Consider the following 60,948-nt stretch of genomic DNA (forward strand, 5'->3'; position numbering starts at 1 on the left):
CACCTCATCTTAAAATAGGAGGCGGTTTCCTGGTTTGCTTTACTGCCGAGGTGAGTCAAATAACAGGACCGGTTCAGTGCAAATAACAAGTTCAGCCACTCGAACGCTGACAAAAATAACAGGATTCGGTTGCCAAAGAAGAGGTATTATTGTGTCAGTCTAAACTCTCTTCTTTGTGTCGATTCAAGTTGGGCCGTGTGGATTTCTCATGCTAGAGTTAAGCCACAGATGAGTTTATCCAGCAACGAGGTATATATATATATATATATATATATATATAAAACAGCAACATTTGGCATGTTCTCAGATTTCTTTTGATGAGTTCTGTGCTGCCAGCAAATAGCTCCATCAACAGCAGGTGTGTCTGCTTCATGGCGACTCAACCTGGCAGCACACTCCACACTAAACATGATCCGGAGGAAGAACATCTGAAGTGTTGAAAAGCACAGAAAAACAAGCTCAATGCAATGTTACGAAACCGTTCGCATATTCAAATATATCACGCTTTGGTGCGACGACATTGGACTCGAGCTGTAAATAGCGTTTAGCGCGTCTTTACACGGCGCAGACATGTTGACTTGTCATTATAGGTGAAGCATAAGCGTTAAGCCATAACAATGCCTCCTTTATATTCCAGCAGCCCCAAAGCCATGACAGGTGTGACAGAGAGGCCGCATGCACAGTAACAAGACCTTGAACCTGACACTGCTAAATAGAGTTCAGCATCGACTCCTTTTTTTTTCTCTCTCTCTCTCTCTACATTTTATAATGTCCAACGTGAAATCATTATTGGAGTGTTGACTGATTTCCATAATAATGCATCACATGCATCCAGCCTAATGACTTCATTTAGATGCAAGATGATTTTCTTCTCTTCGGGTTTTTACAGCTATGAGGGTGTTCCATCGTCCTCCTGCGTGACGTCATCGGAAATGTTGCTCATTTTACTTTTGCTGTTGCTCTATGAGCGAAAACACACCCGGTGTGATTGCATCCCCAGCGCACTTCTTGCTCCTCTGTATTAAGACATCAGGTGTCAGGAAAAGGCGTGTCCGTCCCGGCCCCCCACCTACCCCCAGCACCCCCCCACCCTTTTTTTTTTTAATTACTTCACCGTTATTGGTTTCTAAGACACAGACAAGCGCAGGTAGCACTAATAACGGGTCTGCCACCAATTACAGATTGATTGAAAGGTATTTTGCAGGTCCAGAATGCCCCAGACGGACACCTGCTGCGGACTGCTTGATGGACCGTCTCTAACGAGCGCCACTTATTGCCATGGTAACCCCCGCCCTCTAACCCCCCCCCCCCCCACACACACACACACATACACTGAATCCTGCACACCGATCATTGGTGTCTAGTGATCTTTCTCCCCCATCCAACTCTTCCTTGAGGATCCAAGCAAATTGCCCTCCTCCCTTAATGGTGTCCTTCCTCTCTCCCCCCCAGCATCCTCCCTTCCCATCATCTGCTCTTCATTTCACCCGTAATGGTCCTTTATCTCCTCCCAAGTATTCTTCATTCACCTGCTGTGGTATTTTTTTCTTCCAATTTTTGTCTTCACTGTGAGCTATTAGTTATTCATCCTTCCCTTTCTAACATATATAGTGTTACTTTTAGTGGAGTTAAATTGAGTTTCTTTTTATTTTACATTTGTCTCGATGAAGGTGTTGCTTTCAGTGTATTTATCTGAATCGTGTATATTTGTTGGATTAAAAAAAAAAAAAAAAGAATTATGAATTTATTGTTGATCACATTTTGTTGTTTTTGTGTTCCAGGAGAGCTGCTGGAAAATCCCTCTGGGATCAACAATCCACACTCAAGACTTGTTCTTATCTTTTCTTTTATCTCTTCATGCCTTCCTCAATTCCAGCCTGAACCCATCCATTCTTCCCCTTTTCTTTCCTGCCTCCTCACCCTTCATATCCACCCTTCCACCCATCCATCTCCTCCAATTACTACCCAGTCGGAGGTTTTAATTACACAGAGAGGAGGAGCCATTTGGTGCGGTAGGCCCCTAATTGAAATCCCAATTAGTTGCCTCCGGTTGTTCGTATGCCGAGGGAGCCGCCACACTGCCAAAAATGTGATTTCTCATCAAGGGGTGAATCTTCTGAATTTGTAATAAAATGTATCGGGATGGTAAATCAGCAGCTCAGATAAGAAACCGTCTCTTCTTGCTGCCGTCACTGATTGCCAGCGGTAATCTGCCTCAATCTGCACTGGAAAATTAGCAGCGGGAAGCTGTGGCAATTGGGCACGACAAACAAAACAACAAAAAAAAGTCACTAAGGTAACTTGTTGCCGTGGTGATTGCCATAGAGATGGCAAAGTCGCAGGAGAAGCAGACGGCTCTTGTTTTCAGGAGGAAAGGGACCGTGATGGAAACACAGGAACTGAAAAGACTTTGTGTGTGTGTGTGTGTGTGTGGGTGTGTGTGTGTGTGTGTGTCCCGCGTATTGCAACGTATGGTTTAGGTTTACAATTAGTTGAGTCAAAGCCTCGGAGCAGAACAAACGCACACATTCATTCACTGCATCTTTTTTTTTCGGCATGAATATACCCAAATAACTGTTTTCTATAGCGCAAGCTAGAAAAAATGGTTTTACTTTATATGTGAAAAGACGTTTGTGTCACCTCAAAGAAATGAACATTTTCGTTGCATGTCAAAGTTTTTCCACTTTTTTTTTTTAATCAATGAAAGGCATACATGTTGGTTGACAATGGGAAGCTTGAGTGGGGAAACAAACAGATTTCATCAATCTCAGTTGCAAAAATACACAAACTTCGACTGTCTGTCATAAAAATCCCTGTTTCCTCTGATTGACACAAAGACCCACAATCACTCCTCCTCCTATTCGTCTCTGCAACATCCAGAAGACGCATCCACACAGATTGCCTCATCTCACATACACACACTCACATACACACACACACACACACACACACACTTGTTAAGCCTTCCCTCTTCCACCCCCTGTTGAGTCGAGCCCAGACGGGCCGGGCTCAGTCGTATCTGCCTCTGGATTCGGCTGCAGACATCCGCAGAGCACATCCTGATAAGCTCCCATTGATTGGCTGCAGACTGGCTGAAAGCCTGAACACATTGTCGCCTCTCTCGCTCTCAACACACACACACACACACACACACACACACACACACACACACACACACACACACACACACACACACACACACACACACACACACACACACACACACACACACACACACACACACACACACACACACACACACACCAACACAGACACCAACAAAGACACACACCAACACAGACACATGCTCACTGGGGGTGAGAGGACAGAGGACGGGTAAAAAGAGAGATGAGGGGTAAAGAGGAGATGGAGAAGAACTCAAATTCAGAATGACAAAAGCGAGACAAATCAGTAATAAGGGGGAGGCCCGGTTGTTTTGGCCACATTGGCTGCTGGGAAAAAAACACACATAGAAATCTGCAGGTGTAGCAGCTGAGAATAAGATGATAAGACTTTTCTGCAACTGAAAGAATAAAGTATTAAAGCCTATTAAATGATGACGAGCATGACTATGCACACAAAAATGCAAATCAACATTGGGTCCAGTTAGAGGCTCACAAACAACATAGTGAATCTTGCATTTCAGTCGAATGAATTCTCTTTTCTGTCATTGATGGATTGTTGATGTTGCACATCTCATATTAAATTACAGACTCTGAACATCAATTAGCATATTCCTCTTCACCAGGTCCAAGTAATTTCTTCAAAAACACATTAAACCAAGAAACGATCCTCCCTGGCTTTCATTGTGAGCGCCACTCCCATGTAGCCATTATGTTGTCAGCGAAGAAGGGAATCAAACCAGACAGGGCCAGATTCAAGTCCTCAACCTTGTGAAAATGCAATCTGTGCTGCAACCCGCTGCGTCACAAGGACGCCTCCGACTGGAAAGATGGCTTTCTAACAGAGGGAGTGGGCTCCTCCTGTTCCCGAGGTGTGACTGCATGATTGTTCCACTCGGCTGCAAGCTGTGGCAGACAGAGTCCTCCCGGGGACACAGCAGCTGACGGAGGGGCCGGCTATTGTTGGAGGGAGGAAGAGGCTGGCATCAGGGAGAGGAGGAAGAGCTCTGGGTTTACAAAATAATAGCAGCAAAGTGGTTTTGTATTTTTTTATTGTGACATTGATTACGAGCCCTCGTGAAGGAGTCAGATTTTCACTTCCTGTCGTCGTGGTCCTGCAGTGCAGACAACACATCACAACGTGTTTCACAACTATGATGCATGAAGCAAGCAAAAGTTTCGGAAACGGTTTCACGTAATCTCTTTTGTTTATTTTTGTCAAGAGAAGTGCCGTATTTTTCTTTCCCGTTCTCCTATTGCTTACAGGCCCCGTTTACATGACAACGCTTCATGTGAAAACGTATCGTATTTTCAGAAAGATTTCACATTGACGCAATAGTTGTACGGCCACATGCACAGAGAAAAAGACCCTATAAACAGTAACAATGGCGAACTTCAGATGGACAGACAACCAAGCTAGATTACTGTTACGGGGTGACGCCCAATTCTAAAAGTCCTGGGAGAATATGAACTGGAGATCATGACACTCTGGATGCCGCCATTGTTGTTATTGTCTATCTACTCATGCATGTGTGGAAGAACGATTTACTTACGGACGTTGTAAAAGTTGCACTTTCTTTCATCTACACGGAGGCGGAGTCAGAGTGTATAAAAAAAGTTGCATTTCCCATGGCGCCGAGCAACATTGTCATGGCAACGCACTTGAATGTTTTACATTTTCACTTGAAAATGAATGAATGAATGTAAGCTGGCAAGAAATGCCAACTCAGTTTCTCTTCGGAAGAATAAATGCGATATGAAAATACAGTACAGCACCATCTGCAATAGAAATGTACCTGCAAAGACTTGCTCCATTTCAAGGTTAAAAAAAAAAAGAGAGCTCATCCCACAGAAAATAAAATGTGGTTTCAACATGAGCCAGGGATTAAGATCTTTCAAATGCAAAAAGATTTTGTGTAGATCTCATTTTAAATGGTGGTGGGTGAGAGTGAAGGAGTTGAACGCTTGTGGGGTTTACATCTCTGCCTCAGAGAAGGCAAAAACAAAAACTTCATCATCACTTAAAACAAGCATAAACCTTTTCTGTACCATTTTTTTTTTACATTTTATTTTACTGCATTCTAATCCAATCAAAGCCTAAAAATGAGAAAAGCCACAACAGTGTTCTCATGGGCTGGGTTTCTTTCTGCTAAAAGCACCTGAAAAATGACTGTGTTGTATGTGGTGCTATATAAATGACGCTGAATTCAATTGATTGTGTGTGTGTGTGTGTGTGTGTGTGTGTGTGTGTGTGTGTGTGTGTGTGTGTGTGTGTGTGTGTGTGTGTGTGTGTGTATACAGGTAAACTGGTTTTGACGTCTCAGCTCAGTAACCCTTCAGTAAACCCTTAGCATGTTACAGTTACGCAAAAAATGGGCTTCCCAGCGTATCGGATATGACGCTTCCCAGCACAAACGCAACTTGAAATGCTTCCAGAACACAGCCTGCATCCTGGTGTTCCCTTGCTCACCGCCAGCCTTACTTTAAGATTCACTTACAGTGTGAAAACTCAGCACTATTTCTCCACTGTGTTCGCTTACAGTCAATAATTCAGGTCACTGTGTGTGTGTGTGTTTAAAAAAAAAAAGAACTGCACAGAGAGGAAATGTATCTGTGCCCTGGAGTCAAAGGGAGAACTGCAGGGTACCTTGGCATCGCCTCCCCATCCTCCCCCCCCCCCCTCCCTCCCCACCTCTCTGTTGTTTTTCCATGTCTCCCTACCCTTTACCCACTTGCTCTCCATTCGTGTTTCCTCTTTCAAACACACACACATGTTGTCTTTTTCTGGCACACAGTACCTCTTAAGGTAAAAAATAAATAAATATCCTGCAACACTGTCAAGACAGCTGACAGACTCCCGCCGTTATTCTGCTGTGCAATACCCACAACAATACTGTGCTGCACCCTGGTTTATTTTTTTGGTTTTTTTTTCTTTCCTCTTTTCATCGACAGTTTGTGTTGCAGTCACGGTTCAAGGGTTGCACTGGATTGCCCTTGACTGTCTCGCGGTTTTAGTTCCAGCACAGCCTACAGGGTTTAACCGTTTTTAATTAACTGTTAAGCTGGTCGACTTTCATTGTTTTTGTTTGGGGTTTTCTCCCAGCATTGTCTTTCAGTTACTTTATCCCACGATAATATATTTGTCCAGTAGATCACCTTGTGAGGGTTTTTCACATTGCAGGTACATGGAAAAAAAAAAAAAAGTCTACCTATTGTTTTCTCACACATCCCAGAATGCCTTGCGGCAGTCCTGCAGGACTGTGCTGTATTGTAATGTGCGATATGTGGCGTCATGCATCATGGGACACGGAACGACACTCAACTTCAATCTGGATAAGTGCTTTTTAATCCACTAAAATATAGAAAAAGGCATCATACGACTGAGATTTTGAGGTGTTTCTTTGGACTGGAGGATTTCAGACTTCCTCTTTCTGCATGTCCATTCTGAGAAGGGGAAAATTGTACTGTGTTCCTTTAGTAAAAGGTTTTTTTTTTTTTTTTTTTGGTAACGTGTCAGGTTTATTTCCTCGGTCGCAGGCTGTGGGTGATTCACAAAAGGTTAAATCAATGTCTTCTGTCTCGCACAGTCATAATTTTCGGAAATTTGCTGACGTCATTCCACAGGCGATGGTGCCCTTATAAAGAAAATGATTTTTACTGGTCAACCTCAATATCTGAAGTATTATGAGAAATGCCCAGAGATTCGATTCCTATCTTTATTCACTGCGGCACATATTGAGTATGGTTGAAATCCAATAAATAATAAGTCCAATAAAATGTCCCAGACATTGAGGAGACTATTTTCAGCAACTAGGTCAATATGCATTCATAGTCCTTCAACTGTCTCATAATTTTGTATGCTTGGCTGGATGAAATCATTATAAACAATATAACAATACATTTAAAATCTAATTCATCTAATGGACTTGGAGATAAACTCGTCACTCTATATTTAAATCTAATTATCTGACTATTGTTCAATTGTCCTAGAAGCTTTATCGGCACAACAGAACTTCAGAAAGTTTCACAAAGCTCATCTTTTACAAAACAGCAGTTCAAGATGAACGTTAAACATTTATGTTTAATGACAAGTATTTTCAAGTGAAAATGGAGAAATTTTGGTGTCTTGTGGGCGTCCGTTTACGCAACAACTGTGCTTGGAGCCACTAAAAATTAACCTCTTAGAAAATGGCTCCCAAGGTGGAACCTTTCGAAAACGCAACTTTTTTGAAACCCTGCTGCCATGAATGCGTACCACCATCGTAAATACTTCTTCTGCACATGCACAAGGTTGATGCTTATAGCTTAATGTTCTTTGCTCACGTGTGTGGTCTCATTTCAAAAACAACAACCGCATCCACTAGTGGCTCAGCATGTAAATATAATACAATACATTGTTTTCACTGTCTCTGCCATTTAGTTGTAAATTGACATTTCTTTCAAAATGTTTCTCTGTCGACATGGAACTTTTCTGAAATGCTGTTGTGTAAATGGGGAATATACTATACACACTACAAGTAAGAAGTTGGAGAATTACCCCCATGAGGGGTGATAACTATCCAGGTCTACGGTGCATATTGCAATGAGTTGCGGTACCAATATCCCTTCTGCAGAAAAACATTGGGAAATCCTTTTCAATTCATTTACCCATGCTCAATTTTCCCAGTGTAGTATATATTTGATGTAAATTGTTAAACCATATACCAAGCCTTTAATGTACAATGGAAGGTCAAAGATTGTAATAAAGGGTCAAAGACAGATTCTGACTCATTAAAACCATTTTGGACATGAGTCACGCATTCACTGTTGGGTTATAGCCTTGAGAGCACACACGATAACACCCTTCAGCAAAATACTATTCCATCCCATCAATCATCATATATGATGTTTAAAATGCAATTAAGAACACCAACCATAAGGGAAGACTTGTCTATGTGTTACTCTAAAGTCTTACTGAGTTAAAAAAAAAAAAATCATTTCCACCTCCCAAAATCCTGCATTAGTGTTGAGATACTGCAACACGGCGTGAATGTCCAAACGAGCCAGAGGACCACAAATCCGACAAGCAGCCTCTTAAATTGTCCAGAAAATGTCGGTAAAGTGGGACGACGGCTGCGTCTTTAAGACAGCCCCGATGTAGGAATAGGATGTTTTCTGCCTGGAATCTAGTCGGCTGTGTCGTCTTCTTCCTCTCTTCCTCGTTGCTCCCAGGCTTACGCCTCATGACTGTCTTCGTTTGCGCACATCCGAGAGGACAGAGACGCGCACGCGCTCTCACACACTCCTCCAGCACAAATGTCAGCCAATATTTCACATTCTTTTTCTTTTTTTTAATCCCTCCCCCAAAATGTCAGCGCTTTGGACGAAGCTCCTCTGCCTTCCCGGCTGTCTGCCTGGCATACGTGCGTCCTACCTAAATTTGTTGTCGCCGCCTGACATTTCACATGCTCCAGGGTTCAAGGAGGACAAACTGAATATTTCCGAAGGTGTGTCACGAAAGGTTATGTTGTGCTGGACGGCGAAATGCACTGACTGCATAAGATATACGTGCAGGCGTACCTGCTGGTTTCATAATGAGCCCTTCATCTGGAGCTTTTACTAAATCCGGTCAGATGTGGGAAGGGATGTGCAAAGTATGGCCAAATTTCATTTTTAATATATTGTAGCCTGACCTTAAAGTGACAGAAAAACATGCTGACGACACGCGGAACGAGGCCAGAATGCACCTGAGCGGAGGACGAATTACGCCTGGCTCCAGGCTGTGCAGGGTTCGTGCTGCTGCTTTGTTGCAGCTCAGTTTCATGTAGGATTGTGGGATTTCACCAGGTGGACTCTGCAATGTGCACAGGAAAGAAGTCCAGAGACAACCCCTCTGTTGAGATTTTTCAATCCCAGCTGGACCGTCTGAAACTTCATTCTGTTTTATATCATATAAGAACTGGAGAGTCTGGAAAAAATTTTTAAAATGTCAGTGCCAAGATAAACACTATGTTTATATGCATAAATGATGGGCCTCTTATATATAACAAGACATGTTGAAATCCATTAAAGTGACCAAAGCATACAGATTTTTTTGAGGGGAAAAAAAAACAACTAAATATTATAGTGTTTACAATTAATGGCTTGATTTCTGCAAAATATTATCTTTTGAGCACTATAGGTGTACCATACAAAAAAGTTAAATATTATATAGTGATAGGCCAAAACATTTTAAAATGGTTGTGTTTATAATGCAGAGCTCAGTGATCAATTTCTCAACTTGAAATTAATATCATGAGGAGGATACAATGGTCAAAACAAATACAATATGAAAGAGTTATCAATGATTTACTTAAATTTTCTTTTCATTCCCCCCCCCCAAGAGCTTTTTGTATGATAATCAAGGCTTTGTCAACAAGTTTGTCAATGTTTGCATTTGCACAACAAAGTTTTGAAAATTATCTTGGTTTTGGAAACAGTAGAAATGCTGAAAACTATGCATTTGGCTTGTAGGTTTTTCTTTTTTCTTTTTCTTTTTTTAAACACGTTGTCGTGTAAGCAGATCTTTAATCTTATTTTACTTTATTCATTTAACTCCCTCATCCTATCTTTTACACCCAGTGGTGGATAAAGAATTTTTTCATGGGGAATTTGGTTCTCGGCACACCAAGAGTTAAACTTGAGGCAGCAAACATGATAAAACTGAACACTGCCACAGAAGTCTCTTTACTATTCACACTACTTAGCAGGTATAAACATGTGAATGGAAATTAATTCCCCCGCTCTCATTGGACTGGACGTTGGTCACATTAGTCCCTTCAGCGCAGTTATTAAGCTATTAGCAACAGAATTATGAGCAAATCCATGGTGCAAAACAGGAACACTATTTAAGCATTAATATATCGTAACATAATAATAAAAAAAAACATGCAGAAAACAGAGAGGGGAAACCAGGACTTCATCAGTATGACCGTCTTGTCACAGGGATGAGTTTGTGCAGTTCAAATGAATAACCTGCCAGATATTGAGGATCAAAGTTGACTTACAAAAGGGCAGAAGCACTTGGGGAGCACACTTTAATCATTTTCCAGCCATGGAATATAAAGAAATTCAATCAATGGAGAAGTAAAAGGGTTTCAAACTAATGACATTGGGGGGAGGACGTATGAGGTGGAAGATCAGATTACCACATGCCAACATGGACACTCTGGCCTTCTTCATATCAACTCAGCTTCAAGTTATCAACTGGAGGGTGAGGGTTAACTATAACTAACTCAATATCACGTCTTCTACATGTGTGAGAAATACCAGGTCATTTAAAGGAAGTGTGTGCAGGTACAGGGAGAAAATAATACAGAAAGGACTCCAATTATATTATTATTGCTCTGAATCAACAGTAAATAATTCCCACCAGTGTTTAGAAGAGGAGAATGTGTGATCTGAGCCGGATTTTTGTCTCCCACAGGTGTGAAGAGTTGTGAATTAGAGGTTAGAAGGACATATTTTGGTTCGCTGCTCATTGGCAAATGGACAATAAATGAAGCACAGTGATCATTTATATCAGGGTTATCAACATGTGATTTTTTTTTTCTTTTTATTATGACACATCATTATAAAACTCCTCACGAGCTTACAGGGAGTTTTTAAAAGCAATATTTTGCCAATGATAACTTAATGCTTACAAAGCTAAACAAGCAGGTGTCGATTGTCTTTTGCTTGAAGGTTATAAGATAGAAATGTGTTTCCCATAATCCTGTGTGTTGTGAAAGGCGGGAGCGATTGATCCTCCGCGTTATTGATTTCCCAACCAAGTCATGATGATGAATCATTGTTTTTCTGCTAAGATTCTATGGACGAGTCTAAAGCACAGCGGACCGCAAAGAAAGACGTCCATATTTGTTTCCTAACGCCTCTCCCTCATTTTGCCTCCATTTGAGCCTCTCAATACTTCACGTCCACCTCCAATGTGTTCTCTGGTTTTGCATCCAGATTTGGATTTCAACCAGAATACATCTCCGTGTGATTTAAATTTAGCTGAAGGATGCCTGACCCTTCTGCAGTGCCTGCAGACACTGTTTGGTCCAGAGATTCTAAAGGCTTCTTGTTTTCACAGTCTGCTCCTCTCCCACTGCTGTGATATTTCTTTCTTCTTCTTCTTTTTTTTTTAATCATTAGAGATAATATTAGACACAGAAGTGCACGCAAACAATTCTTGAGTATTGTGCAGCCGATTGTGAAATAACATGGGATGAAAAATAAACGGCGCCCATTTAAAAACACCACAACGGTGCAATTAAGAGAATAATCAAGGTGCAAATGACACAAATTGCAGGATTCCGTATGCATTGCCACAGTCTCGCGGACATAATTTGGATAATCAGAGACGTGCAGAGCCACTTCAAGACCAAAGCTCCCGGTCTGTTCAGTGCCAGACGCCCCGACGTGATGACCGCCGCTCGCCACTCGGAGGGAACGCGCCAGCTCGCCGAGGCTGGCAACAGAACAAATTAAGCCTGGGGGCGAACTGCAGGGCCTGAGAAATGACACGAGCCGGCTCCACAATACTCCTGAGCTCACGGGGCAGGTGTATACGTGCGAGAGCTCAGCGCACAACTACTTTATGCAGATTACAAGAATAAATGGCGTATTAGAAAGCGGTTGGATGGCTCCGTGTTCGCTGCGGCTGACGCGCAAACAAAAGCCATCGCCGCGTGTGCCAAATTCAACCCCAGCGGGTTGAAATGACAGCAGCAACAAAAGCAGTTCATTTTCAACCTGAATCTAAATAAATACATGTGAGGACAAGTTCTCAAATAGGATTAAAAAAAAAATGTGCGAACACAGAAAACGTATAATATTCACGAGTATCTAATGGCGCTTTATGACAGTAGTTATCCCAGTTTGATATCCACGCATTGCTCCGCTTCTTTTTAATGAGTCTTCTTTGTAGCGTCCACATTTGCTAGGTATTTATCTTCTTTTTTTTTTCCCTCTTGGCCCCATTTTTCTTTTTAAAACTCCATTAAAAGCTTCATCCTCCATCTCTGTTTAATTTCTCAGGTTCTCTCCTTCTACCTTTAACATGCCGTTTGAACAGATTAGTGTAATCCACACACTCACAGCCTTCCCACACTTCAAAGCACTATCCTGCACACACACACACACATGCTCACGCACACCTACACATTAGTCTAATCTCCTGTTCATACCTGGCTATGAGTCACCTAAAATGGATCAGGGAGTGAGGGACTTTCATATTTCTTCGGTGGCGGCCCAATATAAAGTACTTCAGAGCAAAAAGACAGACAGCTACCGGCCCAGCAAGGAAAGCGGCTATCAATTTTTAATGACACATGGACAGTTTGACCTAGAATTGTAGGGTTGTGTTAGAATGGTGTGTGTGTGTTTGTGTGGTGATTGGTGGAAGAATAAGGCAGTCTGAGGGTGCACATGTGAGCGTGGCTGCTCAGTCCTGTGCACAACATGTGCAGTATGCAAAAGCCGTTGCTATATATATAAATCAACTCGCACACGTTTGTACATAATCTGATAAAAATGTAGAATCGGGAGGAATGTCTCACTGAATTATCCCACCTGCATGTAACTTCTGGCCTCCCTGAGCAGATAACACACTGACCTAGATAGTGACGTGTCTGCGAGACGTGGCGCTGGAGCTCTCACACGTGCACAGAGATGTTAGCCGACCATCCATGCAGCTGCACACGCCCCCTCAATCGTTTCCTCTCTGTGCCCTCCAGTCGACCTCGGTCTCTGTCCTCCCTCTGGGCCAGCCTTCGTCTGTCTCCATCACTCCCCATGTAGCCACACGCATGCCAGCGAGAGTGGCAGAAAGGTCAGCCAGCGCAGCAGAGCTGCATCCAAATTTTAATTCACTATAATTATCGATTGCACATGTTAATTTCAAGCCAGGAGTTGGAATTACACACAGTGCCGCCTCTTCCACAGCTGGCAACGCCACAAGTTAAATTCTCTTGCAGCTTGTGACAATTTCAGCCATTATTTCCGTTGAAGACTTTTTATTATAAACGTTCATTCGTCTATGTTTTTTATGCTGCTTTTTTAACTAAGGTTTACTTGGAGTTGATGGAAGTTAACTACAAGTGAGTGCAGAGAACAACCTGGACAGGTCACCAGCCAATCACATTCACATTCATATACAGGAAGTTTAGGTCCCACTTTAACAACATTTATAAGTGAAAACAGAAAAGGTCTGTTGTGTCAGTGTGCGCATGTGTGTGTGGTTTTTATGACAAACACAAACCAACAACACCAACATAGGCCTATATACTAGCTACATCATTTTAGATTTTTGCTTCCATTTGCGTATAAACGGACAATTGTTATAAGTAAATAAATACAAGTCTATTCATCTTAAACTGTGTTCATCTGCTGCAAATTGCCTTAATGGTTTGACTGCTACTAATGTGTTTTTATTTGTTTTTAACAGCATTTTCAATGTGTATTGTAAAGTGACCATGAGTGTTTGAAAGGCACTGGCTGATGATGACGACAATGACAATGATGCACACTCGCACACCAGTAGTGATGGAAATCGTGCAAATTATTTGCTGTGAATGACCATCATCTACAGAAGTCTTCAGGATTTTTGTGCATCACTTTGTGCGTGCGTGTATTTTATAAGGTTCAAAAACATGGATGAATCCAATGGGCATTTTTTTTTTTTTTGCTTAAGTGTGAATGTCAGATGAACTACACAGAATAAAACTGGGATATATTCACAAATCCTGACACACACACCAACGCACACAGATCTCAGGCTCTGATCTATGTACAAGGACAAAAATGTTGCATTTGAATTGCGTGTTGGAGCACAAGGTTATTTGGTTGTTCTGTGTCCTATGATGCACTCAAAAAAGCAGCTATTTACGCAAGTATGGTGTCTGTGTGTTTCTCTGTAACCCACAGGAAGAAGAAAAAACACTATGAGTCACTGTTGTCATGGGGAAAGCAGAAGGGTGAGACTGGAGGGATTTAGTGAACCATGTGAAAGCCACCGTCAGACACACGACACAGTCAGGAAACCAGAATCAAGCATTTCGGGTCCCTTAATGAAACCAAGCCACATATGAACCGTGATTTAAATCCCTTTATGATGCGATAGGAAGTTAGATGTCTTAGGCACATACATGCATAACTAAAATGACTTGGGGGGGGGGGGGAATCGCATGGATTTAAGATAAAAACTTCTCACAGACCTGTGAACAACAGAAGCAGCTCTGCACATGCAGACGCACACTGAGCATCTGTGCCAAGTTGTTCGTAGTACCAGCGAGTAGATCACAGACACAGATGCACTCGTCCAAAACTAAACAAACACAAGAGTATCCACACATCTGAATACCATTTTCTTTTCTGCCTTCTGCTCTTTTGTTTGTCTCGCAATCACAAACACATTCAGTTCACAGCCATTTAGTTAAAAAAAAGAAAAGAAGAGAAGAAATATCTAAACGTGACACTTTGTAAAAGCTCCCATGCAGTGTGAAGAAACCAGATACCTCATTAGTCTGGGCTGCCAGTCACAGACGCTGCAGAAAACACACAGTAATTCCACTTTGGTGGTGTTTTTTTTTTTGCACGAACTAAAAAAAAAGGTCTGTAATGAGACTTCCTGCATGTGGGGAGTATATTTAATCATCGAAGAAAAGATTCCAAACCGTTGTTAAAGAAATGCTGCGTTACCAAGCGAAAAGTCTCCTTTTGAGTCAAACTGCAGGTTTTATTATCACAGGCTCCACATTGTTCTTCCCCCTGAAGTGATCAATGCTACCATACTTTCTCTGATCCACAACATCCCTAAAGAGCACCCATCAAATAATAGGAAATATCATATGGTGTGTATATTTTTGAGACCTTTGCCAAGACAGGAGGGGAAAATCCTGCAGCATTATTTAATCCATGAGACAATTATCAGTTTATGAGAAGTGGGAAGAAACTCCAAGTAACCTAATATGGCGAGTTGATAAAGAGTTAAACCATCCATATGTCAAAGTATTAACTGTTTTCTTGTAAATAGAAGGACGTCAAACAGACTGAAGGCTGCAGAGAATGCCATGTGCAACCATGTGATCAGATGTGAACATTGATTCACAGAGAAGAAAGAGCTACGAAGACGGAAGGAAACAAAGAGTTCATTGTCGGCCACTTTGATGTGAATATAGATACAAAGACAGAGGAGTGGATGACAAAGGGATAAAAGAACGAAGGAGGAAGAGAGAGTACCCATTGTGAGGAAGAGTGACACGAGCAAGGCTGCTTGAACCTGAAAAGCCCACGCTGCACAAGTTCTTACATTCCAGACATAAAACTCTCCTTGGACGATATTTCACGATACGTATGCCTCTTAAAAAAAAAAAAGAAATCCCCCTTTCTGTTCATTTTCACAAAAAGCACTGCATTTCAAGATCATAATTCTCTGGATATGAGCCTCAGAGGAGCAACGCAGTGTTCGCCTGCAGCCTCACAGTGCAGCAGGAAGGATCGGGCCACGCCGAGAGATGGAGGGGGAGAGAGAGAGAGAGAGAGAAAGAGAGAAAGATGTGTGATGATAGTTGGAGACAAAGAACCGCAGTACAATGCAGCCATAGGCTTCCCTCCATAACAGAGTTGTCATTGTATGGCTCTGTGTGAAGTGTTTGTGCCCAAAGACTAACTGAGGAAAGAGAACAGGACTGGAGGGGTGTGTGGAGGGGTCAGGGGCAGAAAGACGAGATAAATGTGTGTGTGTGTGTGACTGAGAGAAGGAAACAGAAGGGTCAAAAATCCACGTCTTCCCTCTGCCGTGGTTGGTGTGTGTGTTTTCTCTATGTAGCAAGATGGAAGAAATAAAACGGCGCAAGGTCGCGGTAGCATGAAGCAAAAGCGATGGGTCACCGCGAGTGGCAAGGTTGGCCTGTTACTGAATGTAAAGTACACTTATCTGGCAAAGAAGCAGGTCGCAGCCATTCAGCTCCAGGCTCGCTTGCAAGGACAAGACAGCTTTCACATCTTCAAACATTAATGCATAAAAAAACTGTCCGGCATTATGAGAATGATAAGTAAACTCCATAACTCAAACAGGAGCTTGACTAAATTACCATAGGCTGGATAATAAACCAGCAGAGCAGGTGTTGTAGGAAAAAAAATAAAAAATAAAATATGATTCAGGTTTGGTGCAATCAAAACAAAACCAGCTGCCATTACTGTGTGGAAGATTCTTTGGAAGATGTCTTGAAGAAGAAAACAAAGTTTGTTTGACGCAGGCTTAAGTCTGCATCCAAACAAACCGCGGCGTGGTCGATTGAAGTCTGATCGCGGCATGAACAAAAACAAACCGAGCACAGGATGTGATGGGCTTCACACACACACACACACACACACACACACACACACACACACACACACACACACACACACACACACACACACACACACACACACACACACACACACACACACACACACACACACACACACACACACACACACAATGGTGCAGGAGGAACTCCTGCAGTCGTTCTGATGTCTCAATAAGGTTTTATCACAACTCTCCCCTTCTGCATTATATTAAACTAACCACACAACATTGTTCTGAAAAGTTTTGTCACAGAATATTGTTGAAAAATGTTGTAAATTTTTCCTTGTTTGTTTTTTGGGGTTTTTTATGCGTTTGTCTTGTTGCCAAGTCAAAAATAGACACAGTTCATATCTATGGAGCTATTGAGTTGTATGGACGTCTGCGGTGGTCGAGACGACGTCAAAAGCCAAAGCAATGGCAATGTATTGCTTGTGTTACATTCTGTAATACGACTGTGTGATTTTTTTTGTGGCCCTCAGTGTGAATTTGCACATCAGTGGTGTGTTGAGGGTCCGAACGGACTACCCAACAAAGTCACCCGCCTACACACAAGCACACAATGTGTGAATCAAAGTCGGCCTTGTGCGGTCTGTGACACACACTCGCATAGACACTAACAGATGCACACACAGTGAAAAGAAACAACAACAAAAAACTGGAAAGGAAGTGAAGGAAGTCGGGGGGCATTTACTTTAAGCTTGGACCCCAGACAACAGTTTCTTTCTTTTTCTCTTTTTTTGTTGTGGTGGGACGCATTATCCAGCCTGTGAGTGCTGCCTTGTGTCCCGTGTGTACGTCGGTGTGAATGGATGAATGGCCGTGGTGCGACCAAGGTCAAAGTGGGCGGAGTCAGACACACCACAGTCTTGCTGTGCGTGTCTCCAGCGTCACATCGCCCCCTCCCACCCTGCCTTTCTCGCCATTATTCTGCGCCAGCCTCTCTGGGTTTTATATCTCTATTTCTCGTCTTTAGCCCCTACTTTTGTCTATCCGTTCTTTCATTCCTCCTCTCCTTTTATTCTTGCTCTTGCTCTCTCTTTTCTTTTTCTTTTTTTCCAGAGAGCTCGGTGGTCACACTGCTTCAGCGAGGATTTCTGCTCCCACTGGGACTACAAATGGCCAAAGTCGATTCCAGCAGCCACCAGCTATTCAAAAGGAGCGCCTGGAGCATACAAGCGCCGCCGGAAGACACACAAAAGGCTTCACTGGGAACTATGAAGGCTGTTTTGTAGTTTCAACTTTCATATGGGGACGAATAATTACCTTAATACACCTCAAATCAGTGTTAGTGGGTCGTTCTGATGTGTGACAGACGGGGGGGGAACTAAAAGTGGAAACGTCCCACATTGTGCGCCGACTGTGCTTTTTTTCAAGCCTATTTCCAAAACAAAAGGCAGAGGAGAGTGTAAAACATGTAACAAAAACTGAATTTAATTGAGCTCCTCGACAGTCCTGGGTAATCCGAGCCAGAGTTTGTATTTTATGATGTGGGACTTCATTTCCATTTATTGGCCAGAGGTCTGAACTGCAAAGAGGCCAGAGTCTTCCAATACAATGATGCACAATTGTAATTGATGCCGTTTGTGGTCCAATCTCTCAAGTAGCCTGGATGGGAGGATTTGCTCTAAACGAGGCTGCTGGGCAAGTTAATTATCACCTTGACGTATTTATTGATTAACAACAACAATGACTTTATCACACTTTAACACAGTTGCAAGGTTTCTTTAAAAACATGGCTGCAGACATAAATCAGCACAAGGGACAGGAGGGGGCATTAAGGAGTATTGGCTTGAAATCAGTGTCAAGTCTCCACCAATTAGAGCTGTAGTTCTCAAACTGATACCAAAATGCTGACTTCTACATATCACCACTATGACCAACCTGAACACACAGCCACAGGAGCTTATCAGATCTTGTAGAACAAGCCACATTTTATTTGCACCCAGCCGGCGTTTGAGCGGCCCAGTCGGGTGTCAGTCGATCTTCCCGGGTGGGGAAACGGGGTCACGGTCAAGGAGCGAGTAGATTGTTGGCAATTTGGCCAAAATGATGCTGAACCGGTGAGACACAGAGACGGTGGCGCTCCGGCAAACCCGCAGAGAGGAGATTATTTGAACTGTGACTTGAAGTTTATCTTGCAGTGTGAAACATGGCGAATGCCGATGCGTTCCAGACGTCAACCTACTTACAGTATTCGCCGGTCGGTTTTAATGGAAAAGCGGTATAAGGGGAATAACATCCTGAGATGCTACGCCAAGATATTCCATTGACACAGTGCCTGCTGGTGTGACGGATGAATGAAAGTCTGAGTTGTAATGTTCATTTAAACACTTTTCTCCTTTATCCACATTCAAAACTTGCGATTTGCATTAAAGCTCACACTCGTCGTTCGAAGCAGCCACACATTTACCTGCTACAGCGGTCAAAAACAGTTTTCACCTGCCCAATAAAGAAAAGCTCCTCCATCAATTAAACCACCTTCATATTACCCAATACACCCCAATGCACTGCAGATAAATATACATCCTGCTGCTGCACTGCTTTTTTTTTTTTTTTTTTTTTTTAATCTAATTTGTTTTGATTGTTGTGGAACAAATGATATTGCGATTTTGTTTACACTGCAGTAGTTTTACAATAAAAACTACTTTATTTTTACAGGCAGTATCAAATCATGTGTAGCAATGTGATTACTCACAGAAAACCATGCAATCAATCTCATTTAAAATAAAATAGCATATTGTGAATTATGTACATCTACATCTGAGTGCAGGGTTTTCAGATTGATTTATAGATCACACATGGCTCAGGTTTAAACTTTAAAATGCTCTTTTCATGCCACTTTTACCAATTCATCTCATTAGTTACAAAGTCGTCCTATAGCCGTTTACAATTAATTGTCCTGTTTCTATTCTCCTCATGCATCAACTTTTTTTTTTTGACACACAAGTTTATGAGGACTGAAAATCATTGCCTCCAAGCTTTTTTTTTTTTTTTTTTTTTTTTTAATCACACTTCACACGTCATTCCAAGCTTTTTGGATTCCACAAGCACGTTTGCCAGAAGATTGTTTTGATTCACATATTTATTCATATTCCTCTGAGTCGAGGCTGACATGCAAATTGCCATTGAGCAAATATGCTAATGAAAAACACTGAAGAGGTGTGTAATTTTTGGGGGGTTTTTAGCAACCCACACAATGGCTTTCATCATCGAAACACCAAAAATTATTTGCCAACAAATGTCTTTTTTCTAATAGTCCTAATGAGTTCAGTTACCTCTTTTACACAATGGATTTTTTTTTTTCACCTAATCTCATTAAAACAGCTTGAGTGGAAAAGTAACTACATATATATGAGGTGCTTCCTATTATCTCAAAAGAAAACTTCAGCAGATGTTCGGTTCACTGGGAGGTGTAGCCAAGCATGTTTTTACATATTAAAGCTTAAAATAAATATATTCAACAGAGCATGCAAGCGCACTCATACACACTCACACACTTCCTTTGTGCACAATGATGCTAATTTGTCGACGGCACCTTTAGATTCCTCCCTCATTAGTGGTGGAAGTGTGAACACATATGGTCGTCCCAGATGGTCACTCACATTAACTGTTGAAGGTGAAAGATGGATACTTTAAACACTTATGTGGCAATGGGAGTTAATTGGTCGGTTTCTTTTTATTATAATTGTTATTTAGAAAAGTACATTACATTTAAATTGTGACGATCCCAGATTTTTTCTTGTGTTGCTTATTAGAATATTGGCATATGAGCATGTTACATCTAGCATGTTAAGACGTGATAGAAAGTCCAACATTTTTATTTTGACATTGGAAAAAACAACAACAAGAAAAAATAATTTTAAACACTAGTGCAGAATATATATATACATCTATCGCCAATTGATGTTCCAAATGCTTTCGGAAATTGAAATGATTGTCTGCCTTTTCATTTTCACATATAATTTAAACTTTGGGGGTTTCAAAGTCTTATCTTTATCTTTTTTCTCCGTTTCAACCGAGCCCCCCCACTGAGGGAATTTGGAGGAGATGCTGTCAGAGACAAAGCACTGTTTTACCTCAAGTTCATCTTATTCTAAATTTAATTACAAGGATGCTTTTTTCTAAGATTGATGACATCCCCTATCTGGCGCCCTCCAATCATCCCATCAGGCATTACTGCTTTTGTTCTACCAAGTGGCTCTTCAAGGTAAACAGAAGGTCTTTTTGTCCTGCAGAGTTTTAATAATTAATGCTAATTTTTTGACCAAAATACCCCCTGGCATGAGAAAGAGGAAAATAACTGGATGCACGGGTTATCTCAAAAGATGATTTTGAAATATGAAAAGAAGAACTCAGAAGGAAAAATTTTTCTTGTCTTGTGTAAGCCGGTGATGGATTCCAGCAGATATGACAAGTTGAGCCATGTATTTCCTCGACCCGGCATCAGCTGGGGTGACGGACTGAGGCAATTCTCATTTGGAATATTGTGCTAAAAATGTCTGGAAGTCGGTGTGTAAAGGTATGTGCATGCCTTGTGCTGCATCCCGCCCAGACACAACACAATATTTGGCCTGTCAGAACACAACATGTGCCCTCAGAAAATGTCAAATTTGCAATGATGGAGGAGTGACAGCTTTCCACCACTGTCGTTTCAACTCTTGACAGATTGGATCCTCACCCCTTGTTGGCTGAAGGCAAAAAAGCCGGCGTGTTAAAAGGTTCGGTGTGTTTGGTAATTTTAGCTTATATGAGCAAAGTGACACTGCATTTCTGGGAAATGTGTTGAAGATAATTGGAAAATATCAATTACCCTTCAATTGAACTAGTCACTGCAATAATTGTACAAGCAGGTCAGATTGTTCATTGTGTAATCTTAACATAGATAGGGAATTAAAAGTAAGGCTTAATTGGGAAAGATAAGATAAAAAAAAACATTATTTTATGCCAAAATTTTAATTCACAACATTTAAATTGAACAGTTATTAAGGAACTATTTCACCAGTCCAGCCAACACAAGACACGTGGCCCTGCAGCTAAAATGTGTTTTGATACCTCTGATTTAAATGATCATTTATTGTTACCAACAGATTCTAAAATACACAAGATGTATTTCATGACAAGGATGCTGAACTTGGCCTTCAAATCGAGCCAAACTTATAAAGCTTTGGATTATTTTGATATTTTATATCAAAAGAAACACTACATCTGTAAAGTTTTACAGGTTATGAACAGACGGGTCCCAGTTAAGATCTCACTAAATGTCACACAGAAATCCATTAATTTGCCCTCTACAGGTACGTTCTAATGATTTCGGGTTGTATTGGTTGGGGCAGAGCAGTGTACGCACACAAAAAGATCCGACATCAGTAAAACAAGGACATCGGCAGGAGGCCTGTTAGGAACCATTATTAATTCATATTGACATCTTTTTCACAATCATCCAGTTTTAGAACTACCAGCTCTTCTGTGTAAATAATTGAATGTAAGGCTTTATTATTTTAATGTTTTGGGAGGCTGGTTGCTGGCTTCAATTCATTTATGGAAATAAAGGCTGAAAACCAACACGATTGCTTCCTAATTGAAATCCAAGAGTCTATTTTTGTCAAGAATGAATTCATGGAAAAGCCAAAAAAAAGCTGCACGTGCGTGCGTGTGTGCGTGCCCATTAGAAGCTTTTCAGAGCAGCTTTGTATTTGAGAGAGAAGATGTAGGCTCGTATTGCCTATTTTTAATTAAAGGTCAATCATCCTCCAGTAGTTCACAATATACCTGATTTTTAGCCATGCAATTTTGTGTGTGTGTGTGTGTGTGTGTGTGTGTGTGTGTGTGTGTGTGTGTGTGTGTGTGTGTGTGTGTGTGTGTGTGTGTGTGTGTGTGTGTGTGTGTGTGTGTGTGTGTGTGTGTGTGTGTGTGTGTGTGTGTGTGTGTGTGTGTGCTTGTTGGGTCAGGGCACACAGGAAAGTACATGGGTGTGTATTTGTGCATGGATTTGAAGTGAGCTCTCCGCCCAGGTATAATTACACGGAGATGTGCTCAATCTGGCTTTTTTTTTTTTATGAAGAACCTGTCATATTCACTCTGCCGTCATTGCCATAGTAACCAAAAGGTCTCTTTTTGAATATCACTCTTCAGAAGATCCAACGCAAGCGAGAGCAACGTCACCAGAGTTGTTAAAAAGACAGAGTACAGAGGGCCTGTCAGTTTGTTGTGTGTGTGTGTGTGTGTGTGTGTGTGTGTGTGTGTGTGTGTGTGTGTGTGTGTGTGTGTGTGTGTGTGTGTGTGTGTGTGTGTGTGTGTGTGTGTGTGTGTGTGTGTGTGTTACAATGCCAGTGTACCTGCACTGAGCATGTCGATCCTGCTCCAGTATTCCCAGTCACAGCATGTTCAGGGGGAGTTGAAAGAGAGACCGGGGATGAGAGAGGCGAAGGAGGAGAAAGAGAGTGTGCACGAGCGCATGATGTTGCTGGGTGGAGCACGACTGACGCTTTGAAGCAGAAAATGTTTATTCCTGCTCTTGTACCGAACCAAATTCTTTGTCTTGGAAATCCACGAGAAGTGCATAACACACACGAAGCACATATTCAAGTGGTGTATGTTTTCCGTTATCTGAGTTAAAAAAAAAAAAAGATTCTGCATCACTATGCATCTTTTTTACCGTCACACAACTATATTACACATACGCAGGTCCTGTGAATCCAACAATGGAGCGCTGAAGTCGGAGCCCACGCAGAGCGAAGGAGACGGAACAGGGGGTGTCGGTTGGAATAAAAACAGGATAAAGTCAAAGATAGAACAACGCAGGTGAAGTGATGATATAAAACAAGAGGAGGCTGTCAGATTTATAGATGGAGAGAGGAAGGTGAAGTGGAAAAAAGCACCAGAATGGAAAAAAGGAGAGAACGGACCGAAAAGAGAAGCATACAAATAAAAGAAAGTAGAGTGAATTGATGGTGACAGGCTGAGTAAATAACAGAGAAGGAGGAAGAGGCCAGTCAGAGAAGAAGAAAAGAATAGATATACTGGGAATGAAAAGCGGAAAAGAGAGATTTACAGAATCCTTGGGGTTCAAGCGGGGAAAAGGGGGGAAAAAGCCGCTGATTCAACTCGATGTGGCTCAGTCTAATGTGTCTCTACACTTAATTTGTATTAAGCTGATATTTGTGAGCCAAGGAGGTACAAGGTCAACTTCCAGCAGGTAGTAATGCTTCATTATCGACCCAATATTTCTTTTTCCCCCGACACTGCCGATCATTTGGTTTGTATTTAGTTCATATCTTCCCTCCATGGTTTAAAGCTTTTTGGTGAATGCGCTTTACTAGGATACTAGGAACACACACACCACAACACTGTGACCCCCGACCCCCATACAGGCAAAGCAAGTGGGGGCCTCGCCTCTACAATCCCCTGCAGTCCAAGTGATCACAAAGAAGATATTTATTGATTCTCTATCGCCGTCGATCATCTTTCCTTGACAATAGACATTAGACGAAGGTTTGGCTTCGCGTATCAAGCAGACAATTTGAACCGTGACGCTGAAACACAAACTCTTTACCGTCAGTGAAGAACTTGTGTTTCCACGCAGGATCATGAAAGGCTTTGTTTTGTTTCTACTCAGTCCCTCCTTTTGTCCCTGTGACATTTTCATCAAAAATGAACTTATTAAAGTTTCCACTCATTGACGACTGAATGATTCTGATTGGTCGAATGAGATATCGTTACTTAGGAGCCGATACCTCTCTGAAAGGGTGACCAGCTGTTTTTCAATCATTTGCAATTAAAAAAAATATATTTTTACACAAGTTACGCACTCCTTTTTATATACAGATTGCTATGGTTTACATATCTCAAATAGTGGGGTTGAGACAGCAACTGGAAAAGTCTTGGGGATCAGGGGAATACCTTTTCTCTGCATTACTTTTTTCTTTTCAATTTTTGATAGAAACCAAACCTCAATGCAAAACCACATTCGAGTTTATCCTTGTTTAAGCTCCAGCCTTCACAAAGTCGGAGTACAGAAAGTACACTTGTGGACGTTAACTGCAAGTTATTCCTTGATGCCGAGTTTTATTCAAGGAGAGGCATCTGGACAACATGCAGCTTGACAAAAGAGGAGGACGAGAACCTCTTCCTCCCACCATCTCTGCGAGTCATCACACCCTCCTTCCACATCTGTGTCTGCGCTTGATCTCAGAGGACACGTGCCGCCATTAGAACAGCCAGACGCTCAAGCCGAGCATAAACAAGTCGGTCCGAAGTGCACACGCACACTCTCATCCTGCATATGTGGGGAGATGCAGGAGCACACATTTGCTTGAAGCAGAACAGGAAGCTGCTCACATGAACACACACACACACACACCTATGCGCCCGCTGGAGGCCAAAGAAAGTTCACCATGGCAACAGGAGAGTGGGGCAGCAGCATGCAGTCTGGAGCCGACACAGGTGTGTGAACAGATAACACTTGCATGTTGCACACACACACACACACACACACACAGACATACACACAAACTGCATTTGCAGCTTCAGATCCAAGTAGTTAAATCTATTTATTTTCTTTGTTTTGTGGCTTAAGAAAAAAAACTTAGCAATCAATAATCTGATGCAAGTGCTGCACGGTCTGAGACGTGTTCCACAGAAAGCTCCCAGACCAGAAGGCTCTTGAAGGAAAACGAACAAGCCAAAAATAAAAACCCAGCAATAAAGGGCCAGCAGATAAAGTTTGTGCAACCATGGAAAGTACGAGAGGCTGCAGCTATAAATGTCCTCGGCTGAAACGTCGCAGAAATGTGGCACAGCGGTGCGAGGGCCAGCATCCAAAATTGTCACTCAGCGGCCATCTATCTCAATGACAGAGGACCATTTGTTGTGGAAGGGGGAGGAGGACTCAAAAAAAAACAAAACAAAAAAAAAACAACCTCAAAATGAACATAAATGTCAGTCGTTAGATGCCATAATTGGAAACAGGGTGCGAGATGCCGTATGCCGTAGAATAAATCTAACTGATGCATTGGTTTAAGAATGTCCTGGGACAGCGTGCTCGTGCAGAGGAGAGGTCAGCGAGGATTGCGCTGGACATGCTGCTGACATCAGCTCCCTTTTCCTTGGCTTACTTCCTGGAGGCAGATAAGGAGGCTGTAAGTGGAAGTAAGGCGGCCATTTATTCAGAAGGGAGGCACTTTTATAGATCTTTATGATAAATATTCTCTCAAATCGGCTCTTCTTAACACCAATATTGAGATCTTTTTTGCCCTCCCTGGCAATGATTACAGCTTCCTCACATCTCTAAGTAGCAGGTTAAGAAGAAAATTATGAGTCATGCTGGACTTTCCCATGAATTTCGCTGCAGCAGAGTTGTTGGAATCCATAGGTATTAAAAAGCGTCATAGGAAACATGCCGATTGTGATTATGTGAAATCGCTATATATAGGCCGCTAGGCACCATCGCTTGCAAGCCTATATTTATGATATTATGGTTACACTTTGCTTTGAATTACTCCTATTTACTTTACATTCAGTTCATAAAACATGTATTTTATGGTCAAATAGTTTAAGCTTCATGATGTGATTCATTAACTCTTACAGATCCATTTATCAGATAGGACTAAACAACAATTAAAGAAACAGTGGCCATTAACCATTTGGATTCTCGCTGCAGTAGCATGGATAATGAGTCTATCCAATTAAAATCACATCACATCTATCTGATTAGATCGGGCCATCCAATTGAAATTACCATCAGATCAGGGAAGAGGCTGTAACCTTGTTAATGATCCAACCAGAGTCCATGGAAATGGACCATCTGATAGCTTCAGTGCCGTAGCTTTGTTCACAACAACATTGTTTTCAGAATAAGTGGAAAAGCACGTTCGGTCAACGCACAGGAGAAAATACAGCCACATCAAGCAAACCCATCTTCAACACTGACGTGTTTTTGAGAAAAGCAGGATGTTATTAATGCAGGTAATATTGTGGGGCTGAAATAAAATTCCACGAGTCCAATCACTTTATTCAACATTCAGCTCAAGTCACTACGTTACTGCAGCAGTGCAGAGTATGTAGGCCTGATTTTGAGGGGAAAATTCATGGTAAATATCTTAGGAAAACATTGATGTAAATGCAGCTGCGTGGTCAGGTTTTTTTTTTATTATGCTTCCTGCATCCGCACACTTGCAGGTTGTTGCTACTCGGTATAGTTTCAAGGCAAAATTGTCCATTAAAGTGCCACTACATGACTGAAGCGGCGTAAGAGCAGCACAAGTGGACCATTTGGCCATCACACTCAGTGCAGGGTTGAAATGAAGCATTTGCGCTTTTTTTAAATAAAAAACAAAATATATAAAAATGTCAATGGATCAGCACAAATTCCAACAGCTGTGGATAAAATCCCAGATTCATGTAGCTCCATCTGTGATCTTCATGAGAAAGAGGCGTGCGCGTGCGGAGGGGTCACGTCCACAGATATTGATTGAATCGTCCTTGGTAACAGGAACGTCATGTGCAAGTTAAATTGCGTGGCGTTACAGTGTAATGTAGACGGGGAGATGGGATATGACGATAAGAGTGAATCCATTACGACCACAGAACGACTGAGACAGCCAGAGAGAATTGGGTCACTGGCTAATTGGACAGAAATACATCAGCCCGCCCTGTGTGTACGCACACACACACACACACACACACACACACACGTTTCTGGCACAGACTCGTGCATTTAACAGACGTACAACCATTTACAGGCTTTTATATTTGCGGGGAATATGCATGTCGATACTGAGCGATCACCTGCACAAAAAGCAAGGCATTAGTCTCTACAATACATTTACGATGGTAGATTATCACATAATAGCCATTTAATCAATTACAACCAATCACAGTGCGGTAGTTCAGACAAGACCCGGGGATTTATATTATGCATGACGAAGCCTGGCACACACACATGCTTTCATGCGTACGAACGTGCACTCATAAATACACACATCAGTCATATTGATTACAACCACGGGTGCATTGAGGCACTCGTATGCAGAACGTTGTCATGCAGGCAGCTTTTCCAGTACAGTAGTGAGTGTGGCTATAAATAGAGTTTCAGCAGACACTGGCATGATGCTGAATAAATTCAGGAAAAACTGCTCAGCACCCGAGTTTCTCTGTTGCAGGGCAGAAAAGAGGGAGGTTTGAGAGGAGAAGGTGCAGAGCTGCAGAAAAGTGGAGCGGAGAAATCCTTTGAGGTGGTTTTTGCATTTTGCTGCATCATGCTACTACCACATCTGAGCGAGAGAGAAAGAAAGAGAGAGAGAGAGAAAGAAAGAGAGAGAGCACCCACAGCGGTACACTTCCACATGCACCACTTAAGTCTTCGCGAGTCTATTTTCTGAGGTTTTGATGGACGCGATACTGTGAGCCATCATATTTGTGGGGACTGTGAGCTTATAAGGACCCTTGGTTATAGATACAGTGAAGTAAGAATCACTGAATCTGACGTCAGTGAGTGTTTGTCTTCTTGCTTTGTGTGTTTGCACACCCCTTCTCTTCCTTTATCTCCCTTCTCCTGCTGTCTTCCTCCTGTTATACTTTCCTCTGTCTTCCTACGAGGAGCATTAATCGATGCGGTGCAGACTAATAATCCTCAAAGAGCTTCTATTGTACCAAACAATGAGATTTGCTGTAATCCAGATGTAAATTCGATTTGCGATTAAATGAATAATTTATAAACGCACACAAGCAGTGGTGGTTTTTTTTTCCACACAAAGGGTGACCGATCAGAACGCCATATAATCGCTGGGATGCAGAGACTCATGTCAGTGAACATATTGCATATTTGCATAGTGTTTTTCATGTGAGCGCCTGCACTCAGTGAGAGCGACAAATTACTTTTTGGTTCGGGATCACCAATACTGAGAAAGGCAAACATCATCAAACACAATGTGGCTGAATCCCAAAAGAAGGAAGAAGAATAAAAGCTGATAATGTTGACAACAGTTTTCACTATTTATAACACAAACATTCTGTAAACCATATATAACTGGACACAGATGGGCACTATTTTCTTTCATTATCGATAACTTGCACTGTAATCAATCTAAAAATTAATTCCAAAACTGATATCCAAAACTCTTCAAATTCTGGATATCATACACATGAATCTATGTTCATCACAGCTAATTATTATTTATTCGGAGGCTGGCAAAAGTGATTCCCATGTACACAATAATAATGATGCTCACTTTCCTAATAAAGGGCATATTCAGCTGCTGGTGCTCATCTGCACACAATAAAGAACATTTCTTAAATGACAGTGTGAAAAAACTGCAAAAACATTTTTTATAAGAACCGATTATGCTCATAATAGTAATTAGTCATTAGCATCAAACTAGAGTTACAACAATCTATGATTATCCAACATATTGGCTCAGAGATTTTAACTTGAGTTCACTGGTTCGAATCCCACTGTAGACGTCCTGCCACTGTCCGTCCATGAACACAACCTTTGACCCCCCCCCCCAGGCAGCAGCTTGCCTACTTCCAGTGTGTGTCATGAAGTTTTGCCATGAATAGAACGGGTGAAATAGAAAGAGTAATTTCTCTCAAGGGGCTCAATAAAGAAACTGAAATCTTATCATCACAAAACCAAGCTGCTCCAAACAAAGACATGGAAGAGTCGCTTCAGTTTTACCACGGCTGCGACCAGACTTTCATCCTGCGACTCTCACTTTACAGACTCCTCAATTATGCATCTGTAAGAGCTTAGAGGCAGAACTTTGCGAGTGGGCAGAAGTGTTTCCCTGCTTCTCCTTTACGTATGCATGAAAAAGCAATAGATGGGGCCAGAAGGAAAAAGCAGAAAAGAAGGGATGTCGAGAGATAATTCAGAAAAATGAGGAGGAAATAAGCAGATCAAATCGGTCAAAGAGACGACAGGTGAAGAAAAGTGTACCTGAAAGATTTTTTTATTTCTTTTTTTTTTTACCCCCACATGCCTGGTGCAAATTAACAGCAGGGGTTGACGGCACACACTGGGCACCACTGGGATGCCAAAGTAAGTTTGCGTGTCTGTGTGTGTGTGTGCATGAACAAGACTGAATAATTCAGAGACAAGCTGTGGCTCGCTGAGCAAACATTAAGCCGACATAGAGATGCAGACGCACTCTCCTGGCGTTCAGGGAGTCTCGCCTCCTCTGGGTGCCACAGACAGATGGGACAGAAAATGTGTCACTGGGTCAAACTCGGGCTGCGGCAAGAAATCATCCGGCAACTCTGCCATCAAAGACTTTCCCGAGTTTATACAGATCCTACATTTCTGGTAGACATAAGTGTTCACAATGGACTGAAAATGTGAAACTGAGAAAAGAGCAAGTTAATAGTTGTCAGAGATGATTTTTGTGATAATATTTTCCTGGACTTTATTTGATAAATCCTTCCTGCATAGGCAGTTATTCGCAGCAAAACCAGAAATGATCATCATTGCATGTTATGGTGCCAATCCTGCAAACTGCCTGAAGTAAGCTTTACGTTTCCATTAGAGCTAATGGTGCTAACAACTGTACCGCTGCGCGGCCCATCAAGAAACAGTCGAAAATTTGTAAGTGGGAAGATTTCGTTGAATTTTGGGTGTCCTTTTACAAATCCCAAATACAAATCCACTCATTTCTACATAATATATCTTTCTTCTTTTCACAGCTTCATTGATTTGTACATTACTTTATGTGAATTCCACTGCTCATGTTCCTCGTCTTTGCAAAGTTCTTTTTTTTTTTTTTTTTTTTGACAATACTGCGAATCAGCTCTTCGCCCTCTCCTTCCCTGCATTCTCTCCTCCTCCTCCTCGCATGTTCGCCCGCTCTGCTCCGCCGGTGGAGGAGACAAAACACGGGATAACTGTCTAACCCTCCGTCACCTGTCGAGATGTGTTGGATGAACGCACCCGGTGGAAATTAGCGCCAGGATTATGCAAATCCAAATTGAACTGTGCCGCTAAGAGGCTCGGCCCAGTGACCTCGTCATATTCGCGGAGGCGGGGGAACGGGCGTACAGTGTGTTCGCCTGCTCACACTCAAGCACACACACACACACACACACACTCCCGTGTTCCTCCCCCGTCTGTGTGCATGAGCTGAATTGTAATGTGGTCATTAGAGCCGTGTCCCATATTAGCACGAGCACATGTATGCACAGGCCGGCGGTTTCTCCAGCTGTGACTTCTAAGTGCTTCTCTGTCGGTTGAGTGCACCTCTTCTAATTTTGTATTTTTTTTTCCGAGATCAATCCGTCACGCAGGCCGTCCTCTACCGCAAGTGACTGCTGTGTTGTTGTCCTAACTGAGCTCGGCCAGGTTAGTCGAGAAACATGAACAGGAACGTGAACGCATTAAGGTTCGGTGGAAACTAAAGCATCACAACTGAAGTTTCACAGTTTGAACTTGTCCGTGGTGCCCTGAGACAACCTCCCGATATCAGAGTTGTAGATTCAGGGCAGACACATATCGTCTCTTTGTAAAACTGGGAGACAAAAAAAGCTTGAAGAAAAAAAAGGAAAGCTCATCCACTGAATGCTAAGTCAATGACGAAGTGAGAAATTCCTAAGGATTTGCAGAAAGAGCCTCTTCAGCGAACATAACGTAATATAAATACACCTGCAACAATAAATAGCCACAGTAAACAAATATTGCATTTCAGATCAAAACAGAGACTGCCTTTTAAGAGAGACCGATGTATTTTATTATATTGAAATGTATTTCACTGAACCCTCCTTGAGGAGATTTCAATCTGCTCTCCATTGTGATCACAATGCTGATGGGAGGTTTGATCGCCATAGCAACAGAGCAATGACCGACTCTTTCAGGATCTAAGTATTGATAACGAAATAATTAAAGAATAATGAAATGACTAGTAAGATAGTAACTTGGCTGCCCTAAACTACATCGTCACACTTTAGATTATCACATGTGCTGGATTGATTCCACGTGCAGAGGAACGAGCGGCAGTCGACAGGGAAGATTTTACCATCAGCAGATTCCAGCCACGTTTCAGTTCTGCACTCGTACAGGAATGCTCTCGCTTTCACATTCGTTACAGTTAGTTTCACAGAGATTTCTCAAAATGTCATTAACATGAGCCAATTCCCTCATAATGATAAAGTTACAGCATTTTATTCACATTAAAAAGCTAAAACTGGAGCAGCTATAGGCAATGTGGGATTGCAGAGGAGGGCTATTTTATTTTGGAGGGTGGGATATATTCTTTTGTGTTTGAATATCAGTGTGATTGCAGAGTGCTTGTTTGTTGTTTTTGATGTTTGTGTTCTGAAAAAAAATGTGTATTGAAAAAATCTGTTTTTGTTTTTTTTTAAACAAAACTAAAATTGAATGTTATTTGAAGTGCTGGATAAATACAAAATTGGTGATATGTGCAATGGAATATTGCCCATCCACATTGATTCAGGCCACATTTACATGCATTTACAAAAACAAACCTGCATAAAAACCTCATTAAAAGCTGCTATGAACATGCCAAACCTATAGGTGGCAGTGTAGCAAGAAACATAAAGCCTCTGCTCCTCGACACAATAGAATATTGGTGATTTTTTTAATATAACGAAGCCAAAAGTGTTTGCACAAACGTTAAAAACAAGCACAGTTTCAGCAGGACCCATCGTCATCACAGTAAACACAGGTCTCACACACACAATGGTGATGACTCTTCTGTCACATCATCCCATGCATCATATGACATGCAAACGCTTTAAGACATGGATTTTAATTCTGACACCGACACGTCATCATGTTCTCAAAGACTCCTCAGTTCATTCATGATGAGTTTCTCTGTCCCTGCGGCACTGCACACTGCTTGGAGGAGTGACATCCCATCACAGTCGGATTGTGCTAAATGCGAGATGCCCTGTGACCCTTTGAGGCGGGGAAAAAGTAAGAAATAAAAGAAACAAAGGCGAGTTGAAGAATTGATATGTGGAACATCTCCTCTATTTCTCGTGTCCTCATCCGAGATAATGTCCTTCTGCCTGACCTCTGTGACGGATAAAGGATGGCAGATATTAATATACACATAAGAACCAGATAAGAATGTGGGTGGTGTGTGGCAGGCTGGAGAATAAAGATGTGGCAGAGATGGAGACGGTCAAGAGGACGACTGGGTGGGAGAGACGCAGACAGACGAAATGGAAAACTGAAAGAGCAAAGGTGAGTCATCAGAAGTCATCAAGCAAAACCAGAAGTTGACACTGAAAAAGACAAAGAAAAGGATCTTTCTGTTGTAATCTGTGAAATAATGACTTGTAGAATTAGCCTGTTTTTGAGTGGCCGGGCTCAAATAATTACTGATTAGAGTCATTTTAAATGAGATTTTCCATCAAATGCGCTGGGATGATGCATTCTCCCGTCAGCCTTGTCATTTCCTCATGCACATCAAGTCTACACGGACCTAAATCTGTCATGCTGCTGCAAGATGAGCAGTAAACTGATCCGTCTGTGGTGACAAGAAGCCCCTCATGATCGTTTTTTCTATAAGCAAAATGTCCCAGCTCAATGAAAACTCCCATCATCATGTCTGAAAGGAGACATGACGGCTTGTAAACTCAAGTTCACACAGAAAAAAAAGAAAAGAAAAAAAACGTGTTTCATTTTCAGTGGGATAGATTAGTGTCAGGGTGTTTTTACAGGTTGACCACAAAAAAAAAATCAATCCAGCAGCTTCAGCTGATCCAGAAGCAGCATTCAGTTTCTATACTCTTCCCTTGTGGAACAAACCTCCTGCTCAAACTGTCGACTTATTTAAATCAGGGCTTAAAAGATGTTATTGTTCACTGCAGCATTCTTATGATTTTATCAATCTCATTTTTCACTATCTTACATTTTTAACTATTTGAATGCGCTCTTTTTCTTACATATCTTATTATGTGTCTGTAATTTTAATGTATGTTCTGTAATTTCAATACACATCACTCATACAATGACAAATAAAACAGTCAGACAAAACAGTGGTGGTTGACGACATCTGTACATTTGTTTCGACCTATTCATATATTCACATTATAAAATATTTACAGCAGTATTTATGAAGGAGCTAAGTCGTTGGTTGAATCTGCCTCTTTAAGACAGTTTGAGATACGATCGATGACAACGAAATGCAAGCAGGAGTTCAGACCGGAGCGGAAAATGTCAGTTTCTATCCTGCTGAGCACTCATAAGAGTGAGTCAACCGCTGCACAGCGAACCCTCACGTTACACCAGGATTACCACGTGTCATTTATGTGGGTGGATATATGAGCTCCAGTGCAGAGATTCAATCCACTTCTGCCTTCACTGTTTCAGCTATACAGTATTATCAAGCTGCAACACTATTACAGATATTTAGTTTGTGTGTGTTTTGTACAGGGATTAAGCACAAATGATTAAGAAGTTTTATGTTAAACAGTTAGTTTTGTATAATACCGTATTGACCGAGTGTGTGACGGTTTAACACTTAATCTGCCTTTGCTGTGTTCACCTTACACAAGGTAGTTTCATGTGCTTTAACGGCGATTCACAAAGAAAGCCGTTTGACCATTTCCATTTGGGATGTCAAACTTTATTTTGTCACACCTGAAAAGAAAAAAAAATCATGTAAACAGAGGGGTTACAGTAAAAAGCACAGCCATAAAGAACACTGCAATGCAAAATTACTCATAAAAAAAAGCATCAAGTTAAATAAGAGTTTGCCATGCTGCAGGAAAACATACACCATATTTAGATGCTTCAGCCACTCCTCCCACGCCAAATAAACAAATTACCAAACACCAAAATTCAGATCATTTTGCCAACATTGGATACACTCCACTACAGAACAAATAAAAGTGTCTGCAGGAGCATAAAAGCAGGCTCCGTTTCAAAAACAGCAATCCGACTACGTCAATGATTTGCTCATCTTCCTCACTCTACTATCACTTCATCGCTCTACTTATCGCCCATATTAAAGTCAAATATTCACTTGAGTCCTACTCTCTCCCCTGAACAGCTGTCGCTCTCCTCCCCCCACTGCTTCCTGTCACCCTTCATTTTTCCGGTGACACCGAGGATTGTATCGTCTCCCGGGGGTAAAGCGAAACATAACGCGGGTCAGCGATACATGGAGAAACGCTCTGCTCAACCGTCGTACGTCTGGAGCGTCGGGGTGTTTGTCCCGTAGATCCGCTGCATGTCCGCATGAGTCTGCTTGTGTCGTTGCCATCGACACCCAGCAGTACGCGTGGCTTGACAACGGGTCATTAAAAGACTGGCACGCTGACCTCCTGCAACACCTCTCGACTTGACTACAACAATGATAATGGAGGTTTGTCCCGTGTCTCCAGCGTTTGTAGATCGTCAGGGAGGGGAAGGGAAAAAGGTTTGAAATGTACTTCCACTAAACACACCATATCTTCATCTTCCTCACAGAGGTCAGAGATTTAAGACACTGCTGGTGCCGTTACTGCGTTTTTCCCGTCAGGACACTTCCTTTAACGTGTGGACTTCTGTTTCTCTCTGGATTGGTGGCGTCATTATGCGAGAGTGGTGAGGTTTTCCACTGAGTGATTACAGTCCACAGGGACTACCTATCTTCATGATGACCTTGATTGGGAGGAGCCAACATCGACACGGCGTCAATCCATCATTTACACTACCAGTTTCTGTATCGATTCAGACTAAATAACCAGGTACAATTTCAAGAGATAACAAGTTGAAAAGTACACAATTAACTGGAGTTTAGTGGTTGAGGTTGTTTTTTGGTTTTTTTTAATATGTTGCTTTAGTACTCGTCGCCTCTGCATTAGGAATTGCATCGACTTGTGTATAATTAGGAGCAACACTCTGTGTTTACTCTGCTGTTGAAAATATGAGATTAATGAAGACAAAGTTCAAGCGTCTAAGGACCCAACCACCTGTATATTCTGGAAAACACTACACAGAACTCCTCCACCCTTGAGACCTTACTGCTCCAAGCACTTTTGCGTTTACCATCAATTCCTACTTTACTACTATAGGTTTTTTCCCCCCCAACACAACGTCACCTTTATTTGTTCTACAATTAAGGGAGTAATTGATTTAATAGCTCTATTATCGTTTGTAACACTCAAGTAACGGTTGGATATTGTGACCTTTGCGCTGCTCGTCACATCAACTTCATTGCGCATGAAAAAAAAAAAGCAAAATAAAAATAGCAGCCTGAGCTGCACAAAAACAGATGCTGTTTTTGTACCTCAAGCATTGCCTGCAGCCAGATTGTGCTGCTGCTTGGAGACTCTCAGCCGCGGCACCGTCACTGGATGGGCTGTTGATGGCACTCATGAGGAAAATGGTGGGTTTTTATTCATTTCAGTCACACTTTTAGCCTTTTGTACTGGTAGTTTACTGGAAGAGAAGTCAATCATGGTCCAGATGAAGTGAGATTATATTTACTCAAAATGTACATTATCATTTCTTCTACATGGTCACACATACATTCATGTATTGTAGGGAGATTATCTTCACCCTGCAAACAAACCATCATTTTCCAACAAGCCTTGCAGTACCACTTTGTACCAGGTGTTGGCATAGTGAGTCACCTTAGCGTCTAAATCTGGAGACTTTAAAAGAAAGTTGCGATTTAAAACAAAGCAACATCTCTTCTAGAAGGATTGATGTCCATTTTGTGATAACAGCCTCTAAAACCCTGTTTATACAACAACGTTTTCTTGTGAAAATGATAAACTTTTGTTGGGTTTTACGGGTCTGTTTACACGACGCTACTGTGCACAATGGCCACAGTAAATAGTTTGACAATAACGGGGGGGGGGGGGGGGGGGGTGTCATGACTCCCAGTCCATGTTCTCCTGAGACTTGGTGGTTTCATAGTTGAGAATCACACGTAATACCAGTCCAATTTTGTTGTCTGCCGCTACGAATGTCCAAATGCTCGCCATTGTTAACGTTTATAGAGTATAGTTCTGCTCTATTTACCAGAATGTGTTAATAAGGCACCATTTTCCCAGTAAATACTTTGCTCTCGTGACCAGAGCATGTAAATTAACAGTCAATTAAAGTGGTCATGCATGGACTATTGCCAACTCAGGAGGGTCTTTTAGCAAAGTGGTGCGTTTGTGACTGGGGGGTCAGGACCCCAATCTCAGTGCCCATAGGTCACGATTAACCCCAACATTCTCCCCCTGGCGCTGCACAGTAGCTCCCCACTTCTCTATAGGGTTAAAAGCGGAGGACAAATACTGCTGTATATGCAAAAAATAAAGGATTCTTCTTCCTATTCCGCTGTCAAATAAAGATGCCCTGACAGAAAGTGAATGAAAGTGACTGTCTTCATACAAAATTGTATGCAAATACAGTCAGAGCATGCAGCATCTGCATCCTCTCTCGCATTCTGAAGCACTGCAGGGACCGGGAACAAAAGGAGCCAGGTTTCACAACTGACCCTGAAATACAAAGTGGAAGGAAGAGGGCAAGAATGAAAGGAGCAGAAAAATAGACACAGTCGGAGAGGGGAAGGTTTGAAGACGTGTGAGGACTGGAGGTAAATTGAAAGGAAGAGCAAGGAAGATGACTGGAGGCAGCGAGGAATAGACAAATGAGAACGTGAGGATGGTTTCATCGAGGCAGAAACATCAGTTCCTCTGGGATAATAACACTGAAGATGCACCATGCTGATTGTTTATTGTTTGATAAGACCGTTTCACAAAATCACTTATGCAGAGACACAGCTTTCTCTAAGATTTACATTCATATTGAAGCAATTATTTTAAAGACAGATGTTGTGTTTAACTGGATATAATGACCAGCCGCAGCAATTTTCAGAATGGGAACCACAAAAAGAAAATAAGTGACTTGATCAGCTGTGAATAATGTAAAAATAAAATAAGCTTTTTCCCCTTGGCCGCTCATTGCTTTGAATCAGACAGGAAGTCATTTCTAAAGAATTAGTAGCCCGTGGCGTAAAATACTACCGTGATTTTCCCTCATGTGAGAAATCCTGCTTCAACAACAAATGAAGTGTTTCAATGCTGATCCCAAAAAATATAGAACTGCACTTTTTTTCCCCCGAAAGAAATGTGTTAAATCTATCACACTAATATCTGCGACCTTCTCGTAACCGACTGCGCAGCCTCTCCTGCAGAACAAACACGGTGAAGCATTCACGTTTCAGGTTCACCCCACACTCATGAAAATCCACAGGAGAGTTTCCTCTGTTAACCCCTGCTGACAGGCTGCCACGGGACCTCATTAGGGGAAAGGTGTTGTTTTTCCACATTGAATTGTATTCCCCATCCAGGGAGGGGAAAAAAAGCAGTATTTTGACATCTATCTTTATATGAGCTTTATTTGTGGGATTTCTTGGATATTTTTGACATCAGTCGAACACAAGGTCTCATTTTCTTATTTATGTCAATTGTTGTTTTCAAAGACACTAAGAATAGACTTTATGGAGCCAGAATAGAGGAAGGTTCCTCTTGAGAAGTAATAATCTTCAATCACAGGTAGTACTCTGTGATTGTGGCTTCACATTAGCATTCTGTTACAACATTGAAAGTTGATAAATCCATTTTTTGGCGTGGTGGCTGGGCCGATCATGTGACACATTTTAGGGAAAGTATTCTTCAGTTAACATCATTTATGTGACAGCTGCCATGACACGAAGGCTTTGTTTTTCTGTATCATGTTCAGGGGATATTTACTTTAGTGCACAAGCAAAGCAACTCCTTGCATGTCTTGTTGTGCTGCAATACCATTTTGCACTAGAAGATAGTGTAAAGAGTCACACGAGTGTTGAATCAGTCCTCAGCAGTGGTGACGACAAAGGAAAATAAACAGTGACTGAAGCTCTAAAGGGCTAAAACCCATAGCTGGAGTGAAAATCTGGGCAGTATAAGTCTGAAACACTGTCGCTCAATGTGTTTTCTGTTGGAGCTTTTGAGGTAAATGTCAGAGAGTGATAGAGTTTTGGCATTTTGATTCCAGCAAAAAATCTACATCAAAAATACTCGGGGGGGGGGGGGGGGGGAGTCTTTACGATATTGTTTGTGATGCGGGGTTGAGTGGCTCATGGAAACATTTCAGTGGCTCCCTGACTGACTTAAGGGTTGACGTGATGATGAAGAGGAGGAGGATTTGCACTCCAAACGATCAGATTACATTGATATTTAAAGACCGGAGAGGAGAGCCCGATCTGGAGGGAAGATAACGTGACAAAAGCAGTAGCACCTAATGCGATTTGACATAACGGGAAAGCGGAAGTGATGCCGAAATGGAGCAGGAGGAATGGATATATTTGCTTGGAGAGGGATACAGAGTAAGAATGCATTGATGTGAATGATTTGACCTGCAGCTCTCAACAACACACTTTCACTTATTCAAGATGAACTACATATTTATTATTGGGGTATGGATATTTACAAGAAAATCCATATTAGTTATATTTATTCAAGAGATGTGGTAATATGGACTCCAATTTATGCAAGTATCTATTGAATTAAACTCCCCTTTGTTTCAGTGCGCTATACATTTAAGTGGCTGTGTGAGGAGGACATTAAGTCCATAAATAAGAATTTATAAGATGAAAGTTAGCCATAGTGCATGTGTTTGATATTGTCAAATAAATTCAGTAACACACTATTTTATTGATTCTTTTTGTTCACACACAGTATAGACAAGGCTCCATGTTGCTCGCGTCTGCTCCAGGTCAAAGGTCAGTCGGTGTGTGATAGACAAGCCACCTGCTTGCTTTTTCCTGTTTCCCTCCTGGCGCCTCTTTCTCAGACAACAGCCCACTCTGTGTCGTACAGTGGATCTCCACACACATCACTGATGCCACTGATAACCTTAAATCCCCTCCTCCCACTGACGCGCCATCTATCTTTATTACTTCCTTTTCCGTCTTGCTGCATCCCACGACTCGGCCTCCGTCCGGCTGGAGGTGGACAAAGAGGAAGATTGGAGGGGGGGGGGCTGCTTCGACCATCAACGTGGCTGAGAAAAGACACGGCCTCAAGATGGAGACCGACAAAAGCAACGCCATTGATGGAGGATGGGAGATAAAGAGAGCATCACCAATGATCCATATCCATATCAGTACAGGTCTAATACATGCCCCAGCTGGTGGCAGCCTGAACCAATCAGAGCATGATACACATTCAGAGAGTCTCAGTATCCCATGGCTACAATTTTCCAGACCTCCCATAGGGGGTGGGGGGGTTACATAAAACAGACAGGATTTACAAAGGCTTATGATACAACCCACGCAGTAGTATTAGTCCATCAATACATGCATCTATTTTCCTCTTTTTGTTTCTCTACACAAGTACTCTCTCCCCATAATGGATATTTCCTGGACAGAGTTGCATCCCCAGGCAACTGAAATTAAATCAAGCAATCCACTGCTGCTGCCCTGGCTGTCTAGACGGAGAGAGAGAGAGAGAGAGAGAGAGAGAGAGAGAGAGAGAGAGAGAGAGAGAGAGAGAGAACCATAGAGGGAGGTGAAGCAGTACATATACAAAGCCAGAAGCAGACGGAGGACACAGACTGTCGGGCAACAGGTGTAGGAGGGCACTTGGAGTTCGGCTGCTAAGTGGGTGGAGAGGAAAGGAAAGGATGTGAGCTTGTCATCCTGAAAATAACAGACGGAGGTTTGAGGGAGAGTAATTGGAAGAGCATGAGGTCAAGGGAGGGAACAAAAGACTTGCAATCGTGAGTGAAGTGAGTTGACAGGTGAGTTAAAAAGGGCTGGACAGACGGACGGGGTTGTACAGGTACGGTGGGGGGTGGGGGTGGGATTAAGAGACAACAGCCAACCGACTGGAGGTTAAGTCGAGCAGTAAAGTGGGATGTGAACAATAGGTACATGATAGCGCAGTCGTGAGCCAAGAAGAGGAAAATGAAGTTATTCAAAAAGAAGAGTTTCAGTGCAACTTTGCCCATCTCCGTAATATTCAAGGCAATCGGTTTGTATTGATTTTGAAGTGCAGACAGCTCAGTGCTCGAGGCTTAGAATGTTACCGAGAGCGGAGGGAACTTTTGAAATGTCACCAAAGAGGAGAAAAAAATAAAAAAAGATAGATATTAAATATACTGGCTGCAGCTGGATTGACAGAAAATAAACAATCGGCTGAAAGCCCATCCATCCATCCGTCAATGTTCTATACCTGCTGAAGTACTTCAGGGCCACTGGGCCAAACCCAGCATCAAGCTTTAATGCAAATAAAAAAAGCAGATAACAGAAGTAAAACAGTAAAGAAAGATGGAGATTAGAGTAGATAAGATATGCTATTGATTCATCTTGCGAGTTCTCTCATCTCATGCGCAGGGAGAACATGTAAACTCCTGGCAGGTTGGCACTGGTCCCAGCATCACACTCGAGGATGCTCACAAGACAACCGAAAACATACCGCCAAAAAAAAAGACACATAAAACAGTAGGTGGGACGAGAGGCTACAAGATTCTGGTGTGAAAATGATATCTTTTTGTCTTGAGCGAAGACAAAACCGAAAGATTGTGTGAGACATGACAAACGAGGAAATGAAGGTCAGGCTGAGGGCGAGTTTTCCACAAAAAGGAGGAGGTGGCGGTGAGAAGGTTATTTAGGATGACAAGGTTAAAAGGAGGGTTGTTAAGGTTACTGCTGAGAAGAGCAGAGAGCGGAGGAGAAGAAACGAGGGAAGGGGGAGGAGAGGGCGAGTCGGAGAACGAGAAGGGTGAGGAAGGCACAGATTAATTATACCAGTAGATCCACGGGGACTCACACAGGGGAGCGAGGAGGAGAGGAGGGGAGTGAAAGCCAGTCATGAAAATGTAAAATGAGAGGAGATAGGTGGCGACGCATGAAAGACTCCAACTGTAGCGATTTTAATAATAGACGGAATTTTTTTTTTTTTAAATATTGCCATCAGACTTTAAAAAGACATCATTTATAAAATTATAGATTCGGGGACGCAGTGAGTGAAGGCAGTGCGAGGGTGAGTCATACACATAACAGAATACTCTTTCAAGATGCTTTGTGTGCTTTTATAAGAGTGATTATATTTCTGATGACTTGATTTCTCCCGCTACACCTCAAGACAAAATCTGTATTTTCTCATCCTCAGATTCTCAAAACTTGCTGGTTTAATGGCAAAAAACATTCGGCGACCTTAGTGAGTATCAAATTGTGAAAAATCCACTTTTTTAATATATATATAAAAGATTGATTTGAACATGGTGTGAAATCTTGAGGCATCCAAGGTCACTTTATAATGAATGGTCATTAAATAGTAGTTTTAGTGTCTGCACTGCGTGGTTTAAATGATAATCTCCCAGGGCGGAAAACCAGCCAGGTCCGCTACTGTGTAATTCAAATTTTTTTCTATTTGAGTCATTTTGTTCAGCCATTTTTCCTTTTTAACCCTTTCTCGCATTTTCAGCCAAGTTGGATGTTTTTCCTTTGTGTTTTGAACATATTTTTGCCATTTCTGCACACATTTGTTTTTTTTTTTTAAGTGATTTATAGCCAAGGTATGAGAAAACCTGAGCCAAATCAAACGAACCCACTGTGGCAAAACCCAGCAGAGAGCAACCGAAATGCACCTGTCTCTACTATCTGGATGGCTGCTTAAGTATAGGATGTGAATGCTTCTGTCACCTGTGGTAATACACAAGGGATTTTGAGGAGAGAGCATTCAGGAGGAGAGGCAGGGGAAGTGGAGCAGGAAGAGCCTATAGGTGGAGTCAGGGTGTCATGTTTCCACCTGACATGCTGACCCCTGGAGGGGCTCAGGGTTGCATGGATTTTCTAATGAGATAGGAACTGCAAACGACGGGCTGGGAAGAGTACCAGCCAACTGGACTAATCTCCATCTCCATTCTCCTATAGCCCCCCCAACTCCAGAGGGAGCACAAATGCATCACACACACACACACAGCCGTTTCGTCATATAGGCAACAGGCTTCAAGGCTCCAGTGTTAAAGCCTTTACATTTAAATAGCATAGAAATGAACAGAAGTCACATTGTCAGGACGCAAACGCAGCGTGAACCTCGACACGCAAACACAATTACCCTGCCCAGCCCGACCATGTGAGACGACACCAGAGCAATGGGGCCAGTGGTCCATTCAATAATAGCTCAAATTGGAGGAAATGGCTTCTGAAATTACATTTTCAGAGGCTCTCATTTTTAAGTGCCTGGCTGCAAATTCACATTCATTTTCCTGCGGGACTCGGTCGAGCGTAACGTCAATGAGGCATCGAATAGCTTCGTCTCTCAGCCGTTCTCAACCTGTAATGAGCTTAAAGCGACACACCTGATGTGGAATGTTTTTGTATGCAATTGGTATATCCGGTAAATCCGTTTTGTCTGTTTACACGAATCTTTCAGATCTGAAGCACAGGGTCCACAGCACTTCTGGGGCAATTTTTTTTTTTTCAGCTTTTCAATGACTCCTCAGTAAATGTCATGTGGTATAATGACAGCAGCAGCAGAATGAGCTTGAATCCATCGTCGTTACTCTTTCAGTCGCAACGCGGCAGACAGTATTTGCCATTTCTGATGAATACATAGGGTAGAATCAGTGCCCATTTCAGTTGTTGCAGTTCATTCTTCACAAAAAGACATCGCCATCCTGTGTCTTTGGATAAAATAAGAACATTTCGGTGGCAGATGGGCCCACCCAAGTCATGGAACACTATGTCACACTGCTGCCATCTAGTGGAAGCATCCAGAGAAGCTTTACTGTGAAGCAACAACAGGACCAAATGAGCAGAACTATCTATATTGATAGACAGCTGAGTAATTAAAGTTTGCGTTCGTTCGCACAGACACTGGAAGCCCATCAGTTTAGTTTTTATACGATTGGACGTCTTTCAGGTTCTGCCAAGTATGCTTCATTCAGCGCACGTTATAATTAAAGAAATATGAGTCTTATTTACGTGTTGCCATCTGTGCATTGAGGTTGGATGGAAAGTGTTTGGTTTGAGTTTTATAAAGTTAGTATAGAGCAGGTGTTTTCATATAGGACAATGAGACCCTCCTCACAGAACTTGACCAACATTGTAGCCCTCCAGGTTGTGATTGTTTTTTTTTATTGAATTATGAATTGCCTGTTTGTTTTTTTTCTACATTAAAAACGGATCCATAAAGAAATAAAAAGGAGTTTCTTTCCATCTCGTCTGCAACTTGCAACAGAGTTTTGTAGTAAAGCCTCCACTATTTTGTTTATAATGAATTTTTCTTATAATGAATTCTTGTTTCATAATAAAAAAGACAAAAGGAACTTTTTAATCCCTCTCTCATGTAAGAATTATTCCGGGTAACTTGCCATGGGATCTGTAACTGAATACAAACAACTGCCAGCACCACTTAAGTTTTTATATCCTTGGACTTGCAGGGAGATTTATGTCTACTTTTCATCCCTCATAATCACACTTGTTTACACTAACTAACAGTAAGTGGATGAATTAGTGGAGGGTCCAATTCTGCTGCTGACAGGCTCCACATGATGAATAATGCCGGGTATTAACACGAGCACTTAGTGGAGACAGGGAAGATGAATAGGAGGAGGAAATAAAGGAGTGTTCCACTAAGAGGGGGGAAAGTAATATTTGTCACTTGTTTTATGTATTTGAGATAAGTTATTTCCTTGCTTTCTTTTTCACCACTCCATTCAAGGCCACACTTCGTTATCTTTCCACCCCAGCAACGCCACTGATATGTCTATTGTGCAAAATAGACATTGTACACAAAAGCACACTCGCTGCGCTCAAAGAGCAAACACATTATGTTCAATGTCGCTGGAATACACACTGAACTGATTACACTATGAGATACACTTTCAACATCACGTCATGGCAACAATCACAATGCACAAAAGCAGTTGTCGACCCGGCAGCCATAAAGGTGCGCCGGATAAAAGAGTTTGTTTCATTTCAGGGCCTTTTATGACTTTTATTTTATTGCATTAAAGCAGCATATTGCACACTGACTGGGTTCTACTTGCAGGCCTCCTGGAAATATAGACAATATAATCACACTGTCGCTGATCCATGCTCAGCAGCGCCCTCCTGAGGTCCTCCAGGTGCACTGAATTTTCAAATCTATTCAATAGTTGCACTTTTGGCTACGCAATACATTCTTTAACCCATGACAGTATATATACGTACATAAATATATAAACGCATCAAAATGTAACTGTAATCTCAAAGGGCATGGCCATGACGCTCCAATGAATATCTGATGGTTCGCCATGAAACAGGAAGTGACGTATAACTCTGCTTTTCATGCTGCAATCTGCCTGAAACTTCACACGTGTCATCTTGAAGACATGCATATGCCAATGTCTATACATAGCGCCACCTATTGCCGAGAGGACTTTTACGGGATTCAATTTTCACATACTTACCATGGCCTCAATCTTTGTGACGTCATCCTTGATAATGAAAGAGATATGAAACACATAATAAAAATGTCTCACAATAGCAGAGGATTTAATCTGGACAATAATAAATCATCTGAGGTGGACGTCATTCAGTGAGCTGACACGATACGAAGGATCCAGCAGGAAACTTCTATTCCTGATCAGGTTTTAAAACATAACAGATGCTTTAACCACACTGCAAATTCAATAATCTTATTGAAGTACCTTATTTTCACAGCTTGAAATTATGCAGAAATTGGTTTCATTACAGAAATATGGTACATTTAGATACTAAAATGGTCAAAACTGGATCAAGACTTGGGAGAAGTGAGCCAAAAGCTTATGACAATATGACAATAGCTTCAATATAAAACCCTAAAATGAACAACTGTTATCATGGGTACATGCAGGAAAGTTGTACCGTTTATATGGTTGGCTTTTTAAAATTGGTGGGGAAATATGTTAAAGTTATTAGACACACACAAAAATAATAATGCATTTTTAAAAAAATGTCAGCCAGGGGAAATACAATCTCTGTGAATATGTGATAAAGATTAAAAAAAAAACATCCTATTTTATGTTAGAATGTAATTTTGTACAATTTCAGTCTTGTGTAGTGTGGGCATGTGGGTTAATACCATAAGAGCAAAGCAGAATTGTCATATTTTCTTAGTTCTCACACTACAATTAATCTGGAGATGTAAAAATCATACATGAGCCTTTTACCCATTACAATGTCCAACTGTGGTTATCATTGTTTGGAGGTTCATGATAGTTCAAGATGTTCAAGATAAAAGTGAAAAAGTATTTCCTTCTTGAATCTGATAACAGGGCTGCGACACATCTCTGTATGCAAAGCCTCCTATTGGTGTCTTCTTGTGCACAGTTCACAGTCTCTGGTAGTATATTGAATTAGGTTATTTCAAGTCAACTAATGTCAATTCTGCAGTCTACAGGGCTTTGTCCAGCTCACGATAATTTAAGTCAGGATGGGACAGGACAAGATGTTTTTCATGTCTAAAGCTTGTACTGATATGTGTTTATTCTCTCTACAGACATTTCTATGTTTGGACAAATAGTGCAAACATTCAAGTTATTTATGGAGTTGGACAAATGCACACGTGAAATAAACTGTAATTTTACAGTGTAGTCTTTAAAAAATATATATATATATCGCGATCTGTACCACCTGGAGTTAAATGGAAGCAAACACACAGCATGCAAAATATAATATATATCATTTGCGTTGATTGCAGTGTAATTTAGGAAACAATTATACTGAATTTCAAGGTCAAGATTTTTTTCAAAAGGCTCAAATGTGAATACATGTGTATCAAAAATAACACCTCAAAAACTGTATCTCGTTCATTTTTCTCACATGTACTACAGTAATCAATTATTTTTATTTTTCCATCTCGATCAAAGATCTGCGGGGTTCGTGATGGATTAGCGGCTCATCTTTCTTTTACAAATGGGTTTAGTTTCCCAGGCACCACAGAAGAGTAATCTGCTGTAATTATCATTAATGAGTCGTAATTAAAGAGCGTCGGGACGTCGCGAGGGAACGTGAGCAGCGTCAGAGCCAAAAATCCGTCATCAGCCACCTCCACCGGCCCTGCGGTGCTGCGTTCAGGGGCTCCTGGAACATCCACGTTCGACTCATATGCAACGTTCTACACCGTGAACGTATACATGAACTATTGATCTGGGACAGGATTCATTGTTCCAATAAAATTAAATGCTATATAGATATTTGAATGTCTTTACTTGGAGGTGTCATGTGTTTTCATGGGAGATGGTGCACATGTGTGGGTGGCACTGAAAACACAGCGAGGTGAGGTCATACAGGTTTTCACCGCACCTTTTGACATTTTTTTGGTGTGCCAGTATTTGCATGGGGTTTTCTTTATGAAATTAATGACACTACTGAGTCAGAGTCACAAGGAGCATGTCAAAACAAGTTCTACTGCATTAAGCACAGTGGCTCACACTAGTTACCATAGGCTATTCAAGAGGGTTTTTGTGGATCACCTTTAACCCATTTATTTATCTGCATCATCTATGCTCTTTCTCCACTCCCTTTCCTGGACTGCTGACAGGTGTCAAAGTACTTCTCTTACATAACACACTGATTGCACACTATTCATACTGTTCCTAACATTTCTGCGCCACTTTTGGTTTACGTATTGCACAGAGTGTTCATTTTCTTTTACGTTATTATATATGACAGCAGAGAAAGAACTTTATTATATCTTTTATGATCTGCATAATGGCAATAAACTTGAATTGAGCTGTTTGGTTGGAATAAATCGCATGAGCAACACGAGAAATCAGATTACATCTGAAGGTGTGCTCTCGGATTTTCCCCGGATGTCCCTGAACGCAGCACTCGGATGCGGAGATGCTTGCAGCCTCACTGCAACAGTAAACAACAATGTGTAGGAAGCGGACGGCTGCTTGACATCTCCACACCGAGCGACCGACCATGGCCAGCCAGTGCCGAGACGCCGCTTCCATCAGTCCGGAGGGAAGGCGTCAGGATCCGTCCGCGGACGGCGGGAACGCGGCGCGGCCGCTGCGGGAGCTGCCGCGCTGGATGCGCCTGTACTTGTACGGCATGCACGGCGTGACTCTGGACGTCCTGCTCTCGTCGCTGCAGGGGGCTTTTAGTCACTGGGACCCCAAGCTGGTGGGCTTCTCCTCCCCGTATCTGTGCGTCGTGCATTCATTCACCCACTTCTTGCTGGAGAAGATCTACTCCCAGAAGAAGTGCTTCCGAGGCCGGCCCGCGGTGTTCCACCTGGTCTTCTACCCGGCCGTCTACATCGGGCTGCAGCTGCTGATCGGGAACGTCAACACCCTGACCGAGCAGGTGAGGGTGGTCTCTGGGGCCCAGCTGGCCGTGCACTACATCCTGTCTCTGTACTTCTCCCTGGTGTTCCACAGGCTGCTGTCAGGTCTGCAGTGTCTGCCCACCTGGCCTGCAGACCTCCAGGGGAACCCCAGGCCTCCACACGGTCTGCCTGGAGTCCTCCGCTTCCTGTTCTTTGCCATGCACGGCTTCCTGGACGAGGTGATGTTCACCTCCATGTTCAACCTGGTGGAGAAGTCTGACCCGGCCCTGAGCGGCCACACGTCCCTGTGGTCCTTCCTGATGTACGGCAGCTGCAGCTTCGTGGTGGAGAAGCTCTACCTGCGCCTGCACTTCGACCGAGGCTGGGGCGTCTGGAGGAGGCTGCCCATCTACGTCTGCTTCATCTATGCCTGGGAGTTCTCCTGGGGCCTGGCCCTCCGGCAGTTCGACGCCTGCTCCTGGGATTACTCCCACTATCCACACAACTTCATGGGACTCGTCACGCTGCTGTACCTCCCCGGCTGGATCTGCCTGAGCCTCTACCAGGACGTGCTGTCCAACGTCCTGCTGAGGATCAAGTTCACCCGAGATGGGGACGATGCGGACGGAGGGCACGCAGAGGTCAATGGACCACCGGCGCCAACAAAGAAGGCACTTTAATATATTGTCTATTTAGGAAAACACTGGAAAGGTCAAATTCACACTGACAAATCAGCTGATTTAGCGAGGGTACATAAAGCTGTACCTTGTGGCTCATCAGGTTCAGTTTTACCTGACTTTGCTCAGGATTAGCATTGACCCACTTATCACAAAATATTTACAAGTTTCTCTTACAAGACAAGATCCAGTTTACACTGGAATCAATCCACACACTTTATCCAGATCTTTACTGATATTTCAGGGACTTTTATGATGAAGAAACATAGTTCAGTGCCCATTTAGCTAAACTGATTTAATTTAAGTCTACCGATTGCCTTTTTTTTAATCTCATGCAAAATACAGTTCTAATATGAACCATTTTTACACGTCTTTGTGAATTTTTTTTAATGGATTGCAGGTGGTGAGCTCACTATTAATTTAGGAGTCTGGATATCCATTGGCATGCTTTAACTGTAGTGCACAATCGCATGCTTAAACTACAAATTACCACTATTACTCCTATCGTGTTTAGCGTGTGTTACTTCTCATCACCCACAGGCCATTTATGTTATACAGGAAGTTAATTTTTTTTTTTTTAAGCACGGAAATGACCCAAGCATCCAATCACAGATGGGAGTCCGCACTGACAAAAAACACACAAATATATAATAATATATATGAATACGACATTACAACTGCCAGATATTGTTATATCAGAGTTATAAAAGGCAAATGGGCAGAAGCAATCCGTCACTGCAGATTTTGGGTTGGTTGCAAGACAATAAAACATGATAAATGAACACTCAAGTATATGAAGTTGATGCCGTATTGCTTTGGGATTTATACTGCGCTCCCACTCTTAATTTTTAATCACATGTGCATGTGCGCATCTGTCGACTTGGCTGTTTCTCTTTGCTTTTTTTTTTTTCTGGCCTGTGGCCATCAGGTATGATGTGATGCAGAACTAATGAAGTGAAATACGATCCATTGTCAACACAATCTAGTTCAGTAGGGCTCCGTTGGATATGTTGACATGCATGGGCACACAATTCGTTGCAGTCCGGTCGGCCTTTTGTGACATCGAGATTAAACAATGACGATAAATTTGCATAGCTATCGTGCAGCCCTGAATCCTATGGTCAGAACTGGGCTTAATAGCATCTGGATTGTAAATGCGTTTGGAATTGTTCACACATAATGCAGCTTCAGCGTTTTAACATCTGTATATATTACATTTACAAACAAATCTTATCAAAATAACACCATGAACCGCATGCCAGCTATTAGGAGTAGAGATAAACCCAGTAAAGTATGTAGCACGGGTGAAAAGACACGCACACGTGTCGCCGAGCGAGTGCGAAGCGCCACGTCGGATTTTTACTGTGAATTTTTCATGAACCAAACGTCACTTAGCTGCAGTGCCTTCCTGTGCAAACCGAGCCAATCAGACTCGGAATAAACAACAGCGAGCGTCCACAGAGCGCCTCCTTATCGGCGAGCGCTGTGATTATAGGTCACAGACGTATTTAGCCTCTTCGCCGGCGTCCCGGCATCGTGCTTAACTGCAGGACTGAAGGTCCACACTGTGAAAACAGGTGCACAGCTTCAAAATACCACCAACCAAATGAATTACGTTTCTCATATTACTGGAACTGTTATCGGCACACGTTTCGTCGCTTTATTGAAATGATCAGGAATTCCATGGAAAACCTTGATCGATTGAGCCTTAACTTGAAGCCTTTGCAGCCCCTCGCTGTGACGGAAGTTTCTGATCAACGCGGCAGCTAGAACTGAAGTTCCTCACTGTTTCCACTTTCTGCTACGTATGGAAGGAAGTTTTTTGGGTTTTTTTTTAACATCTTTTAAGACTTTTCATGGCTGAATAATTGTGTTTTATTCATACTTGTGTGCTGTTCACCACTTAAAAAACAAACCAAAACTAACTTTCAATGGCATGTTCTGTACTGGTTATAATTTTTGAATAAATGTGATTTTAGTTTTTCTCCGATATGTCTGGAATTCCTTTATTTCCTTCCTTCGATAGAGGCAAGCTGCAGGATAAATATTTCAGCTATTGTGTTCCACTTTGACTTCACGACTGCAACTGTTGTGAAAATGCAGCATAACGAAAGAGTCGCACTGAAGATTTTAAGACGGCATCTGGTTTTCTGTGGGTATTTTATCCCATTGATTCTCACCAGTGCTTACAGCAGTTTAAACACTATCAGAGCAACATGTGCAATAGGCCACCGTATCTAAAAATGAATTATACTGCTGAAAAATGTATGCTATTATAGCTTTCAATGTGTTTATTTATGCATGTGTGAGCATTGTGATTGTGACAACTTAGATTATTCAACAAGTATCCAGTAAGATGTAACTGTGGAGTTTGTTAATGACACCTTGGAGATAATTGTCACACACACACAAAGACACACACACAGAAACAAAGACCCCTGTGTAAACACACCGTGGTGGGAATAGCAAACAGCCTCATTAACGCTCTCAATCAGAATACAGTGTGACTGCTGTGTCTAAACATTACTTTAGCAACAGTGGCATTACGAGAATGTGTTGCACCACAAACAGTGAGTGTACCAACAAAACTGAATCCACAAAATGTTACTGGTGTATACATCATGTCTTCATGTAGATTTGAATGTGTAATTTCATTTTGTAAGAGAGATTTTGAGGACATCATTACTCTCTGGTTTAGACTGCGCTATTGCGAATAATAAAATCATGTATTACCCGGGCATCAAACTCATTTTGAATCATGGGAAATGGCAAAGCGAGAGCTTAATGGGGCCGCAGCAGTAAAAACACAGTAAAAGACTCTCTAGTTTTCTTATTCTGCCTTCAACATGCATGTTTTAGTGGTGCATTACAGGCAAATGGTCTTCATTTATGGGTCTTAGGGTTATCAATCAAATCTAATTATTAAAAGTAAGTAATAATTGCAGTGTCTGCAGTGAGTAATGTCATCCAGCAGGATTAACTGGACACTCCGACAGATGGGTTCTGGCCCACTGTGGTTTATATTTGACATTGTGGGTGTGCCCTTCCTCTTTGCATTTATTACACTGAACAAGTCGATAACCAAAACACAGCCAAAGGAAAATTAAAAGTATTGCTTACCTTTTGTCTCCAAAACAGTTCCTGTGTGAACCAGACGTCAAGGCAAGCAATTCCTTATTGGCACACTACTTTATTTATCATTTTTGGCTTATTTATTGATAAGAACAACTATCTTTAGTCACCTCGTTGAGGCATTCGTTTTACTCTCCAAACTGGCCATGAGCCTGAACTGAGACATGAAGGAAATTAGCGTCACCTGTGTACATCCTGCAATAGCCCATCAGGATATCTGGAACTATAAAGGGTCTGTTTGCAGAGCTGAATGGTGAAACACAGGCGGATACTTGAAAGTATTCTTTATTAATAGTCCACAAAAAAACCCAAAAGGAACGTGTCAAGGGCTTGTCAGAAATGATATTCACCGGATACTTAAAAACCTAATTAGCTCTTGCTTCTGTTTTTAAGGGTCCTGAACTGTCGCAGCCGTGTCTTAATGAGACTCCCGAATACAACAGATCCAACCATTAATTAGAGCCATGCTTTCCGTGCAGCGAGACGTGAAAATGTCGGCGAAATCAGTACCAGTGCAGACACACATAGAGCTGACAAGAGCTCTAACCCGGCAACTTACCAAGAAATAAAAGGCTTATTTCATTCACTACTCACAAATCTGTCAACAGCAGCACTTATCTACAATAGAAAAAAAGATTGCAGTGACTTTTAGCTGCTAAATGTTGGATTAGAAAGATGCCTTGTGACGTGAGCTTTGTGCAATAGTTTAATTTTAATCACGTTTATGTCTATATCACCCAAAGCAATATTGTCTCATGTCAAAGAGACAAAAAAAACTATTCAGTCGATAGAGACTCTCTGTTATGCCTTCTCTCTTTTTTTCCACACAGGCAGTCAAATTATATGCAAACGTTCACCGAGTACAGTGATTGCCCTTGACAAATTCAGTCAGTAATCAGTAGGTTTTTATATGTACAAAGCACTACAGACAATGCACACTATTTCGAACAGGGTTACACATTGGACAGTGTTGGTTCAATTAACCCCACATGCTTTTGGATTGTTGGAAGTAATTTGAGTATCCGATACATGCATGAATGGAGAGAACAAACAAATCAGATGAAGCGAGAGGATGAAGTCAACACGTCAAGAAATGCACTTGAAATGGGCTTGAAAACTGATTTCTTAAGAGTAGCAATGCAACGCACCCAGAGTTCATCGTGAGCAAACTAGCACTCGCCTCAAAGCCACACTGAACAGGGTGAGCTTGTAAAATCATGCATAATACAGCAGACTTTTTTTTAAATACATTTCACTGTATTTTGCCCCAGAAATTTTTATTAAAATTGGCTTTATGTTGAGACTGACATCATTTCAGTCATAATTATTTGGTTTTGCAAAAAAAAAAAGACATTTTCATCTCGTTTACTCAACAAAGATAAAGCTTCAATTTAAAATGTTATTATGATCATTATTTTACCAAGCAAGATGAGTGAAGGCAGATGAACTAGTAATGCAGCCAGCTATTTAAACTATTAATCGTTCAACTTTTTAGATTATACTGAGAAATACTGGCCTGCTGCTTGTTGTCTGACGCGGCTTTAGAGAGAGAGTTTAACTTATAGTACGGCCCCTGCTTGACGCTAAACATCAGGGCCTTGGAGAGCTCTCTGTACGTCCTCGGGGTGCAGCTCAGTCCTTTGTAGCACTGACAGGTGAAACTCTTGCTTAAAGTCTTCAGATCTGCCAAGCCGGGTCGCCCCAAAACCAAGTAGCGCTTCTGAACACGCAGCACCCTGAAGCTGTCCGGGTTGAGGTGGAGGTAGTGACTGGACTTGTGGTTTTTTCGGACACAGCGGCCGTTGCCCCTGCACAGGTAGTTGCTGCAGAGCTGCGCGGCCGCAGTGACATTGGCGATATAAGGGTTTAGGGTGGAGGTGAGGTAGGATGAGAGGGCCTCACAAGAAGGCTGGGCAGTGAAGGAAAGAAAGAAAATGCAAAACAAAAATGTCAATCTTAATTGTTTCTACGTGGTAGGATTGGAAAAATTGGTACAGTGAAATAGCATAATGATGCAGAAAGTGGCACATTTTAGCAACATCCAAGTATAAGGATGTTTATTAACTTGAATCATACAATGAAAGTCACTATCAACAAACTAATTCTGACTTCCCGGCTATGGATTAACGGCTGTAGCTGCCGCTCCGGCCACCACAATCAGTCAGCAGTTTCTGTAAGTCGGTCAATGATAGTGATGAGCAGCCTCCAGTATCCTCTCACTGAATCCTTTGTCACTGTCTGACCGCCGGCCATCAGCACCCCATCTCTCAGCGGTCCGGTGTGGGTAGGGGGTGTGCTGTTACCTGGTCATCATAGTCGGCGCTGGCGCCCCACAGCACTGCACCAGCAGCCCCCACCGCTGCGCTCTCCCCGATGGTGCTGATCAGATCCCCCTGCACACAAGTACATTTGCTAAAAGTCACTAAAGTCTCTGCGAACACAAAACAGCTACAGGCAGGGAGTGATAGATAATACAAGAACACCTTGCACATACGTTCTTGTGGCTGCTCTGTTTAAAACCACGTTGTCCAAGGCGAGAGGAGAGCAAAACAATTACCTCCTCAGGTTGGTTACCACCTGAGCAGGATGTTGTTACGCCAAAGAAACCAAACTCCCCTTAAAACTCAACCTCCGGCCTGGAAATAAGTCGCTCCTTGGATGTAAGAAGTAACTTAAGAGGTATCTCATCTGGTCAAGTGTGCAGTCTCTCTAATTAGCTGCTGCGCATAGATGTTATCTCCAATACTGCATTTATTCATTCACTTATTATTTGGTCTGCTTGGTTTTATCGCCATGCTGCATGCACGCCATCTACTTGATTAAAAGCTCATTTCTAAGCTCAATAAGGAGGGTGTGTTCATTTGTACGCTGTCTATATGTATCCTCAAGTGAATATGCACAAAGTTGTTGGGGTGGGAAATTATTTTTTCTCGAGGGGCCACTTCAAAATGAAGACTGCTACAGAGAGGCGAGCTGTGAGGTCATCTCCAAAAAGAAAGTTGTTACTTGGTTTTGAAAAATGTTTGTTGTTGGTCTGCATTCGTATTGAATTTCTCAATTTGGCCCATTTGTCATTGATTTTCCCGTCGACAAACGATGCTTCATCGTGTGATCCTAGAGAACCTAATTGTCCTGTAAAATAAGCACGCAGCCTCGCTTCTGAATCCAGTTAGTAAGTACTTGAGCATCCATATACTGGTAAAAACTACAATCTACATTATTTTTATTTGATTTTATTTCACCCACTAAGGGTGGCAACAATACAAAATTTAATACCAGGAATCTCAAAGTGTGGAGCAGGGTTTCAACTACATTACACGTTGTGATCTTTCACATTACATTATTGTTAACAGCTGCTTGAATAAAAAAAATATATATTTTTTAATCAGTAATGGCACCTATTAACCTAAAGTGTCAGCTCAGGGTAAAAAAAGAAAGACTGATGAAGGACGTAGCGTTTTTAACAATACTTTCTGAAGTCAAATGCTGTGCTGCTCAAGGATAATTAAGATATTAAATCACCATTAGCAGAGACATATTGATAAAATATGCATTAATATGGAGAAAGAGTTTGCTCTGACTGTGTGGTCCTTATTTGATTATACATTTGAATGAGGAAATAAACAAATCAGCAGTCAAATCCCTCATCTTTACCTGGCTCAGAAAGCGTCTGTTCTGATCAACAAAGACAGGACAAGTGTAAACATACACAGGTGGAGTTGCGCTCCATCTGGCGAGAGCAGACACTCTCAAAGCCTCCTGGACCCGGTTCCTCACCATCAGGGCGGCTTTGGGACTGTCTGCCAGAGAGGCCTGGAACAGTGGAAAGACATGGGAGTGGGGGGTTAAAAAAAAAGAGAGAGAGCGAGAGATAAATCACTCACATGGGGAAAAGTGACCAACCTGCAGGTACACTGAGGGGAAGAGGGCAGTGCTGGAGTCCCACAGCCAGAGCAGCTCGTCGTTCTGCCTCCTCACTTCCTCGGAGCACCGACCCGTGTAGTGCGACTCCTGCCAGCCGTAGTTATAGCAGTTGGGAAACAGATAGAAACCCCAAAGATAGTTGGGCCTCATGGTCCTGCCCACCGACAACATCCCTGACATAAAGCTTTTCGCTGCCTCCTTCAAAAAAAAAAAAAAAAGGAGAAAGGAAGTTAAGAATACAGTCACGTTGTCAGTGGATTTATTTATATTCTTCTTCGTCACAGAATGAGTTAAGACCTGGAACTGCTGTTTGGCAGTGTCTGTGGCCTCCTGCACTGTGAGGGAGCGGTTGGTCTGCAGTGCATGAGCCACTGACAGGGTCTGATACACTCTCTTTGTGCCCCAGTTTCTGTCCCACAGGGGGCGCCATTCCTCCCAGTCTATTACAGCCAGGCCTCTGGTGGTCCTGCAGAGAAAGAGGAGGATGAATCTGAGGGTGAACGTCAGCGTGAAATGAGTCAGGAGAAGCAACTCGGCTTTTAAAACCTGAGGCCAACGTACTTGGATGGGATGTAGTAGTTTATATCAGCTCTGGCCTTGTTCAGGCTTGCCTTCAGGTTACCTCTCTGAGGGATGCCACCGTAGAGCTTTCTTCTACTTCCAGGGTCTACGTGTGGGTAAAAACCCAGTCTGTCTGTGTAGAACAGAGACAGAAACTGACCTGGGACCTGCAAACAAGTAAAGTCAAGTGGATAAAAAAAAATTACATTTGTAACCACAAGCGAGAAGCATCTATGTATGTTTAAAATATTATTAGTTCTCTCTACAAGATGTTCATCGGCCTGAAAGTTCAGAAACATCCAAACGACCCACAGATTGCAAACAATTGGAAAATGCTTGATTGCACCTTCTCCTCTCTTACCTTAGCAGGTGTGGCCACCCCTCTAAACGGCGACGTATCCAGTGAAATGTTGTCCCTGTTGCACACGAGGTCAGGAACGTTCCAAGTGACGCTGAAGGGATGACGCTCAAACAGCGGCCTTGCGGTTTGGGGAAGAGCGGAAGACACGGGTCGTCTGGGCCGGCGGGAGGCGGCAGCTTCTTTGGGCGTCGGGCGGAGTTTGACGAGAGGCGCGGGGGACGGTTTTGCAAGTGTAGACGAGAGAGGAGAGAGGAGCGGGCGCGAAACATTTTGAGGTGAAGGTTTAAGTGAAGTTGAGTGGGAGGAAAGAAAGGAGGCGGGCGGCGAGTAAGGAGGTTTGGTCGGGTGGGACATTGGGACATTTCTCTGCAATGCTTGATTGAAGAATGCCACAAAATATTCAGAGCCAGACGATACTGAATTTAAAAGAGATGGGACCGACGGAGTTGAAAGGGGAGCGGAAGAGGACAAATGCAAGGGCCGTGTGGGAAGGGAAGACGTCAGCGTTGCAGGAGTAGAAAAAGAATCTTGCGGCATTAAAGTTGTTGTACTGGTGTCGTCCAGAGGAAGCGATGAAGATTTCGGCGTTCTCAGAGCAGCTAATGTAAGAGCAGGCCAGAGAGCAGCTGTTACTGTGGCGAATAGAAAGAGAGGGAGAGGTGGGAGGATGGACTGGGTGAGTGAGAGAAGCAGCAGCACACAGTTTTTGTTCTTCAGGGTGACTGAAACCATCCTTTCACCTGGCTTGAGAATGAGGGAAGAAGAAAAGAAATCTCACAGTATAATACTAAAAAAAAACATCTGTATGACTCGTTTGTTATTGCTTCTTCACCAGAAGAATGAAGAAAATGATGAATATCCACTACAATGTAAACATACAGACAGAAAATCGCATGTGTTCACATTCACAAGTGCACGTTTTTGGGCTGTTGGAAGGAAACCGTGTGCAGTGAAAAAAAATATAAACTGCACACAGAAAAACACCCAAACCTGTCAAATACAGCCACTGTATAGTTGTTGATTTTTTGGGTTGTTGTTTTTTTTATAAATCACACCCTGATACCTGAAGGCTCATACAGTATATCATTGGTAGCCAGACATGGCTGGAGAAAAGAGAAAGCAAACAAATGTTTTTATTTCCAAGCCACATTTCTAGTCTTCAGTTATATCTAGATTTGATTCCATGCTTTTCCTGAACTGTGGAAACTCCCAGTGTGAATAGTGAAGATTATCTATGAACAGGATAAGTTAAACTAGCTTTCCAATAGGGGTCAATAAAGTTGCTTTATCTTCTTCCTTCTTGTTAAAACCTAAAACTCAAACTCTGTTAAATCTGGCACAGCTGTGAAAGTCATTTCTAGTTTGGATTGTAATACTGACTTTTGCACACAAATGACCTTGAAGAATTATTCACACTTTCCTGTGTTGCCATTAAAAAAAAAAGACTACATTTGTAATCTCAACCAGTCTGAACAAACAGGATGATACAATACCTTGACATGCCTTCATCCCGGGACGTGTCCATGCAGAGTGAGGACACCCGTCCAAAACAATGATGCTCATATAATGGAGGTGGGTGAGATGTCCAGAGGGATGAACTCTGAGAAGGAGGAGGCATTACCTTGTGGACGTTGCTGAATGTCAAGATGCTCCATGCTCCCTGTTGTTGCCTCGGAGACAGAAAGAAAGAAAAAAAAATCTTGTTTGGTTTGCTTGGTGTGCCAAGTTTTACTGGGAGCGAACAAAGAAGGCACACCTGCATGTGAGGTGACGAAGCATGTACCACGAGTAGTGGAAAACAAAACAGAAGTCGATTAGAATGAGAGTCGTGGTTCAATGTACAGAAATAACCCGGACAGTGGTGGCATTTAATATCGCTTTTCGGGTTGAATTTCTACCAGATTTTCATCGATAGAGGAGTTGAGCCGTCCTTTATAGAGTAAATATATTTCATGACATGCTGATGATACCAGTCAGCGACCAAAATCCCTTCAATTCTCTCCCTCCGACTTGGAGACAGACAAGTTTGACACCTAAGTGACAAGAAAACAGTTGTCTGGTATTATCAACAGCATATCTATTTCTGCGACAGAGGAAAAGTAACACAGAATGGGAAGTTTCCGGATGATATAACAAGAAAAAAAAAAAAAAAGCTTCTCTCCCTCATTCCATTTGTGAGCTGTTGTCTGTTTATTTGTCTTGTCAGATGAGTTTAATACGCCATTTGGTGGTGGTTGCTTCACATATTACTGTCACGGTGTGAAGACTGGGGCTGTGACACTTGACCCAAGATGCCTTGAGGAGGAGCTGACTCCGTGTTCAACAGTGCCAAGACAAAAGGCTTGGGACAGTCCACCACATTATATTTTATGACATTATCTCATTTCTGAAATTAGATTAGATGTTCTCAACTACCCCATTCTACTCCAGGTAATTGTCTTCATATGAATAAAACAAACAAAAGCTTTGCCAAAGGAACGCCCAGGCAATATTCCTCACACAGGTATGATGATGATGATGATGATTTGAACAGCTGCATGGCATGCATTGTTTTCCCTCCGAGACAATGACGCTCGCAGCACTGAAACCTTCATTGTCAAAGTTGGAAATAAACACATGAATAACCAAGTCGATAACATCTCCAGCGGTCCTCTGCTCACCTCTCACCTCGATCACCAGGCTCAGAGTTGTGTGGCAGAGTTTCAATGAAGCAGCATGTGCAGACATTGTTTGCAGTGTTGTGGCAAACAGTGGCCCTGCCAGCCGCGGGCACGAAGACATCCCTGATGCAATCCTGACCCCTCGTGGTTAAACTGAGTAAATGGATAAACACGAATCACAAGTGAAGAGATCAACAATTGTTGCGATATCAAATTATATAAAGCGCAGTCTGGTTGAGTCTCGATGTTTAATGAAGAGCATGTTTCCTTTTTCTATTTATTTTTGGCAAGGGAGAAAATAACCTTTTGAAATATACCAAATCAACTCTCATGAAAATCTAAGAGTTATTTCATTCTGGGGAATTTCATAGATAAAAACAATGAGTGCATTTTATTACCATTAAAAATGTTTTTATTGAAAATCAAAGAGAGCTTTGTGTCTATTTTCTAGTCAATGCAAAAAGTTTGGCGGTACGTCTGTCAAGATTCGATTCACAACGTTGTCATACAATTAGAACATGTGCATCAGAAAACATGCAATCACATTGAGGAAATGTCTGGAAGAAGCCTCCACACAGCACATCGTGTGACAAGTCTATACTGCCATGAAATCAAAATCAATCCAGTCAATCGAGCAACAAAAATGACACAAAACAGCATGTTTATCTCTTCAATTGCTTTTTGAATTGTTTGTTATTTGGAACGTTAATTTACAAAGAAAACCAAATTTCCTAACGGACTTTTACTCATGTGACAGTTTGTGCCATCTGACTATATGGATCTGAAACTGTAATCAAGTTAATCATTTTTCTACATTACAATCGTCGCTGTGTTATAGAATAAACTGAATTGACTATTCGGTGTGTATTTAGATGCAGTGCTACCATGGAGCATTGCCAGTTGGCATCGTTAACATTAATCCAAATTCATATGAGTCTAATTGACATGATTGGTACAGCACATTCATTTTGAATCAGTGTATTACTGACGGCAGCTTATTTGGAATAAGCATGCAAGATTGAATAACATTAATTCAGTATTTCTGTGTCAGTTTCTAAATACAACCTGGTCTAATCAGAAGCTAAGTGTCGCCTGTTTAAACGAGTTTCTGTTTGGTGACCCTGGCATGACATTCACAAAATTTCCTGTTGAACAGTTTGAAGAGATGCAAAAAGGCCAACTTCATTAAATATTCATCGCAAAGCCTTCAGGGAACGTCTTCCTCCAGAATGCAAAATATAATATTCATGTTGTCCCCTCGTTCCCTTAAAGCCCCAATTCTTCTTTTGGTCCGGAAATCAGGTCAAATAAATGTTTCAAAGGTTGCCCTGGAAGGTTATTTACTGGTGCAAATATAACCCACCAAAACGTAAGCAGCATTAACATCAGACTGCTCCTAAATGCTGCTGAATATTCTACTGTTTATGTAGCATTGTTAAACAACCACAAATTTACGATCAATAAACATGCATTAATACACAATGAAAACATGTCCCTGCTCAGGCTGATACCACACACACCCATACACACACACACACACACACACACACACAAAGGTCACATTTAGGTGTCTTGCACAAGCAGCAGAATCTACTCTCTGTTCAGTTATCTTGTTTTACGGTGAGTAACTACATACCAACAACTATTAGCCGTCAGTATCACTGAGATTTAATGAATCGCGAGTCTGTAGTTTTAATTCTTCCTTACGCAGACCATGACTCATTCACATTTCGTTAGCCAGTGGAAGAATTGTTTGTCCTGCACCAGCCGGGACATGTCTTACCCTGCAAATATGACATAATACATGCTGAAGTCATGAGTATACAAAATGAGAACAATAGGCAAATAAAGCAACTACCAGCGTCACTTTTCATGGTTTTAATGCTGCTTACATGAAATTTCCAGCCAATATTGGTTCAATTGTTTT

The 60,948-nt window shown here is 42.0% G+C and overlaps 2 protein-coding genes across 2 annotated transcripts; one reads left to right on the forward strand and one right to left on the reverse strand.

Moving 5' to 3' along the window:
• Nucleotides 1-47,302: 47,302 nt before the first annotated feature.
• tmem229a (transmembrane protein 229A) lies at nucleotides 47,303-50,368 on the forward strand. Its single transcript, XM_080517893.1, has one exon. The coding sequence runs from the start codon at nucleotides 47,358-47,360 to the stop codon at nucleotides 48,384-48,386; it is 1,029 nt and encodes a 342-aa protein (XP_080374019.1). The 5' UTR covers nucleotides 47,303-47,357; the 3' UTR covers nucleotides 48,387-50,368.
• Nucleotides 50,369-52,998: 2,630 nt separating this feature from the next.
• On the reverse strand, nucleotides 52,999-59,088 carry spam1 (sperm adhesion molecule 1; the record flags this gene model as incomplete). Its single annotated transcript, XM_080518594.1, has 8 exons — nucleotides 52,999-53,424; nucleotides 53,819-53,908; nucleotides 55,170-55,328; nucleotides 55,419-55,637; nucleotides 55,737-55,905; nucleotides 56,001-56,167; nucleotides 56,362-56,540; nucleotides 59,022-59,088. The coding sequence occupies 8 exons, from the start codon at nucleotides 59,086-59,088 to the stop codon at nucleotides 52,999-53,001; spliced, it is 1,476 nt and encodes a 491-aa protein (XP_080374720.1).
• Between the last annotated feature and the right edge of the window lie 1,860 nt (nucleotides 59,089-60,948).

This window comes from Blennius ocellaris, assembly GCF_963422515.1.
Source record: "Blennius ocellaris genome assembly, chromosome: 22".
Classification (NCBI taxonomy): domain Eukaryota; kingdom Metazoa; phylum Chordata; class Actinopteri; order Blenniiformes; family Blenniidae; genus Blennius; species Blennius ocellaris.

Bases quoted from the DNA above. Each gene is read 5' to 3' on its own strand.
- tmem229a (XM_080517893.1), top strand. From the start codon at position 47,358: ATGGCCAGCCAGTGCCGAGACGCCGCTTCCATCAGTCCGGAGGGAAGG.